The sequence below is a fragment of the Nematolebias whitei genome, chromosome 2 (genome assembly GCF_014905685.2).
Source record: "Nematolebias whitei isolate Nwh7 chromosome 2, NemWhi1, whole genome shotgun sequence".
NCBI classification, from domain to species: domain Eukaryota; kingdom Metazoa; phylum Chordata; class Actinopteri; order Cyprinodontiformes; family Rivulidae; genus Nematolebias; species Nematolebias whitei.
Window position 1 is genome coordinate 12,643,026 of NC_056499.1, and position 52,491 is coordinate 12,695,516.

Sequence of the window (52,491 nt, forward strand, 5' to 3'; positions counted from 1 at the left end):
TGGAGGACCTGAGGAGACCAGTTGTTGGAGGATTTGGAGGACCTGAGAAGACCAGTTGTTGGAGGATTTGGAGGATATGAGAAGACCAGTTGTTGGAGGTTTTGGAGGACCTGAGGAGACCAGTTGTTGGAGAATTTGGAGGACCTGAGAAGACCAGTTATTGGAGGTTTTGGAGGATCTGAGGAGACCAGTTGTTGGAGGGCTTGGAGGACCTGAGTAGACCAATGGTTGGAGGGCTTGGAGGACCTGAGGAGACCAGTTGTTGGAGGGCTTGGAGGACCTGAGGAAACCCGTTTTTGGAGGGCTTGAAGGACCTGAGGAGACCCGTTGTTGGAGGATTTGGAGGACCTGAGAAGACCAGTTGTTGGAGGGCTTGGAGGACCTGAGGAGACCTGTTGTTGGAGGGCTTGGAGGACCTGAGGAGACCCGTTGTTGGAGGGCTTGAAGGACCTGAGGAGACCCGTTTTTGGAGGGCTTGAAAGACCTGAGGAGACCAGTTGTTGGAGGATTTGGAGGACCTGAGGAGACCAGTTGTTGGATGTTTTGGAGGACCTGAGGAGACCAGTTGTTGGAGGGCTTGGAGGACCTGAGGAGACCAGTTGTTGGAGGGCTTGGAGGACCTGAGAAGACCAGTTGTTGGAAGGCTTGGAGGACCTGAGGAGACCAGTTGTTGGAGGATTTGGTGGCCAATTAGAGGTCTTGGAGGACCCAAGGAGACCAGTTGTTTGTTTTGGAGGACCTGATAAGACCAGTTGTTGGAGGTTTTGAAGGACCTGAGAAGACCAGTTGTAGGAGGTTTTGGAGGATCTGAGACCAGTTGTAGGAGGTTTTGGAGGACCTGAGAAGACCAGTTGTAGGAGGTTTTGGAGGATCTGAGACCAGTTGTTGGAGGTTTTGGAGGACCTGAGGAGACCAGTTGTTGGAGGTTTTTGAGGGAATGTTGTCCCATTCTGGTCTGATGGAGGATTCTAGCTGTTCAACAGTCTTTGATCTTCTTTCCACGGTGGGAGCAGATGTTCTAAAACCTGTAGATGACCTGATGGCCCAAAGATCACAGCCATCCAATATTGACCTTCAGCCTAGTCCTTTGAGGTCAGAGATTTCTACAGATTATTCTAATCAGTGGATGAGATTCTGAACTGGAGATGATGGAGGTTCAAAGTCTTCTTGATTTTCTGTTGAGGAACATTAATCTGAAATTGATTTTTTTAGTTGCAGGCTGGTGAGCCTCTGTCCATCTTTACTCGTAAGAAATTCAGTCTCTAAAATGTTCATTTTATGCCCCGTCCCTTTAGGCTCAGCTCACCCTGCAGCTCTTAAAGCTCAGATCTGATGTTTCAGGTCGTTCAGATTATAATTTAAACCTCCATCAGACTCTGAGTGAACAGTCCACAGTTACCAAAGGTAATGGGGAGGCTATGCAGGCTAGCCTGTTTGGATCGGTTCTGAGGTTGTTGGGCCATCAGAACCGATTTAATTCTTATCCAACAGGATTGTCTGGTCCAGTGTTTACAATGGATCCGGCCTCTTCTTGTCTACTGCAGTGGAGAATGTCACTTCTGGACCAGGAGCGACGTACTGACAGTTGAAACTAACTAAAAGACGAATCCATCACAATGGCATCGATTCGGTCCAACACCAGTGCTGGTATCGGACGTTAGTCTCAGTCATCAGGACACGATGAAATAAAAAAGACAAAGCAGCTGGACGTGTGGAGTTCTGACTGAGGTCACTGAAAAACATCAAATATGGATCTGATTCAGAACCACAGAAGAAGACCTGGGTCGGACTTGAATAAATCACGCTCAGACCATCAGTAAAAATCTGATATGAACCCATCGAGTTAGAAAATGTTCCGTCAGCTGTTTCGGATTCGTACGTTTAAACATTTGGTGTTTGCGTGTAAAACATGGATTGATGAGATTTCAAAATCGTTGCTCTCTGGTTAAATTTTGCACAACCTCCAACCTTTTCTGAAACCGGAGCTGCAAACTGAAACGGATTTCAGAGAAAAATTGTTTGGCAGGTTTTTTTTAAACGTGTTCCAAACTCTTGCCCCACGAGCGCGAGGGAAGTGAAAACCTTCGCAAAGGTTTTGAGACTTTTTGGAAACTTCGTGAACCAGCTGCAGAGACGCAGGTTTAAAACATCTGCATGGATAAAAATGTCATTTATGACACAAAAGACGCACACTTTGCTTTCCAGAGGATAAATGCATGAAATAATTTATTTCATAATTCATCAAAAGTATACAGTATACATATTATTTAAACACTCCTTTTTGTGCTATAACTAAAGTTCAGTTTTTTAAAAATAATGAGCACATCCTTCTTAACAGCTGAGATTTTCACCAATGCACATTTATCACCAGCAGCATTAAACCAGTTTTATTTATACAAACACAAGCCTTTAAATTCAAACTTTGCAATAAAAGATAAAATATTTAAAATAACGTTTGAGTCGAACGCCGTTCATCTTCATCACTGAGTTACAGAAGCATCAAGTTAAACATAAATGCCCCAAATATGATTAAATGTAAAACCTTTAAAGGTACCGTTGGGGTCTAACGAAGACCTCCAGCGATGGAACCGAACCCTGAGACGTTCACACGACAGGAAAACAGAAATAAACGTCAGCTGAGATGGAAAATACCAAACTGTTATGAGTGTTATTGTCTCAGTTTTTATAAGACACGTCTTAGTCCGTTTCTTAAACATTAAAATAATTTCAAAACAGATTTGGTTTGGCATTGTCACACGAACTGCCAACAGTTATCGTCATGTGAAATGTGAGGTTGGTGGGTCCAGTTTAAGCTAAAAACGTGTGAAAAAAAAATCGTGTTTCCAGAGAAACGTGCAGAAACAAACGGAGGACTCGAGATTTAAACGAGGAATTAAAAACGGCGACGAGACCGATTTCTTTCTGAAGGAATGTAAACTAATCTGGATTGAAATTTAACTCGAGCAGCTTTTATTCACATTGTTCAGTAAAGCGTTTAGATTTTCCCTTTTCACAACAAAAACATTAAAGTGCCCTGTTCATTAAAAAAACCCAAAAGGTCTTTTAACTATAATTACAACGTCCTGGAAAAAATAAAAATGACCACCTTATAGAAAACTGCTGAGTCATACTATTTATCCTTCAGAGCTACCAGCCTAAAATAAAAACGGCTTTTTTTACGTGTACGTTTCTGTTCAGTGCCCTGAGATGACTTCTGTTGTGACTTGGAGAGCTATAAATAAATTTAAAGTTCTGTTTGTATTCAACTCGTTAAATGGCCTTTGGTTGAACAAACCTACATAGTTCAATTTTTACTAACTTCACCAAATATTTATTTTATGGCATTTTTTGAAAAAATAAGTTATATAAAATTTAACAATCCCATGTTCTCCCATAGATTTTTAAATGACACTTTCAAAACATTTCTAGTCCAGTTTTCTGAAGACCATCCAGTCCCCCCCCCCCAGCAGTTTTATTAACATCACAGGAAGTCCTTCCTCCTCGTGGCTATCAAACTTTTCAGCTCCTCCCCCTTTCTACACACAGGACAATAAAATTAATCCTGTACTACAATAAACACTTGAATGTTTCTGTCTGCACCCGACCTGTTTTAGAACTGTTGGTATTTTTATATTCTCTTTTTATATTATGGTATTTTTACATCGTGTGTGATTCCTTGTGCATGTTCCTTTGTACTGAAACTCTGACACAATAATTTCCTGTGGGATCATTAAAGTTCTATCTTATCTTATCTCGTACCTAATTATTTTCCCTAAGACTTCACTCATGCACACCAGTGCACATCATCATTTTTAACCTTTACAGAACTGGACCGCCAAGCTGCTGCAGTCCGGTCTACTGTTTTGTACCAAATGTTGACTCGTGCACAATGCAGGCGTGTTTTTGTTTTGTTCTTTACATGCAAACTAAAACCGTTTTGTCGGACGAGATGAGAGACTGGAGTCCACAGGAACGTCCAGCACCTCTTCAGGTGAGGCTCCGCCCCCGACCGTGATTTTTACAGCATCCCTCAAATATAAAGGAGGAGCATCGCCTACTGGGCTGACATAATAATCTACAAGGATGGTTAAAAGTAAATATAAAAACCTGTAACTGAAAGGAAGGCGTTACTTCATGTAAATACGGGGTCAAAACATGCATTTATAATAAATTTCAATGTGGTCAATTTTTCTCCTAACGAAACAACTCTAACAAAGTTAAAACGTTTTAGAAGGATTTTAAAGCTTTGTCGGAATCTGTCACATTTGTTATAACAAGAAATAATAAAATCAATATATATAAAAGCACGTCTTGCTGAAGTGGTCTGGCAGCTAAAAACTACAAATGCTAACAATCGTAGCGGCTACGTGACATTGCTGAAATTAGCTAAAATATTTTTTTGAGGAAGATAAAAAGTTGATAAAAGTCGATCTTTTTAAAAGGAAAGAAATGCATATTTCCTGTAGCCGGTCATTAAATTAGCATAAGAACCATTCCAAAGTAAAACAAAGTGAAATCGACCCGTCCGGTACTCTGAAAGTTACTCTGAAAGTTACTCTGAAAGTTACTCTGAAAGTTACTCTGATGCTTGTTTTGGACAGTGAGACACCAAAAAAACTGTAAGGAACATTTTAGACAGACTGAGTTTAACTCTCCAACAGAACCAGATAACTGGTTCCAGTTGTTTTTTTCAGCTAAATTAATCCAAATTAAAGTGAAATAAACAGCTACGGTTTGAGATAAACTGATCTCCTTGTTCAGTTATCAGCGAGCCCAAACTGCAGATTTTTCTAAACGTCAAAGTAAATTATTGCACTTCTTTAATAAATGACACTTAAGGCATTTGATTTAGATCTATAAAGGACTAAACGTTTTCATTTCAAGGTCACGTGAAAAAATACTCAAAATAAAACCAAGCTGGTGAAGAACAAATAAAACAGTCAGGTTTTTACAATAAACCCAAGAAATAAAAATAAATTGAAGCTGGAATAAAGAAAGTTTCTCAGTGATGGTCCAAGTGTCCGTGGTCCCACCGGGACAATCACACCATGTTGGTCTGAGTGTTCGGACTGCGACTCTGCAGGTCCTGGACCTGGTCCAGAACCCAGATGATGTTCGGTCTCTCCTGGGGGTTTGAAACCATTATGGAGCTCAGCAGAACCTTGAGGCCCTCAGAGTACCTGGAGACAGGACAGACGGGTCGGTCCAGATCTCGTTTTAAAGGCAAACAGGAAGCGATGTTTCTGAGGCGCAGCTGACGTCACAGCAACACATAAAATAAACTTTTCATTTAAATGACTTTGATGTGGTCGACTCACTATCGTTAGACAGGAAATAAAAATAAAGCAAAGACCCGGTTTATCTGCTGCCAGAACTCACTATTAAACGTTTTCTGGGAGGAGCTAACAGCTAAAGAAAAACATAGCAAAAGGCTGGCTAACAGTTAAACGTAGCTAGCTAGAAGCTAAAGCAACAAAAATTTTAAAAGTTGCAAAATGTTAGCAGAAAGGTATCAAAAGGCTAAAGAGTTCATGCTCAATCTAAGAGCTAATATTAGTACAAGATGGCTAAAAGCAAAAGTAGCAAAATGGAAGTTAGAAGCTACAAGTAGCCAAATACAAACAAAACGTTGCTAAAGGTTAGCTAAATGTATCAAATGGCTAACCAGAAAATAATATTAGCAAAAGGCTGGTTAAAAGCTAAAGTAGCAAACGGGTAGCTAAAAATGAAAAGTAGCAAAACATCAGCTTAAGTAATAAAAAGCTAATTATTACCAAAAGACAGGCTAAAAGCCAAAGTAGAAAAATGGTAGCCAAAAGTTAAAAGTAGCTCAAATTTAGCTAAGTATTGGAAGACTAACTAGAAGCTAAAAGTAGCTAACTGGAAGGTAAAAGCTAAAGGTAGAATAGAGCCATTAACTTCAGTAGATTTCAAAGAAAAAGTTTATGAAACAACTGAACAGATCTGTTTCGATGGGGAAACATTTGTAAATAAAGTTGTTTTGAAAAGTGCAAAAAAAAAAACAAAACAGAAAAAAACCAAAGCCACAGCACCCGTCGCCTGAATGAGCCGAACGTTTTGATCTATGTCTAAAAAAGTTAAATCTGGACCAGAGCATGCATCAGGATGTTTTGATCTATGAACAGTATTTAATTGTTAAAAAGATAAACAGAAAATAAAAACCAGGAAACAATTATTCTGTTTATTTTTCCTAGAGGAAGTAAACAACAACAACCCTGTTGTTTCTTCCAGGACCAAACAGAACGTTGGGACAGAAGCGATGAATAAAGAGAAACGACGTCGGTTTGAATCCTGACCTGCAGGACGGAGGAATGGACACTGGATTCTGGACGGCCAAGGCAACGCTGTCCCCCTTCTGGAAGATCAGGTCGTACGGCCCCTCCAGCATCATCATGCAGTACAGAACGCAGCCGAGAGACTGCGGGACAGAACCACACACCAACAGAACCGTTCTTCTCACTCATCACAAGTATCAGAGTAAAAGAGGACAAGAGGAGCCGACGTTGAAAGGTTTCATACCCAGATGTCGGTGCGCTCGTCTATGATGCAGTGGCTCTCCACGTTGAAGAGCTCAGGAGCTCTGTAGGAGATGGTGCAGCGCTGGGATGCCCAGTCCTGGACCGTCATGGCTTCCCTGGACCCTTTGACCTGCGACACATTCAGTTTTAGCACCATCCTGAGAGTGAGCGACACCAGAACAAACAAGCCGACGCCCCCGTCGCTGAGGGAGTTCATTTGAAAGTTGGCAGTTTTGGAGAGGAGCGTTTTTCTGAACTAGATGTTGATCTGGCAACCCAGTCTTTCTATAGGAACCTTTCTTACACCTACAGCAGATACCTGGTACCTCACTTAGTTTTCAAGTGTTCATGCTCACAACGTACAGACAGACAGACGGACAGAGTATTTCCAACTCAGTATTTCCTGATGCATGCTCAATAATCCAGGTAGAAAAATCTAAACAAGTTCAATCTGGTCCTCTGGACATTCATTTGTTTTGTTTTTTGAATGTCCAGAGGACCAGATTTAACTTGTTTAGATTCCAACTCAGTGATGCTGAAAGAACATTTTATCAATCAAAATGGCGCCTAACTTCTCGTTTATCTAACCGTTTGTTTTCGCCCTCGTTTTAAACCAAACGGGACTAAATTATTGGACCTGGTGGCTCCAACAACAACCAGATTATGTTAAACACATTTAAAGACAAACAAAATTAAATAAACATGAAGCAAAGTTGCATTTTATTGTGCGTTAATTCTGCCTGCCTTTAATAAATGTTTGTTTAATCAGACGCTCTGGACATCAAATGTTGCTCTGCCATCTAGGGGCAGCAAACCAGACGGACGAGGAGAAAAAGATTAAAGCAAGAGTTTTTATCAGCCCGCCTCATCAGAAAGCTGCTTCTTTTTTATTATTTAAGATGCCTTCTTTACTGTAACTCTAAATATTTATTGTGCTTCATGCAAACAACTACTTAGCAACTTACAGCACAATTATATATTTTTAACATTCCCAGTGAAGATGAGGAAGAGCTTAAAGTAACATTTAGAGGTGAGGAAGACCTGAGTCTTTAGATGGTATAAAGAGGGTTTGCTGTTTTACCAACAGTGTTGATGTTTTTGTTTTTTAATGTTAATTTTTAATGTAAGTTATGACTGACTTTATACGGGCTCGGTACCCTTACCTCGATTCTTGCGCGGTTCATCGAGCCCAGATCCATCAGAACCGGCTTGTCGTCCTCGTCCAGGAGCACGTTGGTGGGTTTCAAGTCTCTGTTAAATCACAACTAATTTAACTGAGTTGGGTGTAGGCCACAAAAAGTTAACCATAACACTCAAAACGTGATTTTACACATTGATCAACCATAACATTATGACCACTAAAGGAGAGTAACCAAAATATAAATAAGGATTTGTATGAAAAATAAAAGTTGTGTGCAGTATTTGTTTTTTATATTTTATTACTGGATTTTAGGTATCTGAACTTTTTCTTTCACTGACTGACTCACGTTGCACAAAAAATTCCTATGCGCTCCAACTGGGTTTTAATCTGGAGCAGAAGGTGGATCCACGGATCAGGGCCGCCTCCTCAGTAATGAGGGCGTTGCTTTGGTTGGACGTGGTGAAGAAAGAGCTGAGTCTAAAGGCAAATTTCTGGATTCACTGGTCCGTCTACGTTTGAGCCCTCACCTGTGGTCATGAGGTTTGGATCGGAACTGAAAGAACCAGATCCTGGATTCAAGCGGCTGAAATGGTCTTCCATTGTAGGGTGGGGCTGCCCAGCCTCAGAGATAGTAGGAGGAGCTCTGTCATCCGGAGGGGAGTTCGCAATAGAGCCGCTGCTCTGCATTGAAAGGAGTTGGTTGAGGAGGTTCATCTGATCAGGATGCCTCCCTTTAGGTCTTTTCCAGGCACCTCCCACTGTGAGGAGACCCTGGGTCAGACCCAGAACTCCCTGAAGGGATTATATATGGCCTCTGGTCTGAGAACACCTCAGGTTCCCAGGAGGATCTGGAGAGGGTCTCTAAGGAGAGTGAGGTCTAGGTTTCTCTCCTGGACCTGCTGCCTCCATGACCCAATCACAGATAAGCAGTAGAAGATGTAGAGGTGGAGAGGCATTTCTTTTCTCTCGTTGGTAATACGAGCACGCCGTTTGTTTTTCTTTCTGAATTAACTGCAGCTTCAAAGCAAAAATATAAATTTTCATTCAGATGTACAAAGACGAGCTGAGAAATGAGCTGATCAGAGATCATCAGAGGTACAGCACATGTTGAACAACTGGAGATAGAGTGACAGAGACCAGACTGAGATGGTTTGGACATGTCCAGAGGAGGGACAGTGGTTTGGACATGTCCAGAGGAGGGACAGTGGGTATATTGATAGAAGGATGTTAGAAATGCAGCTGCCAGGAAACAGACACAGGAGATATCTAGATTCAGTTAGAGAAGACATGGAGGTAGTTGGAGTGAGGACAGAGTGAGATGGAGGAGGACTCGCTGTGGAGACCCCTGAAGAGGGAAAAACCAAAAGAAGTACAAATATGAGCTGCATGTTTGTAAGAGCGGTGAGGTTTTACCTGTGGGCGTAGCCTTTGTCATGAATAGCCTTCAAACCAGAGCAGATTCCGCGGAATATTTGTAAAATCTGATTCTCGGGCATCAAGCTCCCCTTGTCCCTCAGCTTCTCCAAAACGGACCACAGAGTTCCTTTCTGCTCAACGACACAAACATTATCGGACTAGTTCCTGAAAGAAAAGTCTCCACGTAGGAACTACTGCAACAACTCACTCTGACGAAAGGCAGCAGTAACCAGGCTTCAGTCTTCCCTCCGCTCTCGACGAAGGCGTAAGAAACCAGGCTCAAGATGTTGGGATGACTGAACGACTGATGCATCTCCACCTCAGTCTGCGCCTCCTGACGGGCCTGCCGGTCGTGACACAAGATCTTTTTCAGGGCGTAGAAGTGCCCGTCCTTTGCTCCCTCGACCAGATCGACAAAGCTGAACCCGCTGGGAAGACATCGCCAAGAGAACAGAGTCCAGAGGAAGATACAACATTAAGTATGTAATTGGTAAGTACTGGGTATGTACTGGTACTTACAAGTCACTTCATAAAACAGTCTACTTCCTGTAGGTACCTGCTACTTACTTGCTAAGTACTATGAAGGTACCCACTAAGTACGCCACACTTACCTGCTAAGTACCCTGTAAGAACAAGGTAACAAGTCACTTCATACAAAGACCCAGTCTCTGTATGTACCTTGTAAGTACCTGGTACATAGCTCATAAATACCCCTATGCACCTGCTAAGTACTTTGTAGTTAAGGTAATAAATTCATTTTTAATGTAACCCAGTCCTCTTAGGTACTCAGTAAAAATCTGGTATGTACCCTCCTAGTACCCCGTATCTGCTAAGTAGCTTGTACATACCTAATGCACATCCTGAGAATACCTGGTACGCAACCTGCCAAATACCCACCATGTACCTGCTAAGCATCAGGTCTAAAACATAGTACTTACAGGGTATCCACTGTAAGCACTATGTTTTACCCCATGAGGTATGTACCCGCTAAGCACAAGGTTGTTTTATGCATTTCTACTCGTTTAAGTTTAAAAGATAAACATGACAACATTCCTTTTGGGGTTTTGTGTAAAATACCTTCAAGAGACTCAAATCAGCACGAGATCTAACAAAGCCTGCGCTTCTTGAGGCTTTTAAACAGAGACATATTTTTATACTTTAACAGTAGAGATATAATAAATAAATAAATAAATAAGTGTAAAATCATTTGAACTTACCCTTCATCCAGTTTCTGGACAAAGTAATATTTTTTGTTATCAATGGTGATGGAGCCACGGGAGCAAATACACAAGGCCTGTCCCATCTTGACTGGTACATTGTTTAACCTAAATCTAAAAAATAAAAAAAAAGACCTGTAATAAAAAAAATAAAGTGATCAAACATAAACAGTACTGTGCAAAACTTTTAAACCACCTAATATAGCAGCCAAACTTTCTGGTGATCGTTTTTAAGGAAGTTCTCTGGGTTTCCTACACGTCTTTAAACGTTTTTCTTTGGACTTTGGTCTCATTTGTTTACAGATCTTTTGAATCTAAAACAAATATTCACAAGCATTTTTCTGTAATGAGCTAAAGCTACTCAACAAACACAAATCCGTCTCGTTTCAGGATGCAGTCTTGATCTGATTTTTTTTTTTTTTAATGCATGGTTTAGTTTCTGATCAGTCTTCTCTATCCAAAAAGAGTCCTCTAAACGGTGTCCCTTGTCCCTGAAACAAAGGTGGACAGGTGAGTCTGGACTTCTTGTTGTGAGGAGGTATCAAGTTTCTTCTGCGTGATCTGTGTACTCCTCATGGTCGCTCATCTGCTGTTAAAGGCCTGCCTGAAACCAAACAATACCTTCAGACTGAAACTGGTTCCCAAAGTTGAAGTCAAGAGTCCTGACTTTGGATTAAGGAAATAAATGTCTCTGTTTCACCACAGATGAACTGTTCCTGTTGCCATATCTTTTGAAATAAAACTGCACAACACAAAGTAATTTAAACAGGAATGGGTAGAAGACCAAATCAAATTCAATGTATTTCCTAAAAATTAAATGAAAAACAGGAGCAGGACAGGAGTGGGAGTGATTCTGAACAGGAGCAGGAGTCATGTTACCAGGAGTGGGACAGGACAGGATTTTTTCTGTGGGACCAGGACAGGACAGGAGTGAAAATCCACTCCTGTGTCATCCTCTAGTCAGAACCCCACTGTGGGTCGTGAAACACAGAAAAAAAGGGTCTTGAAATGCTTTCTAGCAATAAAGTTAAAAAAATAAAATTAAATCAACAATATAGCTGCAACTGAGGGACAAAAAAGTATTTATAAAGAGTAAAACTTGCATAATTGTCATTATGTTGTTTAATTAATTTTGATGTTTTTACACTTCACTAGGTGTATAACTTCAACATCCCCCAAAATCAACCAGTTTGATTGTCAGCACATAGTTTTATCTGAAATGGTAATCACAACATTTTCTGTAGAAACAAACTCAAACATTTTCAGTTCATCAAAGGACATTTGATAAAAGTTTACTGACAATCTCTACAAATACATAAAGCCAATATGTGAAATATTTCAAGTCTTTGTTTCTTGTAATTTTGATGATTATGGTTTACAAATAATGAAAAACCAAAATTCATTGTCTCAGAAAGTTAGAATATTCCACAGCCAGCTTTTGGTACATTTAGCTGTGTGGGCTGGTACTGAGTCCTGCTGGAAAATGAAATCATCATCTCCATAAAGCTCGTCAGCAGAAAAAAGCATGAAGTCTCTAAAATGTTCTTGTAGATGCTGCATGGACTGTGGACTTCAGAAAACACAGTGGACCAACACCAGCTGAGGACATGACCCCAAACCATCACTGACTGTGGAAACTTCACTCTGGACTTCAAGCAACGTGGATTCTGGACCTCTTCACTCTTCCTCCAGACTCTGGGACCTTGATTGACAAATCTTATATCTGAAAAGAGAACTTCGGACCACTGAGCAACAGTCCAGTTCTTTGTCTCCTCAGTCCAGGTAAGACTCTTCTGACGACGTCTCTGGTTCAAGAGTGGCTGAACTTGAGAAATGAGACATTTGTAGCTCACATCTAGGACTTATGTTAATCAGCTCATTATTGTGAAACACCAACCAGGAGTTTACTAAACTGAACCTATTCACAAAATTTTAATCTTATTAGACGTTGAATATTGTTTTTTTCATTATTTGTAAGCCATAATCATCAAAATTACAAGAAATAAAGTCTTGAAATATTTCATTCTGTGTCTTTTGTTCTTTCAGCTTTTTCCTCTTCAGAGGTCGCCACAACAAGTCATCCTCCTCCATCTCACTCTGTCGTGACTCCAACTACCTCCATGTCCTCTCTAACTGCGTCCATCTCCTCTTCGTCTTTTTCCTGGCAGATGCATTTCTAACATCTTTCTACCAATATACCCACTGTCCCTCCTCTGGACATGTCCAAACCATCTGTCTGGCCTCTCTAACTTTATCTCCCAGTTGTTCAACCTGTGCTGTACATCTGATGATCTCATTCCTAATCTTCTCCATCCTTGTCACTCCTAAGGAGAACCTCAACATTTTCATTTCTGCCACTTCCAGTTCTGCCTCCTGTCTTTTTGTCCATGTCTCCAGACCATACAAAACAGATGGGTCTCACAACTGTCTTGTAAACTTTTCCTTTGACCTGTGTTGACATCCTTTTGTTACAAATCACTCCTGAAACTTTTCTCCATCCACTCCATCCTGCCTGGACTCTCTTCGTCACCTCTTTACCACACTCTCCATTTTCCTGGACAGTGGACCACAAGTACTTGAAGTCCTGCACCTTTGTGACCTCTGCTCCTTGTAGCCTCTCTGTTCCACCGGCCTCCCTCTCGTTCACACACATGTACTCTGTCTTACTACGGCTGACTTTCATTCCTCTTCTTTCAAGTGCACATCTCCACCTCTCCAAGTTCTCTTCCACCTGTTCCCTGTTCTCACCACAGGTCACAATGTCATCTGCAAACATCATAATCCACGGAGATGCCTGCCTGACCTCATCTGTTAGTCAGTCCATCACCAGAGCAAACAACATGGGGCTCAGAGCCGATCCTTGATGCAATCCCACCTCCACATTGAAGCTATCCGTCACTCCTACAACACATCTCACCACTATCCTGCTGTCCTCATACATGTCCTGTACCAGTCTAACATACTTCTCTGCCACTCCAGATTTACTCATGTAATACCACACCTCCTCCCTCAACACTCTGCCATATGCTTTTTCTAAATCCACAAAGACACAATGGAGTTCTTTCTGACCCTCTCTGTACTTCTCCATCAGCATCCTCAATGCAAAGACAGCATCTGTGGTGCTCTTTCTTGGCATGAAACCATACTGCTGCTCACAAATGGTCACCTTTCTTCTAAATCTGGCTTCCACAACTCTTGCCCAGATCTTCACTCATCAACTTAATTCCCCTGTTTATGTTATTATATAAAAATATATATTATTAAAGAAATATAAATATTCTTATCTAAATAATTCACTGTATGTGTAAAGAATCTTTATAACATGAGTTTCACTTTTTTAAAACGCTGAAAAAAATATTGAAAGTTTTCACAATATTCTATTTTTAGATGCACCTGTACATGACTTTAGTAACATTTAAATGACTATTTCAAATCTCTATCAAATGAAATAATTGGTTTAAAACATAAACCTCTTGTGAAATGTTTGTTAGCGTAGCTAGTTTAACTCATTCAACCTTTATTTATACAGGTTAATTCCATTGAGCCTCGGGGACTCTTTTACAAGAGAGACCCAATTCTTTAACAAAGAGTGATGACAACAGTGGATAACAACGATAACCTGATTTCTTTAATCGTAAATAACAAATCATCAAGCAGTAGTTAGTAGTTACGGCCACATATTGTTACTCTGTAAGCCGAAAGATAAAAAGTTTAGGAACCATCGAAGTAGGTAGGAAACCTTGTTTTAAATGATAGGTGTATAAAAACTAAACATATCAAAAAGTCCAACTGCCAAATAATGGCCCACTTAAAATGTTATTAAAAAAGTCAAACTCATAACTTGTTATTTTAGTACTTTCATTGCTTTTGAACACTGAGGAATTAAATAATGTCAAGCTAAAGTACTGTAACATTAGCTTAGCACGTCACATCACCGAGCGGTACCCAACACATTTGGAACTTAAAGGCGATCAAATGAATGGTAAGACAATTAAAATTTTAATTCTTTTAACTAATTCCTTAATATAATGAGTACCTAAACACTTAAACAGGTTCTATTAAGCCTCGAGTATTACCAGCTTTTTTTCTTCCAACCGGTTAGCTTGCTGTCATTTTGCTTTTTCTTCTTCGTCGTCTTCCTTTTTTCTTCTTCTACGCTTGTAATCGGTTTGCTTTTCATCTCGGACAAGCTTAGCGGCGCCAACTGTGAAGTACAGGCGAGATCATGGCGGATAACAAGCAAAGCAGGAGAAGTTTCTCCGACGATGGAGGTGATACTTGTGCGGTTTAAATATCTTAAAACTTAGAAATAAACCCAAACTGTTTGTCACTAGCTCTGCTTTAAGCACTGTCAAAACAGACCCTTACCTAAGGGGAGTCGGTCGTTGAACTCCCAACAATTTAACCACGTTAGCTTTAGCGTGCTAATGAATAACGTTGTTTTAACGCTACTCACATTGCAATGAACTAAAGTGAGTCTTTAGGCGTTAATCATGTAACGATGCAGATAAATGCTTACTTGCTTTATTTCCTGAAAACGTATAAAGTCTCTTGTTAGCTTGCTTACTTGCTAGCTAGTGCGCAAGTAGCTAGCCGAGGCTAGTTAGCCGTTCAGAGCTAGAGGATTTCAGACTTTTGTTTTTCTGCCATCACGCCTCCCTCTGGAGGGTAGAAGCAGCTCCAGGCCTTCACTTAAATTAAAATAGTTAAATTTTTATATGAACAGAAAACAAATAAGAAAGGCATATTTTCTTTTAAACAACAGGAAACTCACGTTTAACTAAATAATTTAAAACCACAAGACTGCTCCTTTGGTATTTGCTTATTCAGATAGAAATAAGAAGGCCTTTTATGACTGACTTTATTGTTTAATGTGCACTTTCAACCACACATATGCAAATACAATAGATATAGGATTAATGACTCAACACTTTAGTGCAATCAGTACTAAAAATAAATGGGGTGCGAGTATTTTCAATAAATATTGAGCCTTTTAGTAATTACCTAATTCTGTCACAGTATAGGTGGTTTGTTGTATTGTTTGTTTACCTTTTCAGCTTGCCAAAATAACTGGAGAGGTTTATTCATGTGCTGGAGTAATGTGTCACGGTGTCTTTTTAATTTTTTTAGTTTTATGTTGTCAGATCTTATCTCTTCCTTTCATCAAAGAGGAAGGTATCCGTAGTCTTCTTTTTTTTTTTTATATTCTGGAGATTGTTCAGTGTTACTTCCACCCTCTGTATTCTGTGAATTTGAAGCATTGCCTGTTTTTCTTTTAATCCATGTCATATATTTCTTTAAATCTCTCTCTGTTGTAGTTTCTTATTATCCAGGGTTTGTTTTTTTTAGTGTAACACAACGTGGAAACATTCAAAATCAAACATTAGTTTCACCTGCAATGTTTTCATGACTGAAAAAAGGGTGAGACACTCCAGTTTGAGCATCACTAAGTGAAATAGTGTCACTGTGGATACTTAGGATTCACAGGTTGAACTTTAAAGCAAGGCAAGCCACAGAGGGGAGTTTAGGTTACCTTTGGTTTGTTGATGGCTAAGCTAGTCACACAGGTAAAATAACCGCTTTTAACCCAGTTCCCAGAATGCAGTTGTTCACCTCGGTGAGTTGTCTTGCTTCAAGCAGGGCCGCAGGAGGAGGGAGACAGAGTGAAAACTAAGCCTGTGTCTTGTAGCACTGTGGGAGGAAAGGGGGTCCCTGTCAAACGCACATCTCAGCTCCTCACCCCTGAGGATGAAGACGAGTCCTCTGACCAACCCGCGCCCTCCAAAGCCTCCAAAATCGGCTTTAGCATGAGCAGCAAGATGACGACGAAATCAAACCCCATCTCCATCAAACTAGGAGCATCAGTGAGTGTCCATTTATGTCTAGTAAAGACTGTGTGTCCAAAAGGCCTTAACAGAAGGAGTATAAATAACAAAGTTGTTGAATAGATGCTGCGTTGCTTCCTGCATTATTTTACTGTTTTTCTGTTTCTGCCCGATTTTTATTTTTTTTCTAGAAACCCAAAGAGCCTGTACCATCAGCTCCTCCAAAAAAGCTCGGGGTGGCGTCTGTTTTTGACGAAGATGATGATGTAAGTTCACACATCACACAGCTTTATCACCATCGTACAAGAAAAACGACAGCTGCACAGAAACTGACTTTAGCTGGCTTTTGCTACAACAGAGTGAACCAGAAGAGATGCCTCCAGAAGCAAAGATGAGGATGAAGAACGTCGGCAGGTAAACCGTTTGAGTCCTCCATTGGTGCTGCTCTGAAAACAAACTGTTCTGGATGTTTTTTCAGTGGCTCACCTCATTTCTGGTTATTTAAGTTGAAATTGAAAAAAATAAAGATGTTTTTCTTATTTTTAGGGAGACTCCAACATCTGCTGGACCTAATTCCTTCAACAAGGGCAAGCAGGGCTTTTCTGATAATCAGAAACTCTGGGAGAGAAAAATGAAGACCCAGCCTGAAAACTCATAAATCACAACTAAGTTTTGTCACTAATCAGATTTTTGTACAGTTTAACCGTGTCTGTTATCTGTGAAAGCACAATTTTTTTTTCTTATTGTTGCCTTTTTTTAAGCAACTTGTCAGCTTTTTGAATGTCACTCATAAAATAATCTTTTCAGTCGTCTCTGGTTAAGACTGAGGTTGTATTTCCTCTTCTGAGCTCCACTGGTTGACTCTACAGCCAGTATCTCACTGGGCTGGGACTCTTGGACGTTAGTTTGTGAACAGCGTTCTGGAGGGAGTCTCCAAAATGTCTCAAAACGTTTTCTGTCGTTTTCAATGTTTTTGCTTGAGGTATTGAGACTCGGATCTGTCGCGGGCGTCTCCAAACCTCAGTTTGGTTTCTGCTACTTCGAAAGAGCGAGAAACGTGAGCAAACTTTGGGAGGGTTTGGCTAAAACTAAACTGTGACTGATCGAAGACAAAAGAGAATAAGCTGTTATCAAATGAAGACCGTTGTGACAAATATGAAAGTCATTCAGCAGAAAAGTTGCTTGAATTGTGAACATGTTCAAAAAAATGTGACAAACTTCCTCTTTATTGTCTTGAGTTGTTGCAAGTGACTCAAATCTGTCTCAATTTAGTTTCCGTAACTTTACATTAGCATTATGATTGCATTTTAACACCTTCACAAATTGGTGTGGATATTTGAATCAAAAACACTCATTGAATTTGTAAAGTTTATATATATATCTATATATATATATATAGATATATATATAGATATATAGATAGATAGATAATGAATGCCAGCCTCCATCTATCTTGTCCAAGGGATTTATGCTTCTCACAACGCGTGTTTTACTCGCACACATAATTACAGCACAAGTTATTTAAAATGAAGAGGCTCTGGTTACAGAGACTTCTGCTAACCAGAGATCTTTAGGTTCCTTCAGTTTCACCGGTCCAACGAGGCGGTGGTGGCTATAATCTGACAGTAAAGCTGAGCTCACCCCTGCCAAAAGTTTACATTTTATAATTCTTTAAAAATTAAAGATGGTGGCAGAAGAATATGCTGGGAGGCTCAGTTCAACTTGTCTTATGCTGTCTGTCTTTTTTTTTAAAGAGTTGTGCTGTTAGTACACAACTTGGTGTGTCGCTACCAGGAGGTGGTGTAAAAAACTTGACAGTCTCAGTACTGTATTTCAATTTGTCAATTTTTATTCAACTTCAAATATTTAAAATATCACTGTCCAGCTCTTATTCACAAAAGCTTTTCTTATGACGACACATTCAAGGCTACAAAAAGTGGTGGCCAAACGTGGTCCTGGGGGCACCATCCTGCATGTTTTAGAAGAGTTGTCCTCATCCTGGTCTTGGGAGGGCCACTAAATGTTTTAGAAGTCCCTCTTTTTTAACACACGATTTAATGGGCGATTAATGTTCTTCTGCAGAACACGAAGAGGTAATTCAACCATTGAGTCGGCTGTGTTGGAGCAGAGAAGCATGTAAAACATGCAGGGCAGTGGCTCTCCAGGACCAGGCTTGAGGACCACTGTTTTACATGTCCCTCTGCTTTAACACACTTGATGTGAATTAACAGGTTTCTGCAGAACTTGAAGAGCAGGAAAACTGCTTAAACATGCAGGATGGTGGCCCTCCAGGACCAGGATTGGACACCATTGAGCTAGCCTAATTTCTAAAGTGTACCCCCACTAGATTAATTAAATGTAGGTGGTGGGCGGCTGCTGAGTTTGGTACAAACCGTGCTGAGGCAGATGGAAGTGGACAACAAAGGTGCATGGCCCAAGCGGTGCTGGCCACTGGCCAGGGTTAAAAACTGGCCCTGGTTTTTATTATCTGCCTGTTAAGGCAAATTATGATGTAGTCTCTGACTTTCTCGTGTTCTGCCCAAAACTTCTGATCCGCTCGAGTTAATTTTAACAGAAGTTCACACACATGTATCTTCACTAGATGGAGTGTCCTGTACACTTTTTATCACCCCAGCTCTAGGGTCAAGGTACAAGTCGAGGACAAATGTTATGCAAGGTCTTGTCTGGGCCTTAACTTCTGATCTTCTCAAGATAATTTAATGAAACTTGATACACGATTGTACCATCATCAGATGGAGTGTGGCATCTCGCCAGCTCCAAGGTCAAGGGCGCAAATCAAGGTCAGAGTTTATACAAGGTCTTTGCTTGTCGGGGCCGTTGATATAGATTGTTGTATAATAGTTTGTTGACGGACGTATAATGTGCCGTATGTGGTACTCTTGTTAAAATTTGGCTGCTCAGAATGTGGCTGCGCTGCTCGTTGGTCTCACAAAAGTCCGCGAGGCTGAAACAAATGTTTGTTCATTTTCTCACAGTCTTGAGTCACTAGCGAGTCTCCAACAGTCTTCGCTCAGCGAGATACTGCCTTAACTGTTCCAGCGACGTAGAGACGAAACATTTACCAGAATATTATTTTAAATTCTTACATCGGTTGCTTTCTGTTGGCTTTGTAAAAGATTTAAATAGGCTTTTATGCCTTTTTTTTTTTTGTGTGTGTGAAATTCTTTCCCCTTAAACCTGATGAAGTATGATCCTGAATAGATTTTTGTCTGATACTTGTGTAAAATTGTACATAGTGACAATATTTTCTTTTTAAATCCACAAACGGGAGTGTGAGTTTGAGTGTTGTGTAACCGTGGCTGTGCGTTTTTCCAGAGTAAAATGTGTAAACACATTAATTTTTTTTGTTTTTAGTTTTTTAGCACCCATGTACAATTATTTTTCATCAGCTGTACCACCTTTGAGACTTTTGTTTGGTTTTTCGTGTTGTATTTTAGGGTAAATATTAGGATTTTGGCTTTCACAACTCACTTCTTTCTCTACCAAAAGAAATGTGATAAAATAATTTTGTCCATTTGAAAACCTGAATTAACTCACCAAGATGTGTGTACCATTTAGTTGATAACATTACCGTAGTTTTATCACAATATTTGGGTACTTATGCGAGTTCTTTCTGTTGCATCTATATCGTCATAATTGATTTCAGGTAAAAGTAATCCATTCATAAAATCCCTGTCATTCGAAGTATAACCTTTTTTTAATTTCTCTGTTTTCCTTGTTGTAGCTCCCCAAATTAAAACAAAAAAACAACTCAACATCTGTGGCTGCAACCTTTTAATTTTATCAAACATTTCTCCTGAATATTCAGGTAAAAACAGTCAAATGTGTTTATTTCTGGCATGGATGTAAGACGACTTTATTTGATGTTTGTTTTTGTAAAACGGTCCTCCAGGTTCATTTTGACCCAAGGACAGCAGGAGGGTTAAACTCGTGTTGACAGGGACTCGGTTTTATTAAACTGACATGAAAAGTGAGACATGCTTTTCAAAATTTGAAACAACATGGAAATACACCCCCCCCCCCCCCCCCCCCCCCCACCACCACCACCACACACACTCAGATCTATTTGGTTTCAGTAGTTTATTTAAATAAGATGCGTTTTTGTCCTCCTACAGCAAATGTCTCGATGGGAAAATGTTTCCGATCTTCACGTGTGTGAAACCGTCATTTCTCTGTGGTTGGGCATGACTTTCCTTAAAGAAGTCCAGAACGTACAGGTTGATGTGGAAGATGAGTCTGAGGTCCAGTTCAGGCTGGGTAGCACCTTTAGGGTCCTTTGGACCAGTTTGGGCAGTGGTGGGTCCGGCTGGACGAGGGAACGTGAAGTTCCACCGGTCCATATTAGCAGGAGTTTGAAGAGAGATTTGTGCAGTAAAGCCTAAAAATGAATAAAAATAAAAATTGTGTTAAAATAATTTTACAAGAAGCTGCTCTGGGGATTTGTGGTGAGTTTGGACTTCCCTTCAAACCAAAGGTCCCCACGCAGCTTGCGGTTTCAGTTTATGTCAAAACAACAAAATGAAACCAAATGGATGTCTTTCAGGATGTGTGCAACTTGGAACTTCACATCAGAGACAACTGTTTTTTTTTTTTTTTGTATTGAAGTGTTTAGTTTACTTAAAACTGGTGGAAAACACTAACTGTAAAGGAAATGACAAAGTTTGCATCGAATGATTGCCATTTTCAGGTCTCAGTGAGATACTAGGGCATTAAATGTAGAAGCTACTGTATCAAAAGGCCATTTTTTACGTCTTTTTTTCTTGTTCACCTCATATAACTATTAAATAATTTGTGCTTAGTCTTTAAACATAAATTTTTAGAGGTAAAAAGGCATAATCTCAGAAGACTAATCAAAGCTGGATTTGGGATTTTGACATATTTAAACTCAGAATTTTATTTTAAGTTTAAATCTTCATTTAAGCTTTTTATTTTATTTGGTCATTCATTAATCCTCTACTACAAATTTGCATCCTACTACTGAGAGTTACTGAAAAATGAAATATAATACGCTCTCTAGATTATTTTTCACACCAAGTGACGTTATTTTATTTTTTCACTTACCCTTTATTTATACAGGTAGTCTCATTGAGCCACGATAACTCATTTTCAAGAGAGACCTGCGTATATTAAACTTTTAATAACGAGTACTTCCTCTGTAAACTAGACTTTCCATGTACTACTACTGATGTGCATTGGTGACGTCTTTTAATAACATTAACTTTTAATAACGAGTACCTCCTCAGTAAACTCTGTGATTATCCTGGTTAGGGATTTATGAGTCTTAACCACTTCAGGGTAGAAGCTGTTCCTCAGTCTAGTGGTTCTACACTTAATGCTCCTCAACCTCCTGCCTGAGGGGAGTGGGGCAAAAAGTGTGTATGCTGGGTGAGTGGGGTCCTTCATGATGCAGGTGGTTCTTTTCCTGCATCTGGAGGTGTAGATGTCTGTGATGGTGGGGAGGCTGACTCCAACAGTCTTCTGTGCAGCCTTCACCACTCTCTGCAGAGCTTTCTTTTCTGCAGCTGTGCAGCCTCCATGCCACACATTGATGCTGGAGCACAGGATGCTCTTCACTGCACACCTGTAGAAGGAGGTGAGGACTGAACTTTCCAGTCCAGCCCGTCTCATCTGCCTGAGGAAGTAGAGTCTCTGATGTGCTTTCTTGATCAGGCTGGTAGTGTTGCTTCCCCAGCTGAGATCATCATTCAGGTGCACATCAAGTACTTGTGGAGACTACTTCCACTGCATATCCTCCTATATTCATATGAGGGTAGGTTTGTTTGCTACGTCTGAAATCCACGACCATATCCTTTAATTGTCTTCTTCATATTAATGTGAAGGTTGTTCTTCCTGCACCAGCTCTCAAGGTGTTCTACCTGTAGCTGGACTCATCGTTGTTTGTGATGCATCCAACCATTGCTGTATCGTCTGCAATCTTTACAACATGACAACCTGGATGGGAAGGTGCATAGTCATATGTGAGCAGAATGAACAGGAGAGGGCTCAACACACAGCCCTGAGGGGAGCCAGTGCTGAGGGTTATGGTGGAGGAGGAGAAGAAGTTGTGGATCCTCACTGACTGCGGTCTATTGGTTAAGAAGTCCAGGAACCAGTTGCATATGGAGGGGCTTAGTCCTAGTGTAAGTAGTTTGTCCACAGGGTCTGGGTTATCATGGTGTTGAAGGCAGATGTAAAGTCCACAAAGATAATACAGACATAGGAGTCCTTCTGCTCCAGGTGGGTGAGAGCAGTGTGAACCACAGAGGAGATGGCATCATCTGTTGATAGATTCTTGCAGTATGCATACTGGTGTGGGTCCTCCCTGATGTCGATGGTAGCTTTGATGTGGGCCATGACCAGTTTTTCCAAAGCATTTAGCGACTATCAGGGTAAGGGCTACTGGCCGGTAGTCATTCAGACCAGTCACTGCAGAGCTCTTAGGAACTGGGATGATGGTGACAGTCTTCAAGCAGTTGGGAACAGTTGCCAGGGTGAGGGAGGAGTTAAAGATGTTGACATGCACCTCGCAGAGCTGATTGGCACAGTCTTTCAGTACCCTCCCCAGTATGTTGTCTGGGCCAGTTGCTTTGTGAGGATTAATCCTCCTGAAGGTCCTCCTTACTTCTGCTGTGGTCACGATGAGGAACTCCTCATCTGGTGGTGAGGTGAATCTGGTGCTGGGTGGTCTATTTGCGTCTTTAAAGTGGGCATAGAACCTGTTAAGAGCATCAGGCAGCTATGGGCCCCTATAGGGCATTGTGTACCCCTGCTTTTATAGTCTGTTATGCACTTAATGCCCCTTCACATGCTCCTTGGGTCCTGTGGGGAGAAATGATCCTGGATCTTCTGTGCATATGTTGCTTTGGCCCTCTTTATACCACAGCCAGCTCTTTCCTTGTCCTCCCCAGTTCCTGTGAGTTGCCAGGCCCGAAGGCAGTATCCCTGACTTTCAGCAGGGCATGGACTTCTGCATTCAGCCAGGGTTTCTGGTTTGGGTAGCACTTCACAGTCCTGGTGGTGGTGAGATCATCAACACACTTGCTGATGTATCAGAGGACAGCAGATGTGTAATCCTCCAGATCCAGCACTCATTTACAGCAGTCTCCCTGAAGATCTGCCGGTCTGTTCATGCAAAACAGTCCAGCAGAGTCGCTGTTGTTGGACCATACAGTGATGGTCTTCTGTGTTGGTCTGGAACGTCTCAGCGCGGGGAGGTGGACAGGGGCTATGAAGATTGAGATGTGGTCAAAGAGGCCGAGATGGAGGCGGGGTACTAACAGTCGTGGAATGGATCAATGGCAGTATTCTTGTTTTGTTTTTTTCTTTAAGGGTTGTGTGGACTTTTCTGTCCCGTAGCTGAATACAAATTTGGAAGGAACGCTTTTGCACTTTTTGTTGCAAATGGGTCCCATTTAAATTCCTTTGGTTCTGCTTAAGTAGCCTCTAGCCCATCAGTTCACCATTGTCCACTTCAGTTTCCACAGAGGTTCACAAGAAGTATTCTCCATCGTACTTTTACTTCAAGTAGTTTCTAATATAATTTCTTTGAACCACTCGTCTTCTTGGCACTTTCTGCTTTTCTGTCTTTACATCATGGTTCAACCTATGATGGTTAATTTGCTATTTAACTTATAGTAGTTGATATCAAACATTCTTTTGACAACCACTGCAGGGATTCCTGCTACCCCTGGTGGTACTTGAACCTCAGATTGAAAAATTTGATATCCTTCTTGACAAACCTACTATACCTTTACTCCTGATTCCAGTATGAACACAGCATTACTGTCGGTGAGATATTCAGCCGACAGGACACAGATGAGCATTTGACTTCTCTTTAGAGCCAGAACCACATCGTTTGTATAAGCTGTGATGCAAAAAGAATAAAAACAAAAGTTAAACCTTTAGGGAATCATTGTGGGTAACACATGTTTAAACACAGGTGAATCTCTCACCTCCTCCAGGAAGTATATCTCGCTCCAGCAGACAGACTCTGTACCCCCACTGGTCCTCCAACACCTGGGCGAGCAGCACTTCTATTGGACTCTGAGCAGTCTCTGCAGAATTTAATGTCTCTCTAACAGAAAGACATGCTGCCAAAAAAAAAAGAAAACCGATCATTTTTCAAAATAGTTTTTGAAACAGCTTCAATTCTGAACAAGTTGAGACATTAAAATGTAAATGAAAACAGAATGCTATTGTTTGGAAACCTCATAAACCCAAATTTCTATTCACAATGGGACATGGTAAACATCAAATGTTGAAAGTAAGAAATTGAACAATTTTTAATTTGGAAAAATAATGTAATTTTTTAACATGAAGGCAACAACACATGTAAAAAAAAAAGACTGTCTAAAAACAACAAAATGTGTTGAAAGTAAGAGGTATGACTAAAAAACAGCCACAGGAAAGTTTTGTAACTAATGATCTTAATTATCAACAAGTCGGTAAGAGGACTGAGTATTAAGAGACTTTTAGGGAGGTGGAATCTGCCTGAAGTGAAGATGGGCAGAGGTTCAGCACTCTTGTCTAAAACTAGAGGGACAATTTCAGAATAAAGTTCCTGAATGAAATACTTTAATCTCCATAATCTCCAGTTATTAATCTGATTCTCAGATTAGACGAATTTGTAGAAATCTGAGCTCAAAGGACAAGACCCTCAGGAGCCACTGCATTAAAACCAGGCCTGGTTCTGTTCACAGAACACCATCCATAACCTCTGCCATCTTCTCTGGACCAGAGCTCATTTCAAATAGACTGAAGTGAAGTCCAGAACTGTTCAGAGGTCAGACTGGTCCAAATCTGAATTTCTGTTTGGAAACTGAACACACCAGGTCCTCTGTACGAAAGAGGAGAGGAAACATCCAGCCTGTTGTCAGCTTAAAGTTCAAACCCCTGCCTCTCTGATGATATAGGGGTACATTAGTGCATCTGGCACAGGCAACTTACACATCTGGAAAGCCTCCATCAATGCAGAAACATATCTACAAGTTTTAGAACATCTGCTCCCATCCAGCAGAGAAAATCCAGGACTGAAGGACAGTTAGAATCCTCAGGTCCACCAAGACCACCAACTCCTGGTCTCCTTGGGCCCTACAAAACCTCCAACAACTGGTCTCCTCATGTCCTCCAAAACCTCCAACAACTGGTCTTCTCAGGTCCTCCAAAACCTCCAACAACTGGTCTCCTCAGGTCCTCCAAAACCTCCAACAACTGGTCTCCTCAGGTCCTGTACCTTTACCGACTTGTTAAAGGAAGAGTGAGTCCTTCACTGATGGAAACTGGACCTGGAACAACTTCAAACAGATGTGTTGCTGCCATCAAATTGAAAATGACCTTCATTTCCTAAAAACGGTTCTTTTTTTAAGTTTCAACATTTGACATATATCCATTTCATCATGAATAAAATATGATTTACAAATTGTTTTATTTACATTTAACACAGCATTGCAGCGTTTTATTTAGTCTGTAAATCAAAAGCGTGTAGAGCCAAACCTGCTTCACTGTAAAGTCCTGATGTGGAGGTAAAGTTCAGATCTTCAGCTCTGTGTGCAGGTTGAGGGCTCCACACATGTGACAGAAACACGTCAAAGTCTTTTTCTTCTGGCAGACGAGAGAATATGAAAGACATCAGTCTACCAGCGCTGCTGTGACTTTCATGCAAAGAGCCGTTCTTCGTGACCTCCAGAGATAAAAACACAACTGATCCGGCAGATGAGCTGCTCGTTTGAAACATTTTTGTGCTCGATCTTTATCTCTGAGGTCACGGCAGCTGCGGGCAGGAAAGCAGTAAACTGTTTAGTTTGAATTATATTCTAACCGCTGTTATTTTCTCCAAACTGGAGGCGAGATCTGCAGATTATCTGGATTTCCAACCATTTCATGTGAAAGATGATTCCCAGTCCGGCTACCAGCAGGAAGCACGCAAAGGGATACCCGATGAGGGAAGGCCACGTTACTGAAAACAAACCCAAAACACAGATTTTATCTCTTCACCGCAGAAATAAATTATCAGCAGAGCTTTTATTCATTTATTGAAAATGACAACAGTGTGAACTTTTTAAAACGAAACAGAAAAACTGGGTTGAAAATTCACTGAACATCAAATCAGGCCTCGAAGTTCTAGAAACAGTTTGGTTTGGATGAAAATCTACAGTTTTAAGAATGGTGTTATTGTGGTGTTTTTATGGTATTAACGTAATAATGGTACATTTAAAATATTAAATATTGGCTTAGCACCCCTAAAGTAATGCATATCACCCTCCACCTTCAGTTTTAAGCTATCTTATGTTGAGGAATGTTACAGCTGTTTAGTTAAACTTTGAAGATAACCACCTCAAATGAACTTTTAGTGCTTAGAGCATGTGTTAGGGATGACTCTCAGCTACTACCATGCTGAATTTTAGCTCCATCTGTGAAATAGACTTTAAAATTTGAAATGAAAAAATTAAAGTTACCTTGTTTTTTCAGTTTCAGTCGAATTGTGACGCTGCTGTTTCCGACGGTGTTACCTGCGACGCAGGTGTAGGTGTGGTTTAAATGCTGAGCTGTCACTTCTCTTAGGGTGGCTCTCTGTATGACCTCAGTCTTTTTATAGAACACTGGATTTTCTCTGGAAAACAAATAAGATTTTATTTGCTCTTCAAAACAAACCTGTATTTTCTGCGACACACACACTTGTACCAACTCACTGAGGACTTTCCGTGTGCAGTAGAGTTTTGTTCTTCACGTTGCCGCCATAATTCATGAACCACTGCACCTTTCGTGAAACGTTTATTTCAAAATCAAAATACGCCTTACAAGTAAGGGTGTGAGACTGACCTGGAACAAGAAGCAAAATGTGATTTAACAAAACCAGTGAATGAAAGCAGATCATTAAAAGTATAAATTAAAGTATACAGTCTTGGTTAAATTTACAAAACTGCAACCAGTTTTCACCATAACACATTTTGAGAGCCTAATCAGAACCCATAAGGGTAAAACAACTCGTATAACAGTAATCTGAGACTTTCTGAATGACAATTACATTTAATTATCAAACCCTTAGCTGTTTTGAAGCACTTACCAAGCTTGACTTCCTCGGTTTCGTTCACAAAAGGATACATAATCTCTGGAGGCGTTGTTACTTCAAGATGTGCTGTTTGAGAAATGATGAGAATTTAACCGACAGAAGATTACAAACACTATTCATCCATATTAGTGACTGAAATAATTGGTCTTGGATACCAGCGATCAAAATGAGTTTTCACTGTGTTCTAGGTCGTGCACATTATTTTATTGCCCACCTCGCGCCCATGCAGGCAGAAGCCCTGTTTGTTGTGATGTTTCTGATTTTATCTATTGGACTTCATTTTCCCACCAGCACATCTAACACTGAGGAAGCAGAGCCTGGGGACTTTGGGTCGGGCTCTCCAATCTCTGGTGCTGAGGTCACTGAGGTGGTTAAAAAGCTCCTCGGTGGCAGGGCCCCAGGGGTGGATGAGATTAGCCCGGAGTTCCTTAAGGCTCTGGATGTTGTGGGGTTGTGTTGGCTTACATGACTCTGCAATATTGCTTGGACATTGGGGGCAGTTCCCTCTGGATTGGCAGACTGGGGTGGTGGTCCCCCTATTCAAAAAGTGGAACCATAGAGTGTGTTCCAACTACAGGGGGATCATGCTCTTAAGCCTCCTGGTAAGGTCTATTCAGGGGTTCTGGAGAGGAGGGTCCATTAGAGAGTCGAACCTCAGATTCAGGAGGAGCAGTGCAGTTTTCGTCCTGGTTGTGGAACACTGGACCAGCTTTACACCTCAGCAGGGTTCTGGAGGGTGCGTGGGAGTTTGCCCAACCAGTCTACATGTGCTTTGTGGACTTGGAGAAGGCGTTCAACCTGGGGAACCCTGTGGGGGGTACTCTGGTAGTATGGAGTACCAGGCCCTTTGATACGGGCTGTTTGTCCCTGTATGACTGCTGTCAGAGCTTGGTCCGCATTGCCGGCAGTAAGTCAGGCTCATTCCCAGTGAGAGTTTGACTCCGCCGAGGTTGCCATGGCTGACAGCACGATGGATCAGTGGTTAGCACTGTTACCTCACAGCAACAAGGTCTTGGGTTCAATCTCCGATTGGACCTGGGGTCTTTCTGTGTGGAGTTTGCATGTTCTTCTCGTGCTTGGGTGGGTTTTCTCCGGGTACTCCGGATTCCTCCCACAGACCAAAAACATGCATGTTAGTCTGCCTTCAGGTCCAGGCCTCCTTTACAAACGAGATCTGTGATCACAATGAGATTTGCCTGGTTAAAAAAAGGTTAATAATAAATAATAAAATATGCTGGTTGTTGGAGAGGGAACTCAGGGATTTGGGGTTTTTCAGAAAAACGTGAACCAGTTTAGCGGTTGAGTACACCTGTAAACACATTCTCTTGTTAATCTTTATTGTGGTTTATCCTCCAATCCAATAAAAGTCTCTTTACATTCAATGGATGAGTTTCTGTATAACGGCTTTCTTTTTGATTAGCAGCTAAAGTTTCTTCATTTAATGGAAAATAAATCATCCAGCAGTAAATAGGATGTGAATAATGTTTGTAATGAAAGACTTCTGATATTCATTTAGGATTAGTCATTTTTTAACTCTTATTTTCAGCTCATCAGAAATAAAACATACGAGTTAAACACCTTGAGGTTGAATGATTCATTTTATGAGCTGTCAGATTGAAGTATTAGCCAAACTGAAACTGAATTTTGGAAATTTGATTTGGTTTAACACACTTCAGGTTTCTTTTCAATCATTAAAGGAAACTTCAGTTTCCGTCTTCTACCACTGTTGTCGAGTTGCAGAGGCAGCAGGTCCAGGAGAGAAACCCAGACCTCCCTAAAACCAGAGACACCCTCCAACTCCTCCCGGGTGGACCCCAAGGTGTTCCCAGACCAAAAAGGATCTATAATCCCTCCAGAGAGTCCTGGGTCTCTTCACAGTGAGAGGTGCCCAAAGGGAGGCGTCCTGTTCAGAGGAACCTCCTCAACTGACTCCTTTTGATGCAGAGGAGCAGCAGCTTTACTCTGAGCTTCCCCCTGATGACGGAGTGCCTCCTCCTATCTCTGAGGCTGAGCCCCCACCCCCCTAAAACCATTTCAGCCACCTGGATCTAGGCTATTCAACTAAACGGCTCAAGGGGGCACGGTTTCTGAAATCCAGCAGCTCAGGGGCCGGACATCCAGCAGTTACAGTCATTATGTAAATAAACCAAGTTTTACAACGATCAGTTACATTTTAAATTTGTTTATTTTATTGTATTGGATCATAAATGTAATAAACAGAACCCAAACCCAGAACGCCTCCCCTTTCCCAAAATAAATAAATAAATTTTTGAAGTCATTGGTGGGCCAGATTGAAGTTGGCCCATGGGCCGCCAGTTGAATAACCCTGATCTAGGATCTGGTTCTTTCAGTCCTGATCCAAACCTCAGGACCACAGGTGAGAGAACGTAGACCAGTAAATCCAGAGCTTTGTCTTTAGACTCGGCTCTTTATTAACCATGACTGACCAAAGCAACAGTGAGGAGGAGGCCCGGATCCGTGGATCCATCTCCTGCTCCATCGTACCATCACTCAGGAACAAGATGCTTTTGAAGTCCTCCAGCTGACCCAGAGGGGCCGTTCCACCAGTTTCCTGTTGAGAACCATGGTCATGGATGTCAACAGAACCACATCATCTGCATAAAGCAGAGAGCAGACCCTGAGTTTCCAGAACCAGACACCCTCCTCTGGGCCTCGACTGGACCTTGAGATCCTGTCCATGAAGACCACAAACAGGATCAAAGATAAGGTGCAGATCTTGAGGAGTCCAACCTTTACCAAAGATGAGTTTGACATTGTGCCAAGAATGTGGAACATAGCTCCTGCTTTGGTTCTGCAGGGACCAGATAGCTCTTGAAAGCAACCCAGGGGCACCCTTTATTCCTGCAGCACCTCCTACAGAATGTCTCAGGGAACATGGTCTTATCTGAACTTATCTGAATCTGGATGGAGACTGCAGAGTAACTCACACTGGTTGCCATGTTGTAACAAATGTAACAGAGAGTGAAGCCTGGGAGGTCCTGCAGGTCAGAACTATTCTAGCCTTCACTGCACAGAAGTGACGTTCAAAGAACCAGACTTTCTTCTACAAACAGCACTTACGTACGACTGTGACGTTAACGGGCCTCCTGAAGGTCCATGTGACCCCTCCTTCATTTATTTGTCTGTTGCAGAAAAACAAACCAAAGTCTTCTGGATAGACGGTACAGAGCTGCAGCAGCCCCCCCTCCTCACAGGAGGACCTCTGCTGTTCAGATACAGCTTTGTTTTCCTGGAAGAAACCACGTGACGTGAGAACCTCGCATAGGTTGGACCCACGCATCGTTTTGCACCCGCATGAATCTCACCTTGTACCAAATGACTCTTGTGTTGCTGCTACAGGCGAGGCCGGGGCAGCTGATCCGCCCGCCGGCGTGCGCTCGCAGCGTTACACTGCTCTCCTTCGGCTGAAAGCAGCTCAGGCTCATTTTCTCCACAACCTGCAGAGTCAGAAGTATGCTGCAGACAAAAGTACAAATATTCAACAAATTACATAATTTAGACAAAAAAAGTGAATGTATTTAAAATCAGATTGCAGATACAGTGGCTTTGACAAAAAGACAGGAGAAAGAACTGGAAGTGACAGAAATGAAGATGTTGAGGTTCTCCTTAGGTGTAACAAGGCTGGATAAGATTAGGAATGAGATCATCAGAGGTACAGCACAGGTTGAACAACTGGGAGATAAAGTTAGGGAGGCCAGACTGAGATGGGTTGGACATGTCCAGAGGAGGGACAGTGGGTATATTGGTAGAGGGATGTTAGAAATGCAGCTGCCAGGAAAAAGACAAAGAGTAGATATATGGATGCAGTTAGAGAGGACATGGAGGTAGTTGGAGTGAGGACAGAGGATGCAGAGGACAGAGTGAGGTGGAGGAGGATGACTCGCTGTGGCGACCCATGAAGATGGAAAAGCCAAAAGAAGAAGAAGATTTAAAATCAGATTGCAATAAAACAATTTATTAACTTTATTTTGATATAAAGTACTGTGATAAAAATCTTTAATGTTCTAAACAAATATGTTTTTTTTACCCGGTGTTGTTGTAGATTCCAGAATGTTTCATTTCTGCAATAAACTTTCTTTTACAGTCAATGGATGAACTCTCCTTTCCCTCTTTGCCTTCGTCTGTCTTGAACCACTTGGTGAGTTTGTCACCAGATTTCCTGCACGGCATCATGAAGCTCTCCCCCTCCACAGCTCGGTAGTGCTTCCTCTGCCGAGCACCTACACACGAGTTTTATGTTATTTTTATTTTGTTTGCGTTTGTGACCCAAAGGTGAAGGGAAGACATAATGATTTCCTGCACGCTGCAACCTCGGGTCGCATTTCCTCTTGCGTCCACGTCCTGGAAGGTTGGCAGCAGTCCCTTGAATCTTGTACCTGTGGTCACAGAAGCATGAAGCTGCTTGGACATGGTAGATTTCAAGGTTCTTTATTGGTCATACACACCATATGTGGTACATGTGGTGGAACGAAATTGTGTACACAGGGTCCCAGTTACATCCAACAAAAGTATTAAAATATAAAAGGAAAACAGTAAAAAGATCTAAGATATGAACTAAGAAAAACGTTAACTAAAAATATGCTAAGCACTGTAGCATGAAAACAATACATCGAACAGCAGCACGAACATGAGTCTGTGTGAGCAGATTTAACCTTTAACCCTCAAACTGTCCTTTAACTTTATGACTATAAGGTTCCTCGGGGGGGGGGGGGGGGGGTGTTTGTTATCAACCACATTATAACTGCTGAAATACCGTTTATTAATATGTTGCAAAAAAGATCATATTTTGTCCATCACACCTTGTTCAACCTTTTAAAGCTATTTCAGCCTGAAATAAAAAAATATCACATTTAAATGACTTATTTGTAAATGTTAGTATTTATGGGCCTTTAATTGTGCAAAACTCCACAATTCATGTTTTTTTAAATAAGTCAACAATTTATGGTGATTAAGGAAAACAAAACAGATAATTTATTTTTGATCCCCAAATAGTTTTTTTCCTCAAAAGTTCCAGTTTTGAAGATTTTAGAAGACCCTCCACAACCACCCCCCATCCCCACACAAGTCTTGCCCAGTTAGCCCAGTGTTGGCATAAAACTATAAACTACTATTGTTTTCTAAAACTTTACTCCTGTCGATCTGTCAATAAGGCCTTGTTTTGCCACAGATGATAAATATGTGATTAAAAAAATGCATTTATACTGTAATGGATTTCAGTAAAGGTGGTTTCAGTAAAGTGAGTGTGGAGCATTTGAAACATTTCTGACAAAGTTAAAAACAATTTGAAGTATTTTTAAGATTAATTTTGTTAGAAGCGGTCGTGTTTATTGACAACACAAATAAAACAACAAAAACAGGAACAAAAATAATTACACGGCTGACTTTTTCTCTACATCAGGGGGTGTCAAACCCACATACAAAAGGGGGCCAAAATTAAAACCTTTTTCAAACTGAGGGCCGGTTTCAGAATCTACATGAACTCAAATTAGATACTCGACATCTTTTCTTGGTTGCAGGTTCCTCAACAAGAGTTTGATTGGTCTCATTTGACGTTCTCTGTTGCACTTTTGACATCTTAATCAAAGATTACTGAAAATATTTAAGTGATTAAAAGTATTTTACATTTAAAATAACATTATGGGGGCCAGATAAGATGTCATTGAAGGCCACATTTGGCCCCCGGGCCTTGAGTTGAACACATATGATGTAGATGAACATGAATATCTTTAATCTTCTCCCTGAATTCTTCATCCTCCATGATCATGGTGAACCAAACCACCCTGGTCCGTTTAAACAGGCTGACAGAAAACTCGAAGGCTCCTTAGATACTAATTAAAGTCAAACACTTCGTTTGAAACATGACTGTAATGCAAAGATTAATCGTCTCTGCACTATTTTCGCATTTCTTTGTAAAACAAACAATGTTTTTACCATTTCTTCATTTGCGTATTAAAGATGTGCAGACACACACAACGTCGCTCTGAGCTGAATCGTGTTTCATGAGAAGTGAAGCTTCGTTTCAAATGTGTCTGTGAGAATCAAATGAACTACCTGCTGGTTTCCTATGACGGTTTTTCATGCAGCAGCTTTCTGAGATGACTGGAAAGATAAAATAAAGCAGCGCGACTCCAGCTTGCATGCTCCGTCTTCAGCTCTTCAGCTGGTCGATGCTGTCGATACAGAAAATCAATCGGCTGATATTGATTGGCGCGCCCCTGCTGCTGTTTGCTTCCCCTCCATCGTTTGCAGGTTCTCTCTCTAGCTGTGAATCTTGCGGTAGATCATTTTCACAGGACATGGAGATCTTACAGCGTGCTGCATCGCAGGGTTTCCTGTTTGCTTGAGTTTGAACGTAATTTCAATGGAACCAACTTTTGTTAGTCACTTCCTTTGTGTTCATCTTTTCTTAGAAGGGTTGAGTTTTTCTTTTCAGCCTTAAGACATGAAGTCTGGATCGTCAGGAACCTTCCATGAGTTTAAACGTGCACCCAAAATTGAACTAGTGAGGATTTCATATTGAACGCTGCCGTCTTAAACAAAAATCTAAAAGCGCGACCTGTTAAGAGCTCAGAATATGTGACGGAGATGAATCTCAGTTACTACCACACCACAGTGGCAGCAGTGAATGCCCGAGTCTGTAGATCCACAGCTGCTTCATCCCTCCATGGCTTCATCTGTTTTACATAGAACCCTTTGGTCTACAGAGGAGTTCCTTGGCCACTGACAGGAGCCCGAACCATCTGCCCTCCACCACTGTGCTGACAGCTGGGAGGAGCTGTTTGCTGCTGTGCATTCTGGGTAAACATCTGCCCTCTGGTCTGGTACTGGTCCAGAAGGCTTGTGGTTCTTTCAGATGAAACTTTCCAAACCTAAGTCGAGCTGCCATGTTGTTTTGAGAGAGAGGAGGCTATGACCTTTGACCTGCTGACTGAGGCCTGTAGAGTCACTGCACAGTCTGACCTTCAGGGTGAATCTGCTGGGAAGACGGTCAGCTGTTTGAAATGAATTCCACTTGTGAATAATCGTTCTCTCTGTAGAACACAGGACTCCAAATGGCCTTTGATCCTTCCCAGATTGATGGGCAGCTACTTCTCTGAGGTTATTGCTGATGGATTTCCATCTTGGCATTGTGTTAACACACGCATATGCTCCAGAGCAGAAAGGCTGGAACACACACTTTAAATGTTTGTCGTAAAACCTTTAAACTAAAAGAGGGTGGATATTCTTTGTCCCATAACTGCAGATATTCAGTGCAGGTATCATCTCATTTTAATAGCATCTAAAACCATTTTACAGTAAAATTACTTCATGTCTGTCTTTGGAAAAATAAAACCACTAAACTGAAAGTTAATGTTTGAATCGGTGCTCTGGCAACATGCTCAGGCGCGAGGCAGAAACCAGTGTTCAGATACCATCAGAACTGCAGCTTTTCTGCTCATGTTTCATTATCAGACCATCATCTGTCATCTTCTGAACGTGTGCAGCTCTAATTCTGTCTGCTCCGATGAACGGTGCGAGGGTTTGATTCTCATGGCCGGCAGTAGGTCGGACCTCTTCAGGGTGGGAGTTGGACTCCGCTCGTTGTCACCGATTCTGTTCATAACTTTTATGGACAGAATTTATCGGTACAGTCAGGGGGAGAATGGAGTCTGGTTCAGTGGCCTCAGGATTCTGCTTCTTCTGTTTGCATCTGTAGGCCTCACTGGAGCGGTTCACAGCTGGGCTGAGGATCAGAACTTACAAACCTGAGGTCACAGTCCTCAGTCAGAAAAGGGTGGACTGTCCTCTCCATGCTGGGAGTGAGTTTCTGCCTCCATTGCAGGAGTTCAGGTATCTCTGGTTTTGTTCTCAGTGAGAGAAGAATGGAGCGAGAGATCTTCAGACTGATCGGTGCAGCTTCTGCAGTATTGTGGACTCACAATAATATCAGTCTCACGCAATCTAATATGAACTGTTTGTGTTCAGAGTATGTGTTGGGGACGACTCAGCTACTTCCACATCAAACTTTAGCTTAATATCTGTAAAACTGGCAGGTGTATCCATTTTTGTGTTAGCTACGTTTGATAAGCTGTAGCATTCATCTAGGAGTGGATGGACTCCATCATGTACATCAAATGGTTCCTTCCTGAGAGTTTTGATAAAACCAGCCCAGTGACTGGTGAGATATTTTGCTAACAGACAGACTTGACTCCAGTAGTCAATGTCACATTTGGTTTGATTTTAATCCACAATTTTAATATAAAATATTTCAGTGCAGTTCACAATAACTTCAGCTGCACCTAATGCAGTAACATTAGTAACCAACAGCTTCAAGAGTTGATGAAATAATGTGACAAAACAAGAAGTTTAAAATAAAAAAGACGCTGAACTCAAGATGTTGTCCAACAGAGCAGCATCGTAGCAGCTTTATGGTAAAAGCTGGTACATCTGTTTTTGTGCACGCTGCGGAGCAGGAAGGTGGTAGCGTAGCTGCTTCCAGAAAGAGGATGAGGAGGAAGGTGTCCTGCCCCTCCAGGTGATGCAGTCTCCGGCCTCACTGAGAAGCTGCAGAGCCTCCGCTAACGAGCTGGATCTGGACCCCTCCGTCTGCGCCGTGTCAATGAAAACCAGGCGAGTCCGCCTCTCCACCAGTGCTGCGTGGATGGCGCTCAGCAGAGCGGTTCCTGGTCCAGGATCCGGAGAGCAGGGAACTAAAACCACAGCCCGGCTCTGCCCTACTGAGTCCAAAACCGCTTCTGCTTGGGCTGCAGGGAAACAAGCGGTCAGGATGAACTTCATCTCAATGACTTTTACTCAGCTGTTGTTGTTTGGACTCACCTTGGCCGGGTATAACATCTCGATCATAAAGACACAACTTATAACCAAATTGCTCCTCCAAAGTTCTCTCCAACCATCTTCGGTCGTCTTCATCCAGTCCTCCATCTGCGTCGCTCTTATAACACATCAAAAACGCATCGTAGCTTTTTCCATCTAGACACGCAAACAAATACAGATTATCATTTTGCTGAGCACATAATGCTACCCGGTAAACACAAAACAAGATGTCTGGGGAAAATGTAACAAAAGTCGCCTGGAGAAACTGTATTTTCTGCTAAAGCTTAAAACACCTAAATCAACAAAAGCTAAAATTAGCAAAACAGATGCTCAGATTAGCAAAACGAGTTAAAAGTTGCTAAGCACATGCTAAAGTTAAAATTAGCATAAAAGATGGTAAAATTAGAAAAAGAGACTAAAGTCCAATTAAACAAAACTAACTGTTGTTAAACAGTAAATAGTAAGTAAATTTGGTAAAATTAACAACAAAAATGCTGTATTTAGAAAAACAGTTGTTAAAATTAGCAAAAAACAAATGCTGAAGCTAAAAATGGCAAAACAATGCTAAAACCAAAATTAGCACTAAATTGATAAAAATTAGCAAAACATTTGATAAAGGTAAAATTAATATAAAAAATGCAAAAATTATCAAAACGCTGAACGAACTTTGCAAAACAGATGCTAAAACTAAAACATGTTAAAATAAAGCAGCAAAAATGTATCTAAACGGATGCAAATAAGCCAAACAGTGCATAAAAATAGCCAAACAAAAGCTAAAGCTAAAATGAACTTGAAAGATACCAAAGCTAAAATTAGCACAAAAGATGTTAAAATTACCAAAACAGATGCTAAAACCAGCAACAACAGATACAAATTGCTAAAGTGCATCTAAAAGCTGAAAGGAACAGACAATGCTACTAAGTGGTAAAAGAAGAGAACTTTTCAGTTAAAAGTAATAAAAACATAAAAACTTTAACGAGCAAAACTGATGCCAAACGAAAAAATAAAAAATTAAAAAAGTGTCGTAGCTTCAAGCTAAATGGAGCAAATAAACAAAAACAGAGCAAATACACCAAAGGACATTTATGAAAACAATTTTTTGAAGGATCTGAAGAGATCTTAATGTACTTTTAATTAAAATAAATAAATAAAATTAAGTAATTCAAAAAGTATAATAATTACAAATATTAAACATCATTGAACACTATTCCTAATGGTGCTGAATGTTTTGTTATATCAATGATTAAAACAGCACAAAGTGTGTGGACAAGGTTTTCGTAGGACAAGGGTGTCAAACTCACTTACAAAAGGGGGCCAAAATAAAAACATTTTTCAAAATAAAGGGCCAATTTCAGAATCTAGATTAACTCAAATCAGATACCTAACGTCTTTTCTTAATCACAGGTTCCTCAACAAGTGTTTGATTGGTCTCATTTGATGTTCTCTCTTGTGTTTTCCACATCATAATCAAAGATTACTGAAAAAAATTCAAGAGATAGAAATATTTTACGTTTCAAATATCATCTTGGGGGCCAGATAAGATGTCAACGAGGGCCACATTTGGCCCCCGGGCCTTGAGTTTTGACACATATGGCATAGAAGAAACTATAGGAATGTATGAATGCTGACTCAGCGTTCACACAACTCGATCGTTCTGATGTTGTAGGGGAAATGCAGCATAACGTAGTAATAATTGTTGTTAAAACAAAAATATATTCAGTGGAAGTACAAAGTGAGTAAAAGTGCAAAGATGAGAGTTTAGGAGTTTCCAGTCTCACCTGAGCTACTGCTTCGGCAGCCAAGAGTGTCTCTGAAGTAAAGGGCAATGTCGACTTTAAACTTCATGTAGATCACGACGGCTGCAGCCATCACTGCCACAATGATGACAGTGCACGCAGCCACGGTGATGTACGAAGGACGAGCTATAGGGAAACCATAGGAAAAATAAAACTACTAAATATTAACTCCATCCATCCATCCATCCATCCATCATCTTCCACTTGTTCCGAATTTGGGTCGTGGGGGCAGCAGCTTGAGCAGAATAGCTCAAGCATAGATAGCAACTCAAAGCTTATTATTGTCTAACTGTTCTAAAATATTAATTGCTGGAAATATATCCGTGATTAAAATCAGTTTTAGCTTCTCACCATTGTCTTCCTGTCATTCAGAATATAATTCAAAATCTTCTAACATACAAAGCTCTCAACAACCTTCTTATATTACAGATCTTATTGTTCCATGTTGTATTAACAGAGCACGTCACTCTCAGACTGCAGGTTTACTTGTGGTTCCTAGAGTTTCTAAAAGTAGAATGGGAGGCAGAGCTTTCAGTTATCAGGCTCCTCTTTTGTGGAACCAACTTCCTGTTTCTGTCCATGAGGCTGACACTTTGTCTACTTTTAAGATTAAGCTTACGTTTATAAATCCGGGTTGGCTTGGGTTTCCTGAGCTATCCGCTTTAGGCTTAGACTGCCGAAGGACAAATTGACCAAACTCCTCAATCTGCTGTCGTGTTTACTCACCTAATACTTTGTAGTTTTTGCTGTTATTAACCAGTTTTCTTTCTTCCCAAAGAACCTACACCTGATCTATAGAACCTACAGCTAAACTGAACTATATAAACTAAACCTGAACTATAGAAACTAAACCTAAACTATATAAACTAAACCTGGACTATAGAAACTAAACCTGAACTATAGAAACTAAACCTGAACTATAGAAACCACACCTGACTACTCCCTGCTTGTCCGTGTCTCTTCCTTGTCTTCTTTAAACCCAGCTGGTGGAGGCACATGGCCGCTCGTTCAGAGCCTGTTTATGGTTCTGCTGGAGGTTTCTTCAAAAGGGAGTCATTCCTTCCCACTGTCGCCGACATGCTGCTCAGGATGGGGGATTGTGACAAACTGAAGATTTGAGGCGATCTGTTAACTTTCTTAAAACACAATTTTTTTTGTGTTTTAAGACGGAGCAGGGCATTGTAAGCAGTGATGGAGGTGATCAGCCGATTAGTTGTGGTAAAGAGGGCGCTAAGCTGAAAGGTGACACTCTCGATTTACCTGCCGGTCTACGTTCCAACCCTCACCTACAGAGAAGAGCTTTGGCCACTTTCTGTAAGAAGGCGAAAGCAGAAACGGGGCAAACATGAGCTTCCTCTGCAGAGATTCAGGGCTCAGAAGCAGCCAGCTGAGGTGGTTCAGACTTGTGGTTAGGGTGCCCCCTGGATGTCTCCTTGAGGTGTTTAATGTGTGTCCTTGCAGGAGGAGACCCTGGGGGTGACCCAGGACATGCTGGAGGGGTTATATGTCTTGAAGGGCCTGGAAACACTTTGGATTCTCACCCAGAGGAACACGTGGAAGTGTCTGGCGAGGACAGACTGGGCTTCCTTACTAAAGCTGCCGCTCCGCGACCCAGATGAGTCCAAGACAACGACTGTCTTATAATATAATCAACTGTAATCTTTCTCTGTTCTGAATTTAGTGTCTTGATACTTTTTGTTGTTGTATAGTTCCCTGACATGACTGTTGTTGTGAACCAACTATATAAACAAACTGAATTGAATTAAATACCTATTTGAGTCAAGGTGATGGTGGTAAAGGCTGTACGCTGGTCACTTTCAAATTTACAGGTAAAATTTTTTGACAAATCTTCCTCCTGTACTTTATTGAAGACTAAAAATGCCGCCATCTCCTTGCTTGTGTCGTTGCTGAAAAGGACAGAAAAAACAGAAGTATAAGTTGTTTGTTTGAAAAGTCTCATGTTAAGAATAGAGCCTCCAACACGAGCCCAGCTCTCACCAGGTGAAGTTGTTGAAGACTCTGCAGCTCTGGTCATCCTCAACAAACTGGTCGTCGCTCAGCCAGAACAGGGAATTGAATCTGCATGAATCTGGGACGGCTTTACAAGTGATCACCACCGTCGTGTCTGAAGAAAATGAGCACAAAAATAACAAGAGACATCATTATTTCCTGTGGACATTCAACGTGAACGCTTATGCTGAAGGATTTTTGCTGAAATAAGCTGAAAACAGCTGATGAAAAGATTTCATCGCTGGACTGTTGATGAGTTCACGTTAAAACGCTGACCGTTGTGTCATGTTTCCGCCTGCGCAGCACGGTGGAGCAGTTGGTAGAGCTGCTGCCTCTCAGTGAGAAGGTTACCCTGGTTCAAATCCCGGTCCGGGGGCCTTTCTGTGTGGAGTTTGCGTGTTGTCTCTGTGCATGTGTGGGTTTTCTCACTCCGGTTTCCTCCCACAGACCAAAAACATGCATGTTAGGCTGATTGGTAACTCTAAATTGTCCCTGTCTCGTTTGTCTCTGTGTGTCCCTGTGATGGACTGGAGACGTGTCCAGGGTGTCCCCCGCCTCTCACACAGTGATTGCTGGACATGACGGCGACCTCAGCGACCCAAAAAGGAAGAAGCGGGTAAAAGATAAAGGATGGATGTTTCTGCCTCTGTTGTTCTGCCTCGTCTACTCTTCACCCACAGACCACTCACTCATCCCCTGCACCTGTTACCTGCTCTGTAGAAGAGCTCCATTCACTCAGGTTCCCTGCCAGATGATCGAATCTTTTACAGCGCTTCGTTCATGAGCTTGTTTGTTTCTCTCGTCTTGACCCCACGCCTGTCTTCTGGATTTACCGCTCTGCCTGCTCCCCATCTGATCTTGTTCTGCCCTTCTGATCTTGATAACGACTACTTTTTCTGGCCTACGGATTCTGGATTACAGACTGCCCACTGGATTTGTTTTTGGACCTCTGACTCCCTGTGCTTGACCCCTGCTTCGTCTTTCGGACCACGACCCTGGATTGTCCCACTGTTCAAGTTGTTCACAGCGCTACTCCGCAGCTGCTCCGCCACCAGTTACGGTGACATCATCACATCAAGCTCCGACAGGTGGCTCCCACCTCACCTGCCTGAGAAGGTTGGTGGCTGTGTCTCTGTTTACAAACAAGTCTCCAGAAACTCACAGCTGTTGTTTCTCTGCAGATTTGTCCCCGAACTGGATCTGACTCCCACCAGCAGCTGCAAAACAAACTTTTAACCATTCTTGTTGTCTGGCTGTTTTACCAAATCCAAAATTCTGATCCTTGTCAAGATGCAGGAAAATAAAAGCAGAACGTTGGGGGTTGGGTCAGCTGAAATGTGTAGAAAAGCTAAATAGAGTAGAAAAGTGGCATAAATTAGCAAAATAAGCTGCAATAGACAGGGTGAGGCTGAATAAATTACAGAAAATCTGAAATGAGCAAAAAATAAGCTAAAATTAGCAACAAAAAAGGTAGCTGAATAAGTTAAAAACTGCTGAAATGATCAGAAAAATATTAGCAAAAAAAAAACTGACAACACAAAGAAGCTGAAAGTTGCAGAAAAATAGCAGCAAAAGCTGAAATGAGCATAAAAAGAAACTGAAGGAAGCTGAAAATATCACAATGAAGCTGAACTAAAACAGAAGCTGAAATGAGCAGTCGAATGCTGTAAACAGCTGAAAGAGGTTGAAGGACGTGGAAAGAGCTTTTTTAATTTTCAATGAGGAAAACATGGCTGACAAAGCCAAATATTTCAAAAAGTAAAAATTGCACAAAAACTAAAAGTCACGGCAGGAATGTCCTGAACGAGCTGAACGTTTTGAGACATGAACTGTTGAAATGGAACAGAAATTGTGGAACGAGTTACGAGCAGAAAACCGTACGGAGGAAAACCAGATCTGAACAACGGGTGTGATTTAACATTCACACCATGAAACAGCAGGTTGCAGAAGTATTTACACCTCTGATCTGGTGCCGTACAGCCTGTATCATTAAATTAGATGTGAAGTCATGGACCTGAATGAAACACACCAAATTATTGAAGTTGAATGGGGACAGGAACGTGTTTTGATTTTACAGATCTAAAATGGAAAAATAGTTTAAAAGGACAAAATCATTTTAGTAAATTGGACTAAACCTTTCCTATTTTAGGCCAGTTAGGATTCCAAAAAATATTTCTACTAGTTAACCTCCAGTTGTTCTTGGGTCAAAATGACCCGAGGCCTCAGTTTTAAAACAGGCCTCTGGGTCGCGTTGACCCAAGGGCAGCAGGAGGGTTAGATTCCCAAATAATAGGATACAGAGTTGTTTTCAGATCATTCTTAATCATTTTCTAAATGTGAACCCATGCTGAATATTAAAAACTCACCAAGTTCTACGTGAAAAACTTGACCGTCTTGTGGTGAAGAGATTCCACTCGCCCCATGTTTTTCTAAGCAGATAAAATATTTATTTTCCATTGAAAGTATGAACTTGCTGAGGAACTGAGAAAACATTAAAATGACATACATTAAGTGTTTGTTTCCATACCTGTTAGGACATCCAGGATCATTATAAATGAGCGGTTATATGTCTGACCAGAATATAAGTAGGACCATGTGCAGATGTAGACTCCGCTGTTCTTCTCTTCGATGCTCGGGAAGTAACCCTCCGACAGCTCGCCGTTCTCCTGAAGCACAAGTTAGTGACTGAAAATCGCATGTCGGGAAATCAGATTTAAACCTCACACGCTGTTGTTTTTAGTACCTTGTGCCATGTAATCCCAGTGCTCGTAAGGTTGGGGATATCTACCTCAGGGCGGTTCGCTGTGGGACAAACCAACGTGCAGGCCTTTTGCGTGTAACAGGTCGTGTCGTACGTGTACTTCTTGTCGTACTCTTTGGACTGAGTTGAATAGACTCTCAGGAGAAACCATGACTGGTTGCTGGTGTTCCTGTATAGATGCAAACAGACGGAGTATGATCATTTAAAATAATCTGCATGTATGTAAAAGTTAAAATGAAAAAACTCTAAAGAGTTTCTTTCAAACATCTTGCTTAGTCTGGAAGAAATCATCAAGTACCTGGTGGTGGAATAGTGAAGTGCAGGAAGCTATTCAGAGAAAGAGGTTAGCCAAGAAGAAATATGACAGTGAGAGGACAGAAGAGAGGAGACAGGAATATAAGGAGATGCAATGTAGATCAAAGAGGGACAGGCAAAGCAGAAGGTGTATGGGAGGCTGGACACTAAAGTGGGCGAGAAGGACTTGTACCGATTGGCGAAACAGAGGGATCAGGCTGGAAAGGATGTGCATCAGGTCAGGCTTGTTAAAGATAGGAATTGTAATGTTCTAACAAGTGAGGAGAATGTGACGGGAATATGGAAGGAGTACTTTGAGGAGCTAATGAATAAAGAGAACTAGAAAGTTCCTGGAGAAACTTTGACAGGGACTGCCTATTCATTAATAAATTATTATTAATAATAAATATTATTAAAACATAATAATAATAATAATTAATTATTAATATGTTATTCATTTATTAATTATTATAAACTATTAATATATTTGATAATAATATTGATATTAATAAGTAATATTAAATATAAATTATTAATATTAATAATCATTAATGTTATTATTTGACATTATTAAAATGAATCATTAATAATTTATGTTAATTGTTTTTTTTACTAATTAATAATAATAATAATAATAGGTGATCATAGGTGCCTTCCATGCATGTTGAACCAAAATGGCTCCCGACGTTACTCAGTTTCTTTGAAAAGTTTTCTCCTATTCATTTCCTATGGGAAATGTGTCATTTTCGTTAGCAAAATATGTTGCCATGGTAACGCCAATTGCCAATAAAATTAATAGCACACATCTCGGAGCCGGGCCGGTCGTTTGGATATAACTTTTGTGGGGGTCCACTTTGAGGTTTGGGCTGCATTAAAGTTGAAAAAGATACGCTTTTCAGGTGTAGAATAATAAGTGGGCAGTCACCAACTAGTTTCTGGAGTTGGTGAAATATTGCGTCTTTGTTCGTAAATTACTTTGCCATGGTAACTCGAAATGCCAATAAAAGTAATAGCACACATCACGGGGCCGAGCCAGTCGTTTTGATATAACTTTTGTGGGGGTAGATGTTGTGGTTCGGGCCGCATTAACGGATAGAAATGTAGACTCACTTCCGAGGTGTAGAATAATAGGTGCCTGCCATGCATTTGCATGGCAGTCCCCAATGAAAGCGAAAGAAGAGTAGAGGTCATAGAAACTTTGGACCAGGAAGTGAGAAGGATTAGTGAGGGTGAAGTTTGGAAAGCTCTGAAATAAATGAAGAAGGGGGAGGCGGGCATAAAATGCCTGAAGAAGGGAGGACAAGTGTGCTGGTGTTATTTATGGCTGATCAGTCACATGTAACTCCTCTTTATGGTGGGAGTTGGACTCCACCAGGGCTGCTTTTTGTGATCATAACTTTCATGGACAGAATTTCTTGGTGCAGCCAGGGGGTGGAGGGAGTCCAGTTTGGTGACCTCAGGATTCTGTCTCTGCTCTTTGCAGATGATGTGGTCTTGTTGGCGTCATTGTGCCGTGATCTCCAGCTCTCACTGGAGAAGTTCACAGCTGGGATGAGAACCTGCAAATCCAAGGTCATGGTCCTCAGTTGTAAAAGTGTGGTCTGTCCTCTCCAGGTTGAGGCTGAGGTTCTGCCTGAAGTGGAGGAGTTCAAGTGTGAGATCTACAGATGGATCGGTGCAGCTTCTGCAGTATTGTGGACTCTGGACCAGTACGTTGTGGTGAAGAGGGAGATGAGCTGTAAGGAGAAGCTCTCTGTTTACTGGTCAGTCTACATTCCTACCCTCACCTGTGATCATGAACTCTGGGTAGTGACAGAAAGAACCAGATCCTGGATCCTCTCCCTTAGAGATAGGGTGAGAAGTTCATCTCTCCAGGACGGACTGGGAGTATAACTGCTGCTCCTCCACATCCAGAGGAGACCGCTGAGGTGGTTCAGATATATGGTAAGGATGGACCCTGGACGCCTCTTTAGGGAAGTGTTCTGGACATGTCCAACTGTGAGGAAACCCCAGAGAAGACCAAGGACATGCTGGAGATACTCTGTCTTTCAGCTAGTCTGGGAACATCTTGGAGTCCTCCAGAAGAGCTGGCTGTGGAGAGAGAGGTCTGGACCTCTCTGATCCAGCTGATGCCTCAGGACCTGAGTCCAGAACCAGATGATGGATGGATATGGGTGACATTAAAATAACAGAAACGTCTGTGAGACGTTGTCTCTGAGGACTGACGGTGTTAGTTCAGAGACATTTGGACAGTGAGACGTTGTCTCTGAGGACTGACGTGTTAGTTCAGAGACATTTGGACAGTGAGACGTTGTCTCTGAGAACTGACGGTGTTAGTTCAGAGACATTTGGACAGTGAGACGTTGTCTCTGAGGACTGACGTGTTAGTTCAGAGACATTTGGACAGTGAGACGTTGTCTCTGAGGACTGACGGTGTTAGTTCGGAGACATTTGGACAGTGAGACGTTGTCTCTGAGGACTGACGGTGTTAGTTCGGAGACATTTGGACCGTACCCCAGCTGAGTGCAGGAATAGTTCCCACCGTGGTTCTCAGACGTGCTCAGGATCACCAGGACGTTCTGGTGAACGATCACACCCAGCTGGTCCTGCTCCGCCGCCGACATGTTGCTGTACAGGAACACCGTCGGCTCGTTCTCCCTTCTCCAGAGCGTCACCGAGTCGTTGAGTTCGCAGCTTCCACAGTGCAGCTCCACCATGTCCCCCACCTTCACGTTGACCCAGGTCAGCGGATGCACGCCTGGAAAACAACAAATTAATTAATGCTCAGAAATATGAACATTTAACATAAATTATCACCATTTTTTTTACTGAAATGCTGACTCAGCATCTCACTGATTTAACTTCTACCTTCTTCAACATAACTTTGTCCTATTTTAGCTGTTTGCATGTCAAAACTTGTGGGATTTTTGGTTTTTGTAATTTTAATACTTTAAAAAATATATTTGATATGGTATGGTATAAAGTTTATTCATTAAAAAAAAAAAAACAATTCCATAAACCATATAAAAAAAATACAAGAGATTTAAAATGAAAGGCAGCAGAAAGAAAAAAAAATCTTATTATATCTGCCCCTTTTTTCAAACAATTAGTTCAATAATAATAATCTTCAAGTAACAGAACAAAACGAATAACTCTTTCTAATTTTTCTAACTTTAATACAAAAACACACTAAGCTACTTCATATATATATTTTTTAACAATTCAGCTTTGATCTTTTTCTTAAATGTGCACATTGACTTGGCATTTTTCACATCACTCTCTAGAACATTCCACAATCCAACTCCTTGGATTGAGGTAGACCTTCCCTTCAGACTAGTTCTGAATTTTGGTTTGACAAATATTTCTATCCCCTTAAGATTATACCAACTTTGTCTTTTAACAAAATTTCTTTGGATAGTTAAAGGTAATGTGTTATTTTGAGCCCTATACATAACTGATAAAATACTATAATCTACCAAATCATGGAACTTCAATAACTTCAGTTGATAAAATAATGTGCTTGATGGGTGACAGTAATGCTTTCTGGTGATAATTCTTACAGCTCTTTTCTGTAAAATATAAATATGCTTTGTAAATGTTTTACACGCTTTCTCCCAAACATCAATGCAACAGATTAAATGTGGAACAATGATTGTGTTATACAACATGTACAGAGCTTTATCATTTAACTAGAAAGTTCCTGGAGAAACTTTGACGGGGACTGCCTATTTATTAATAAATTATTATTATTAATAAATATTATTAAAACTTAATTATATTAATAATTAATTATTAATATGATATTCATTTATTAATTATTATAAACTATTAATATAGTTTATAATAATATTTATATTAATAAGTAATATTAAATATAAATTATTAATATTAATAATCATTGATGTTATTATTTGTAATTATTAAAATGAATCATTAATAATTTATGTTAATTATTTTTTACTAATTAATAATAATAATAATAATAGGTGATCATAGGTGCCTTCCATGCATGTTGAATCAAAATGGCTCCCGACGTTACTCAGTTTCTTTGAAAAGTTTTCTCCTATTCATTTCCTGTGGGAAATTTGTCATTTTCATTAGCAAAATATGTCGCCATGGTAACACCAATTGCCAATAAAATTAATAACACACATCTCGGAGCCGAGCCGGTCGTTTGGATATAACTTTTGTAGGGGTCCACTTTGCGGTTTGGGCTGCATTAAAGTTGAAAAAGATACGCTTTTTAGGTGTAGAATAATAAGTGGGCAGTCACCAACTAGTTTCTGGAGTTGGTGAAATATTGCGTCTTTGTTCGCAAATTACTTCGCCATGGTAACTTGAAATGCCAATAAAAGTAATAGCACACATCACGGGGCCGAGCCAGTTGTTTTGATATAACTTTTGTGGGGGTAGATGTTGTTGTTCGGGCCACATTAACGGATAGAAATGTAGACTCACTTCCAAGGTGTAGAATAATAGGTGGCACCTATTATTTACTTTTTTAATAAACATGTTTCCATCAAAAGTCCACGCCACGTTGTCGTGTGAATCAGACTTTTAAACACAGCACCAGGAAGTGAGTAGTTTTTATATTTTAAGTTTTAGTTTTGTTTTGAAATAGTTTTAGTTTTCATTTGTCCGCCTGTATGTCAGTTTAAACATTTCAGGAGTTCAACAGTGAAACGAATATGGGTCAGATTTATTTTCTAAAAGCAGACGGAGGATGATGTTTTCGAGATGCCCTTTAGTTTTTTTTTCATATTTCTCTGCATCTGCCTGATAAACGTTCGGCGCCTGTTTCGGCTGCTTTCACAGATGCAGCTGCTGCACCGTCGCCTCGAAACCACATCCCAGTTTCTTGGAGGGGGTGCTGCTTGCCCATCCTGTGGTAGGCTTTTCTCAGTAAACAATGAGCCCATCGATCTCTGAGGCTTTCAGAAAATACAACGGAAGCTCCGAACGATGACGTCACTCGTTGGCGAGGTCCAGACCGAACCGTCATTTTGGACAGAACTCATAAAAAGAGACTCTTCTGCCGGTATTGTGCAAAAATGATTGCGTTTATGAATAATCGCCCTTAAAGCCTTGCTCAAGGACCCAGAGTGCAGCAAATGAGGGTGGAAGCAGATCCCACCCAGATTTCGGGAGTCGAACCTGCAACCTCCCAATCGTCAGCTCGTCTTCTCTAAACTCTCTCTCCTAAATCTAAATTTATTTAAAAAATACTCGGCGTCTAACCTCCTGAGCCCCATCCTGACGTTGAGGACGTGGCTTGAGCAGTTGTCTTGATTCAGGGGGAGGGACCAGATTTTAAGTTTTATTTTTAATTTTAAATAAACATATTTTTATATTTTATTTTTAGCCCAGAATTGCTGCACACTATTTGTTTTTATGTTTAAAAGGTTCTACTAATCCTTTATAACTATAGGAAATAAAAAAGGAAAAGCTCGGGATTTAAAAAGATGAGGGGGTGGGGGTGCATGTTTTTAGGGGGTGCCCATTGCCCCCCCCCCCTCCCCCCGGTTCCCCCTTGATGGCGCCCCTGCATGATAATTTGCAAAATGCAATGATCAGGACTGTACAGGATTTCAGTGTTGTGAATTTTAGTTGCTCAACCCAAATTTCTCTTATTCTCTTTATACCTGCTGCCACTTGGTGCTATTTTCCGGAAACACCACGTACTCTTCCACTTCTACGCCGACGACTGTCAAATTTACTTCCCCCTAAGACACAATGGTACATGCTCTATTCAACCTCTGCTCGACTGCCTGGCTGACATCAGGGACTGGATGGCTTTAAACTTCTTAAGTTTCAATGAAAAGAAGTCTGAAGTCATGTTGTTCCCTCCCAACGACACGATCACAAACCACTGCATTGACCTTTCCACTGTCAGAAAAATAAAGAGTCACTAATCTGGGAGTGATAATGGACCCTTCCCTGAAACTTAACAATCACGTAAACATGATTGTTAAATCATGTTTCTTCCAACTGAGGCGGCTGTCTAAACTGAAGCCCATATTGTCCAAAAAGAACCTGGAGACAGTAATTCATGCATTCATTACATCTAGGCTTGATTACTGCAATTCAATCCTGTTTAGTATCAGTCAGACCTCCATTGCACGACTACAACTGGTCCAGAATGCAGCAGCCCGATTTTTAACCAGTACAGTCAAAAGAGAGCACATTACACCAGTTTTGGCCTCACTGCACTGGTTACCGGTTCACCTTCGAATCCAGTTCAAAATACTCCTGTAGGTCTACAAATCGCTGAACAGTTTCGCCCCCATCGCTCTGATCTGCTACAACCGTATGTCCCACCATGTTCCCTGAGGTCAGCGGACCAGTTGCTCCTCACAGTTCCAGGAACTCGTCTTACGCGCAGAGGTTCTCTGTAGCAGGTCCAAGACTTTGGAATGAGTTACCATTGCTTGTCAGACAGGCCCCCTCCCTCTCGGTTTTCAAACCCCGTTTAAAAATCACTACTATTCAGTAGCTTTCAACACCAGATGATCTGTATTTTGAACCAGTACGCTCCACACTGGTTTGTCATCATATTTATTATCTGCATCATTTTTATGTCTATATTCTGATTTACTTCATTTTGTATTTTGCTTCGTGTGTTACCTGTTGTTCTGTCTGTACAGCACTTTGGTTGGCCTTGTCGCTGGTTTAAGTGCTCTATAAATGAAATGGTATGGTATGGTATGGTATGGTATGGTATGGTAAAGCACATGAAGAATCCAACAAGAAGATTTGGCGTATGGAGCGGTTTGAACTGGTCCTGTTCTCGAGCTCGGACCTCATCCTCAGAGTCCAAACGGGTCACAACAAGTTGGACTTCATGTGACTGAACTGCTGTCTTCAGATCAGTTTCAGTGGTTCAAACATCAAAACGTAGAAGTTTTTGTCTCTTTTTTCACGCAGTGTGTCACTGCTGAAGGTTTTCCCTCCGATCTCCACAAAGTCCAGAGGTCACACACACAATTCCTGCTGACTTCTGTTGTGTGTGAGCTTCACAACTGAAAGTGAAGCCGCTTTTTCCTCCACGAATCAAAATAAACCATCAGAGCTTCTGCTGCTCACCGTTCAGGACATTTGGAGGCTTATTTTTTAGTCTGAGTTTCTGTCTGTTTTATTAAGACAAGCTCTTGACAAAAGATGTAAAGATTGTAAAAGATGTTTGTTGTAAAAACTTGACCATGAGGTGAAGAACGATCACACACAGTATTCTGAGATAATGAATGTTGAGGATGACTCTCAGCTACTACCACTCTGAATATCAGCTGAACATCTAAAACTTTAGCCGTGGCGGCCATCTTTAAGTTGACACCAAAAGCTAATCAATTGAAGATTAACACCCAATCAGTGTTTCCTGAGAGTTTCATCACAATCCGTCCAGTACGTCATGAGATATTTTGCTAACAAACACTAGGCAGTTACGTGATCGCTCGCGATAATAACGCAGTCATCTAAGAGGCACAAATGGATTTTTGTGACACTTCGACTCAGTCTTTTCTGTTTTACGTCGGTCTTACCTGTGATGAAGGTGAGGAGGAGGAGGAGGAGGAGCAGGGGGGCAGCCATCTTCGTCCGCGCGCGCTCTTCTCAGCTCTGAGGATCGTTTCCTCCTTCTGCCCAGGAGCGCGTGATGAGAGAAGAGGAGGAGGTTACGTTGGCGCTTCCTCCTCTTCACCTTCCTCTTTTTTTTTTTCTGTGCCTTCAGGAATCCAGATGTTTCTGGATGACTGCATTATCGCCCGCCGCCGTTTTGTTTGCGTCTGTTAGCAAAATATCTCCTGACGCAGATTTGAAAGAAATCCCCTGAAGTGTTCCCTGGATGGCCACAGCCACAAAGTCACGCGAGCCGCGGGCGACACGAGCACCCGAACTTTCGCTTCTGTTCACTTCGTGGTGAAAAGTTTCGTTTTGATGCTCGCGGCGGGAAACCTGCAGTCAGGCGCGCGTCTGTGTGACGTCACTTCGTCGCACTGTCCACAACAGGTATGCGCGCGCGAGACTGAAACAGAAAATAAGAAAGTTGTTTTGTTCTGGATCAAAACACAAAAGAAAGTTGAGCTCATAACTTGTTCAAGTTTACAAGATTTAATTATTTTAAGAGAAAGTTAAATAAAAATCGTTCCGTTATGAAGCTGCTGCAAACATCTGGAGATAAATACAGTTTTATTTGTCATCTATTATAAACATAATTATTGAGCGTCAAGCTGAACTCAAAGGTTTGTTAAAACTGTTTAAATTGATTAAAAGTTAAAAATTCCACACACATGATGTCATAATAATAATAATAATAATAATTATTACTGTAATATATTAATGATCCTTTTTAATAAATGAAGTTTTCTTCAAACTGGCTTCTGACAGAATCCGGGCCCAGGACTCGACCCAAAGCTTCATAACCTCAACAGAACCACAAGTTTCCCTTCACAAACATCGGGTGTTCCAGAACCATGTCTACGTCCTGGCACGGGTTCCAGAGATAGAAGAACCGAGTTCTCCGGTTCTTTGACCTTTAGGTGTTAAATGAAAGTCTCCCTCAGAGTCCGGATCAGTTTCAGATTCTGAAGAACTGACTTCACCTCACAAGAAGTGAAATGGAAACATCTCAGAGCCAAGAAGCAGAGGAGTTGAAGTTCAGCAGTAAACGTCCCTGAAACTGAAACTAAAAACTGAAACTGAAGCTAAACATAAAGCTAAAGTTTAAACTGATGCTGAAGCCGAAAATGAAGCTGATGCTAAATATGAAGCTAAAGATTAAACTGATGCTGAAGCTAAAGTTTAAACTGGTGCTGAAGCTAAAGATGAAGCTAAAGATTAAACTGATGCTGAAGCTAAATATGAAACTGATGCTGAAGCTAAATATGAAACTGATGCTGAAGCTAAAGATGAAACTGAAGATGAAACTGATGCTGAAGCTAAAGATGAAACTGATGCTGAAGCTAAAGCTCAAGCTGAAGATGAAACTGATGCTGAAGCTAAAGACGAAGCTGATGCTGAAGCTAAATATGAAGCTAAAGATTAAACTGATGCTGAAGCTAAATACTAAACTGATGCTGAAGCTAAAGATGAAACTGAAGATGAAACTGATGCTGAAGCTCAAGCTGAAGATGAAACTGATGCTGAAGCTAACGACGAAGCTGATGCTGAAGCTAAAGACAAAGCTGAAGCTAAAGATGAAGCTAAAGATGAAACTGATGCTGAAGCTAAAGACGAAGCTGATGCTGAAGCTAAAGACAAAGCTGAAGCTAAAGATGAAACTGATGCTGAAGCTAAAGATGAAACTGATGCTGAAGCTAAAGATGAAGCTAAAGATGAAACTGATGCTGAAGCTGAAGCTAAAGATGAAGCTAAAGATGAAACTGATGCTGAAGCTGAAGCTAAAGATGAAGCTAAAGATGAAACTGATGCTGAAGCTAAAGATGAAGCTAAAGATGAAACTGATGCTGAAGCTAAAGATGAAGCTAAAGATGAAACTGATGCTGAAGCTGATGCTGAAGCTAAATACTAAACTGATGCTGAAGCTAAATATGAAGCTAAATATTAAACTGATGCT

At 41.1% G+C, this 52,491-nt stretch overlaps 4 protein-coding genes across 4 annotated transcripts; 1 reads left to right on the forward strand and 3 right to left on the reverse strand.

Annotated features, from left to right (window-relative positions):
* Positions 1 to 4,846: 4,846 nt before the first annotated feature.
* Positions 4,847 to 14,506, reverse strand: stk16 (serine/threonine kinase 16). Its single transcript, XM_037696766.1, has 8 exons — positions 14,390 to 14,506; positions 10,314 to 10,427; positions 9,305 to 9,524; positions 9,094 to 9,227; positions 7,703 to 7,790; positions 6,541 to 6,669; positions 6,318 to 6,439; positions 4,847 to 5,180 (listed from the first exon to the last, which is right to left on the reverse strand). The coding sequence occupies exons 2-8, from the start codon at positions 10,397 to 10,399 to the stop codon at positions 5,042 to 5,044; spliced, it is 918 nt and encodes a 305-aa protein (XP_037552694.1). The 5' UTR covers positions 10,400 to 10,427; positions 14,390 to 14,506; the 3' UTR covers positions 4,847 to 5,041.
* Positions 14,498 to 17,257, forward strand: LOC119429057 (PEST proteolytic signal-containing nuclear protein). The gene is made up of 5 exons (XM_037696777.1): positions 14,498 to 14,584; positions 15,954 to 16,177; positions 16,330 to 16,404; positions 16,497 to 16,552; positions 16,685 to 17,257. Exons 1-5 carry the CDS (start codon positions 14,539 to 14,541, stop codon positions 16,794 to 16,796), a joined length of 513 nt encoding a protein of 170 aa, XP_037552705.1. The 5' UTR covers positions 14,498 to 14,538; the 3' UTR covers positions 16,797 to 17,257.
* Positions 17,258 to 20,306: 3,049 nt separating this feature from the next.
* On the reverse strand, positions 20,307 to 31,658 carry LOC119425595 (interleukin-18 receptor accessory protein-like). The gene is given in 11 exon segments (XM_037693131.1): positions 20,307 to 20,537; positions 23,908 to 24,023; positions 24,112 to 24,249; positions 25,652 to 25,759; positions 25,977 to 26,114; positions 26,614 to 26,768; positions 26,848 to 26,977; positions 27,222 to 27,293; positions 30,309 to 30,477; positions 30,554 to 30,704; positions 31,276 to 31,658. Coding segments are annotated over 11 exon segments (1,791 nt in total).
* A 3,996-nt stretch (positions 31,659 to 35,654) lies between these two features.
* Positions 35,655 to 50,507, reverse strand: LOC119429068 (interleukin-18 receptor 1-like). The gene is made up of 10 exons (XM_037696788.1): positions 50,459 to 50,507; positions 45,438 to 45,681; positions 42,612 to 42,798; positions 42,396 to 42,531; positions 42,235 to 42,297; positions 39,857 to 39,983; positions 39,629 to 39,765; positions 37,841 to 37,984; positions 36,066 to 36,218; positions 35,655 to 35,992 (listed from the first exon to the last, which is right to left on the reverse strand). The coding sequence occupies exons 1-10, from the start codon at positions 50,505 to 50,507 to the stop codon at positions 35,655 to 35,657; spliced, it is 1,578 nt and encodes a 525-aa protein (XP_037552716.1).
* Positions 50,508 to 52,491: the final 1,984 nt, after the last annotated feature.

What these genes read in the sequence shown, in the direction of transcription:
- stk16 (XM_037696766.1), bottom strand. Translation starts at nt 10,399, where the DNA reads ATGGGACAGGCCTTGTGTATTTGCTCCCGTGGCTCCATCACCATTGAT. An exon ending in GACAAAGGCTACGCCCACAG is followed by an intron (nt 7,791 to 9,093) that starts GTAAAACCTCAC and finishes GTGATTTAACAG; the next exon opens with AGACTTGAAACCCACCAACG. An exon ending in TCCATTCCTCCGTCCTGCAG is followed by an intron (nt 5,181 to 6,317) that starts GTCAGGATTCAA and finishes TCCTGTCTCCAG; the next exon opens with GTACTCTGAGGGCCTCAAGG.
- LOC119429057 (XM_037696777.1), top strand. Translation starts at nt 14,539, where the DNA reads ATGGCGGATAACAAGCAAAGCAGGAGAAGTTTCTCCGACGATGGAG. An exon ending in AAGTTTCTCCGACGATGGAG is followed by an intron (nt 14,585 to 15,953) that starts GTGATACTTGTG and finishes TGCTTCAAGCAG; the next exon opens with GGCCGCAGGAGGAGGGAGAC. An exon ending in TTTTTGACGAAGATGATGAT is followed by an intron (nt 16,405 to 16,496) that starts GTAAGTTCACAC and finishes TTGCTACAACAG; the next exon opens with AGTGAACCAGAAGAGATGCC.
- LOC119429068 (XM_037696788.1), bottom strand. Translation starts at nt 50,507, where the DNA reads ATGGCTGCCCCCCTGCTCCTCCTCCTCCTCCTCCTCACCTTCATCACA. An exon ending in CCTCCTCACCTTCATCACAG is followed by an intron (nt 45,682 to 50,458) that starts GTAAGACCGACG and finishes GTTGTTTTCCAG; the next exon opens with GCGTGCATCCGCTGACCTGG. An exon ending in CTGCCGAAGCAGTAGCTCAG is followed by an intron (nt 36,219 to 37,840) that starts GTGAGACTGGAA and finishes TTGCGTGTCTAG; the next exon opens with ATGGAAAAAGCTACGATGCG.